Genomic DNA, 56,327 nt, shown 5'->3' with positions numbered 1-56,327 from the left:
AAGGTAAAATAACGAACAGTAATCTATCTCAAATATGATCTGTCAACAAAGAATTATGTATGATGTAGACCTAATTTGGCTCCATAAAATGACTTCCATTTTTAAGCAAAGCTTAATGCATATTTATAGTTCATACATTCATTTATAGAAAAATATTTATATTACAAATCGTATTTTCCTCTATGAACCAACCAATTTCAGCGCGCGACACAATCCGTTCACATCGACTATGAACGGATTATGAACTTGATTAAAACACGCGACTGAGAGAGCGTAATGATTTGAAAAAAAATAGGACAACTGTTACAAAGATATCGCAAGTCATACATTTGGATTAAGATTGTAAACTTACGTGGATTATCATCTTAATCTTGCGGTCTCCTACGTCCAAAATACAGTGCACCTTGCCATGTTGATAAAAGGCAGGGTGAGACGAAATGTGACGTCATGTCTATGTGTTGACGTACGTCACAACTACTGTCACAGAGGCTAGGAGTTCGTTTTATGCAACAAAATAGAAGCAATGTAAACAAACGGTGTTTTAGTAAATGAATATAAATATAAGAAATGAACATCACTTTTGAGCTGTTCATGGTCAATATGAACGGATTTGGATTTGAGGCAAATTCTCTGTGAATCGCGTTAGCGATTCACAGAATTTGCCTCAAATCCAAATCCGTTCATACTGACCATGAACAGCTCAAAAGTGATGTTCATTTCTTAAATGCCTGTGATTCTAATATGTATGACCTCGTAAATGTACGTCTTTTCCCAGATTTTTTAAACATTTCTTTAAAAGTTGCCCATTTTCGCAAATGTAAATTGCATTGAAGAACAGTATTTATATTGGTATGTGTTACTAACTAAATTCTGTTCATAACGTGTTCGATGTTTTTGAAATAAAACTGAGGATAACGATGACGTTTTCTTTGGAAAACTGACGACAGACATTAAATGCGTCATTCCGGACGTCAAACTACGAGAAATGGTGCGAAATAGACCGTGAATATGATCCTATTTTGTGACATAAAAATTGAACTTTATAAAAACAATTTCATAATCTTTTACGGACCAAATTAGCCCCTTGACATATATACATATAGCTCTTTGATGTTCTTTTTTTCACGATTGACAAGAATTGCTTAAGGTTGAAAATTAGACTATGCTTGATTAACTTTCCTATCAAGGTTTCTGAAAAAATAATAAACATGTTTTTGAAAAATATTCGTAGTGTTATCCTGTTTTGAAGGAGAATTATCATTGTTAAGAGATGCCAGAGATTATGCTCCTATAATGATACCGAATTAAAAAAAATCAAAAAACATTTTTGATATGAATCGATCAACATAATGGATTGGATAACATTCATATTTATTCACCTATATAATACATGTACCTCACTAAAATATACACAAATATGACAATGGTGTGTATATTACGAAGAAAGAATGATAGCCTGAAAACCACATACAAAGAGTCTTCAAGATTATGTGTTATTATAATAGATGAAATTATTTCATCAATGTGCTTTCACAACAAATATCTTAAACATAAAGCGTCAACTCATCCGTTTGCGTTTGATCAAAGACTATTAACTGGCGGTTAAATAACCGTGATGTGATGTGAAGATGCGTGGACGCAATGACCAGTAGAGTTTGGAATATGCACTGAATATACCCCGACTAAGACACACTCTTCCACCGAAAAGTGAAGCCACTTTTAAAACATTGTGTTTCATTGATCAATGCAATTTGGTTTGTGGAAATTGAATTGAATTCATGAACATATAAGGTATGAATTCATTTTTGTATATTTGTATTAGACATAGCGGCCTTTGTAGACAAATAAATATGTATATGTATACTGCCTAAAAGTAATATTTACTCTTGAAGATGTGAGATGTTATTTTAGATAGTACCACACACGAGTTTAGATGTCGGAACTACACTTTTTCCCATTGTAGGGGCATATCATTCTAATTATACATGTATATTTATATACACACATATACAATTATTGGTTTTGCCCACTAATATTCTTATTAACAGATTGTTGTTTTTATCCAGTTATTACCAAAACTTTAATGTAAAAGATCATCTACCATCGATTAATTCTTAAACGTCATAAATATTTTTAAATGATTTAAGGGTACTTAATGACAATGACGTCTGTAACAGTATATGGAGCGTCTTGTTTTACAATGGATACACAATACTATATTGCCATATTTGATTTTTTTTAAATTACAGAAAATTAAATAAAACAATGTCTGAAAGAAAGAAAATCCATTCAGATTATACGCAGCTCCTTTTGCTTCATAAATCCTAGACTGAACACGCGCTGGTGCGGAAAACGTGGAGATCAATTCGTATGGATTAAAATTATCTCACACTTGTAGTGGTATATTAAAATTATCTCACACTTGTAGTGGTATATTAAAATAATATCACACTTGTAGTGGTATATTAAAATTATCTCACACTTGTACTGGTATATTAAAATAATCTCACACTTGTAGTGGTATATTAAAATTATCTCACACTTGTACTGGTATATTAAAATTATCTCACACTTGTAGTGGCATATTAAAATTATCTCACACTTGTACTGGTATATTAAAATTATCTCACACTTGTACTGGTATATTAAAATAATCTCACACTTGTAGTGGTATATTAAAATTATCTCACACTTGTACTGGTATATTAAAATTATCTCACACTTGTAGTGGTATATCAAAATTATCTCACACTTGTAGTGGCATATTAAAATTATCTCACACTTGTACTGGTATATTAATTTTATCTCACACTTGTAGTGGTATATTAAAATTATCTCACACTTGTAGTGGCATATTAAAATTATCTCACACTTGTAGTGGTATATTAAAATTATCTCACACTTGTACTGGTATATTAAAATTATCTCACACTTGTAGCGGTATATATTGGTGAGAAAGGATGAGATGAAAGTTGAAGATAACAAACAATGATCTATCTCATAACTCCTTTAAGCAATACAAAATAAATAGTTGGGCAAAACACGGACCCCTGGATATACCAGAGGTGGGATCAGATGCCTCGAAGGATTAAGCATCTCCTGTCGACCGGTCACACCCGCCGTGAGCTCTATGTCTTGATCAGGTAAATAGAGCTATGTGTAGTCAAAATCATAGTGCCAAGAACGGCCTAGCAATCGGCATGAAACACGTCAGGAAGCATTTAACTTAATGATAGAGATGAATTACGCATTGAAACTTTAATTAATATAATTTTGAATCTGAAAAAAAAAATAGTTCGTAGACTCAATTTCTCCTTGCTAAGGATCTCTGATATACGGTTGTCTCCTCACAAAGCCATCCTCCATCTTTGCCAAAAGGTACGAAGCTACCCTAGCAAAACTCTGGTTTTGTACGGAGGGAAGATGGCGGTCCGCAAAAGTTTTACAGAACTTATAATTTGTCTCCGTCCCAAAATCTTGTTGACTAACAAACCTGTAAGAAATCGAAAATATATGACTTCCAACCGACATCTATTTCATTTGACAACGAAGGAATTAGGAACCGAGAAATTATAAACAATTATGGTTTTTGAACGAAGGTTTGCTTTTTCATTCTCGATTCGATTACAAAGTGTGAGCCCAGCAAATACATACTTGTTTATTGAGATCATATCAAACACAGTGCCCTAAGTAATTATATTATTTATACAGTATGTGCATTTGATGGACTGTTGGCTTCAAAATATAATTCTGCTAATTCCAGTGGTTTTATAGACAAACATGTGCTGGTGCATTGTATGTTCTCAAAACAAAACTTACAAAATTAGAAATTCTATATGTACATGCATTTCTGAGAAATTTAGGATACTTTCTTTTTGCTAACAAAATTAATAAAATATTGACAATAATAATTACATGATAAACATATTCATTCAAAATTAGTAAACAACTACACCATCTGAATTCTATGCTGCTATATTCACACACAAAAATCTTACAACTAAGATTTTGTCTCTATCTTATACTCAATGGAATCCAACTATGTCCGGAGTAAGATTGCCAGTTTTTCTCCGTTATGTATACTTAAGTTGCTCATCATTTAGAAATATAAGAGTGAAGAATTGTAAAAGAATTACAGTGTTTTAAAATTTTTAATTTTTTTTTGTAAAAACGGCCACTGCTGTTATCTTGTTTTACAGTTCTACATAGTATCGATTGTTTCCAGTAAGTATCTCAAATAAGTATATTCAACTCCAGGAATAATATATCCGTATCTGAATATAATTGTGTTCGTTACGATGGGGGAGAAAGACAAACGGTGCTCCTGAAGAAATCGTATTTTTTTCTGATTTGAAGCGAAAAGGGATTGTGTTTGAGTTTTTTAACTTAAAAATTAAAATGGTTTTTGTTGCAAATCTCCGTGTTGTTTAAGCTATTGAAAATCTTTTTATCATTGTTACAAGGGAAATAGGATTATGTATGAGATTGACTCATTTCATCCTCTAGTATGACTTGTATATTTTTTGCAACAAAGTTGACATTATTTTTGCTGAATGTTGTACATTTCTATACACCACTTTCTTACACGTGTTATGTTTTAGAAAACCGTAGGTAATCCTAAGAAATAATGGCATATAGCTTTTCCCAGAGGTTTTATATTTATATGAAAAAGTGCACATTTTTGTATCACTTCACTTTCCGCAAATATAGGGTGACTTCGTGAACAACACTACATATAGTATCTCTCAATGTACGTCAATCATGGTGATAATTTAATCGTGTTCCTAAATGACGTTTTCGCTGGTAAAATATAAAAGCAGAAGATAAACACTATATTACTGAGGTCAAATGGCGAAATTGGTAAAATAGGAAAATGGTTTTACATACGAGATTTAGAGATTGAACTTCGATTCTTACGCCTTTCTTAAGAAACTAAAGTCAAAACTTGTTGCCTTTACAAGCCAGTACATGATGTAAACCCATACTCCTTTATATTTGAGCATGTTAGAAATTTATTTGAAGACAGTTAAAAGAAAAAATATAGTTCTAGTCATTTATTTCTGACGAATTCGTGAAAAGTGTTTGCGAAAGTTCGACAGAATAATTATACCCACAAAGGTAGTTCGGTAAAAGATTGCATTAGTGGAAAAATAAATGTGCATGTACACATATATGATCTAAATAATCATTAGGAATTTGAAAACAGACCCGAGAATTTCTCTTTCAGATTCAATCCTGCATACATATCCATGTATTAAACAGTAGCTTTACATATCTGTTTCCATTTACTATATCTGGCAGATAATAATTCTAAAGGTATCTGCAAGGGAATCTGAAAGTAATATGAAAGAGATAGGGATTTACAATAACTTGTTAATATCCTGAAGGCCGAAGGATTGATATTGGGCTGGATGGCTGCTCTGATATGATATGGATTTTGACATGTAATATTTTATTTATCATGTACTGCACTTTTTCATGCATAAATATTGTAAATGAACGGGATAATGTTTTTGGTTATTTTTTGTAAAATTTGAAATAGAGTTCCAGAGCTGCTTTGATAAGACATTATTCTTTTTATCACATGCGGTTACTTTTTTGCGTTCTCTACAGTGTGGTTAGATGAAGGAATATTTGATATTTTACTATGGTAAATATAAAAAGGTGAATATAACGAATAGTGATCAATCTTATAAATCATATAATGATAAAGAACAGGGCAAAAACGGATCCTTTGAAAACACCAGAGGTGGGGTTAGGTGGAGGGGGTGTTTGATATAAATCATACCACATGTAGTCTAAGGTAGCGTGTGTATAGTTGTTTATTTCTCTCTTAAACCAGGCTTGTAGCGATACAGATTAGAATAGGTCCTTAGTGCCCCTTGCTTGTCGGAAGAGGTGACTAAATGGGGCGGTCCTGCGGATGAGACCGCACAGCAGGTGTGGCACGATAAAGATCCTTCCCTGCTCAAAGGCCGTAAGCGCCGAGCGTAGGCCTAAATTTTGCAGCCCTTCACCGATAATGGTGATATCTCCATATGAGTGAAGCATCCTCGAGAGGGATGTTAAGCAATATATAATCAATCAATCAATTAATCAAACCATTAGTAGCTGTTTATTTTTCTCTCAAACCAATTCGGGGGACTGAGTTAGGACATACTGCATCAACTCCTTTAGTTAGTTTATACTCGGTAAGGTTTTAGGTACATGTACACGTATTAAACACATTCACAAATATGCATATACATGTACAAGTTAGGAAGAACAGAAAAATGCAAAACTGTTAAAATTCTCTAAAACAATGTTTTCAGTGAATCTGAATCAGTTGAAAATCTGTCTAAGCTCAGTAAATTTTACATTTGGTCTGGAACAATATCTACAATGTTAATCAACTCTCTTTATTTACAATTTTTTAAACATTCCATTAAATAATGCGATTCATCGACAATGCATTAAGACATACCGGTGTGAAAACCTAACATTTTGTAACTTCTACAAATGATTGGATTCTTATATAACTTACCACCGTCCACCGACTTGTGGTCCGAAACTAGTAAGGCTATTTGTACGATGTTTATTAAATTATAGCGCCCACAGACACGACAAATAAACAAACAAGTTATATTTAGATACGATTTGAAGAATATGTACAGAATGCTTCTAAACACAGACCAGTTTTGTTTCTGGAAAAGAGAATAAAACTACTGCGATATAACTTTCTATGGCCCAGGAGGTGTAGAGCTGAACTTTCTCCATCTGCATTTCTGTGATGTACACGCTCTCCGAACTTTGGAATGAAAATGAGGCCACGGTTCAGTTTATCTCTTAGTGTAATTTGTAATATAGGTTCTGTCCTTTGATAAGGTCTGAAAGTTTTAAACCAAACCAAACCACACCAGGATTTCCTCAAACTAAACTTTCGTTACATTTATACAGTATTTCTGATATTCCGTCTCTGCTTCTCTCTGAAGTATTTTTATACACTTGGTATATTTTATTCGTTCTTTAGTGTCTTGGTGTTTAATTAACTTAAATTTTAATTGCTATGTTGTTCACTTGAAATGCAAAGAATCAAAATTTTGTTTTAGACAATATCAGTGTATAGCTTTTATAAGGCATTTGCATATTCATAATTGCATTTACAGCTTAAAAATTATATATGTAATTCAATTATTGCATCTAGCAATGAAATATCCCCCCAGCAAAAGAAATACTTTCGTCAAAATTTATACATGTAGTAAAAACTTTTGTTTTACCATAGTAAAATCGTTGATAATATCGTTAAATATACATATTAAACAAAAGTTTTGATATCTTGATTTACATTAGAAAATCCTTTGATACTTTGACCCACTTGGATAACACATTTTTGATAATTTGAATACGATTCGTGATATTATAATTCATCTTAGTTGAGAAAATATTTTAGCAAAATAAATTTGATTTATTGTACCAAAAACTTTCATTTACTGTTGTAAAACTTTGATATCATGGCACATTATAGAAAACTGTGATATTTTTGTTAGACATGGCATTTCTCTTTTTCTCATTACAATTTTTTAAAAGTATAAACACAAGATAAAATTAGGTAATATGTTGTCGATTCTGAATAAGCAATGCTTTGCAGAAGTGCGTTTTTAGATTTTAATAGTAATTATTGGTTGTATACATATAAAAGTAACATATTCATTTTAAAAAATTAAAAAAATATTTATGAATTCTACTTATAGAGTAATAAAGAACATTGATAAACGTATATAATGCGGCTCTCTCTCTCTCTCTCTCTCTCTCTCTCTCGTGTATGTGGTCATGTGTGCATGTCAAACAATAAGGCTCAAAGACTATAGATAAAATCGTCAATTGCCGAACTTCATCCTATGTCTAGTAGAGATAAGTGTTCGTACCAATCGCCCTGATCATCCCATTGTGAGAGATAATATAATCAGAATACAGAAATCATCTGTACAAGGTCAACAATTCGTGCCATGGCGTGTGAGTCTACCATAATTCTATAAATAACAACCATATTCCGAAAACGTATGTAAGACTAGTTGCTCGATTACAAAAACGACACCCATGAAATTACAAATAGAGTCTACATTGAAACTCGAGCGTCTATCAAGACTCTTTCAGAGTATAATAGCCGCCAGTTGTTTAGGTAACCTTGATGGGATAGGCTTACCTCATCCTGGGTGGGTGACGAACTAGAGAAATATGCCAACAGAGACCAGGAAAGCATAAACAAAAGTTCACTGACCAAATAACTCGGTTATTTTGTATGGCACTCTGCGACATGGGCATGGGCCTGGCTGTCATAAGATGCCTTTGTTCTAGACTACGGTACCATGATACAAAGGACGTTCCAACCTTGTTTTAGAGTTGATTAATGGAAAGTAAAGGGGATAGGAAATGTCAGTGATTGATCGATATTTACCACTCTGAGTTTAAACCAATTTCTTTACCCCCAATTAGAGTCTTCTAGTATAAGTATTGAAAATCGTATACCTCTCATACAGTTGTATAAATGCACAGTTTCTTATCACAATTTGTAAATTCATCCTCCGAGCAAAACAATATATACAAAATTAGGTTTCATTCAGCTCTACGTTTTACTAAAATTTTCATTGCTTTGTAAAGCAGTTTGTGCAACAAAAATTGCAAACTTAAGAAATTAAATTTCGGTTCGGTGGCGGAATTTCTTTAAAAAATAAATTTTGAATAAGAAACGTAAACATTGTTAATATAATGCAAAATAGAAAGTGTTTATGAGTAAAGAGTAGGTGTGCAGTTGTCTGTGATTATTTCTAACATATTAAGTAAAATGAAATCATATGAAACCAAACATGAAAACAAAGTGACCTGGTATAGTCGGAGCTAATCAAAAGTTGTTTTTGCCGGAAACCTGTAAAAAAAATTAATGAGGAAAGTTTTCTTCTATTTTTGAAAATATTTACGTATTCGATACTAAGTTGAATGAGTACACTAAATATCGGTGCATTATCATTCAAGCTTGTATATTCAGGCCCAACCACCTGGTATCTGAAACTGTTTTGGAGGTTATTTTTTCCATTTAAATTTAACCTTACGTAAAATATTGATTTTGATTACTTAATGAACTTTTGACCTTATTAATTAAGACTCTAACAAAATCTAACATTCGTAAAAATCTGAAATAAGAAATAAGCGTTGTACTTGATACTTAAAGAACAAAATACATCTCAGAGAGAGAGAGAGAGAGAGAGAGAGAGAGAGAGAGAGCATGGATATTGTACATGTAGAAGAACAAAAAAGTATTAATTCGATTCCCTCTAAATTTCCTGTCACTTTCCCTTCCCATAATTAATTTCTTTTATCAAATTTCATTCTTCGATTTGTCAAATGAGTAATCATAAAAGAAAATAAGAAATTATATATACTCCCGTGAGAGTGGGTACTTATTGTATCGAAAAAGTACTAATTGAGGTTAAAAATTCTATACGATTTATGACATTTTATTAAAAGCCACAAATTAGTAGCTATAACATGTGTGGTACAAACACCAAACTTCCGGCATTAAGTCCAAGAATAGGATGTAGATTTCGTGCGATTCTTTCATGACTCCCTCCATCTGCATGAAACTAATCTTTGCGTCATCTTAGATCCGTAATTTGACATTAAAACAGGCCCCAACACAATAGTTCTAATTACTACTTCGCTAACCTCACTCATTAGATCATGTCAGAGACTGATTGTGGTAGTAATTAGTACAATTTTTGTGAAGAGGGTTCTTGATTAGGTAACTCCAGTGCTTTGTTTTCACCACATGTATCACAGATCTAGAAAATAAATTATACTCTCGATATTAATTAAATCGAAAAAAGCATGTTTTTTTTGCTTGAATACATGCATAATCAAATGCCAATTCAAGATGAATAATAACGGAACTTGAAAGTATAATTATTTATAAATTAAATATAAGAGGTATATGTCGTTGATTTGTCAATTTTCAATAAAGCAACGAGTTTTTGAGTAGAAAAAAAGCAATTGTTATTACTTAAAAGATAAACAAAAAACAAAAAACCAACGTTACAAATTTCAAATGTTTTATAAAAAGCATGCAAAGCTTGATTTGAAAAGGCAGGGAAGATTCCATTTATAACTTTCTCTATCAATAAGTCAAAAGAACCCGCTAAACACAAGAAAGCAACATCAGTCCACAAAAATAAGTCATAAAGAACCCGTTAAACACAAGAAAGCAACATCAGTCCACAAAAATAAGTCATAAAGAACCTGCTAAACACAAGAAAGCAAAATCAGTCCACAAAATAAGTCATAAAGAACCCGCTAAACACAAGAAAGCAACATCAGTCCACAAAAATAAGTGGTTTTACAGTATTTGAATTCATATAAAATGAAACTGTTAATGATATTATTTCTGTTTCTCACCAAAACTGACGCCCCTAGGAAAGTGAATTATTCCAGAAACAGTGAAAAAGAAAAGTAAAACCCTCTGAAAAGCACACTGTCCAGTTACCACCTTTCGTCGTTTTCCCTCGTGTAATATCATTTTAAACACAGATTTATAAACTCTTTCATTTCATGATTTAATCATATCTACTTGTGTAGTTCTGAAAGATAAATGCCATTGCCAAACATTGAAAAGTCTAATACGAAAAGAGAGTGAAAAAAGTTTTGAAATATACAGTAATAAGATATTTTTAGTTATATAGACCAAGTTCAGTTTATTTTTTCTGAGCATGAATAAATCTTTACAAAGACGGATAGAAATATATGAGATTGACCAATCGTTCGTTATCTTCACCTTTGTCATACATAAGAAAATTATGCAATACAAGTTTTGGTGGTACTGCGACATTGAGGACATATAACTCGGACTAAGATCAGAGAACTATTCCTGCACCATATTTCATGTTGTCGATTATTTGCAATGATATTTTTAACGAGAATATGCATTTAAGAAACTTTTTGCTTGGCAAGATATCGGAAGTTAATATTTAAGATTTTGAAAACACATGAGGGTATGAACTGCAACGCTTTACGTCAGCGTACTTCACGAAGCGTCACAATTAATTTTTTCAAAACTGAAATTTATTTTTTATATTTACATTCTACTTTCATTTCTGTCGGAATTCCGTTAAAATAAACGCACTATATTTATCTGGGTTCATACGCGCATTGTTCACAACTGCACCGCATTCATGAGCAAATGACTATCATTACAATTGTAAAGACGTCAAAGAAAAACCATTTGAGAAGTAAATATTTGGAAATTAATTTCTAAGGTAACTGTAGCGAATCTTGTAGATTTCATAATGTAAGTTTTCAGTTTATCAGTTGATGATAACAACAATACGATATGGTCAGGTAAACTAAAATCTTAGAATGAGATATGTTTCTAAATTCATGCATGTCTATGGTTTATGGTTTATTTTCAGATGTTTAGAAGCTGTTTCTCTTGAAGTGAAAGCACTTTGTTGATATCTATTCATTTGTAAATGCCAAATACCAAGTGTGTTTGAGTGTGGATTCTTAGATTTATCGTTTTTTACCGACTCTTTTTTTTTTTAAATCAATGACATTTACTTTAAGGATAAAACTCATGACTTGAATTCTTAAAGTTTTCGAAAAATCTCATATTTTAAGAAATTATCTCTCTCGAGTATATGTACAATGAAAGGTATATCATTTTTCACTATATGTAAACCTTGTAGTACAAAAACTATACCATGAATCAATTAATGAAATGACGAATCAAGTGAGAATTATGAAATTTAAAAAAAAAAACAACAGTCATGTAAACGTAATACATGATTTACAGTGTATTGTTTACTTTTGTGTTCCCTGTGATGTATATAATAATAGATTTAGATAATAGTCATGACTTATTTGTACTATATTCATGTAGTTATACATGTAGCTAACATATGTAGCTCTTTTTTGTATAATTTAATGTAGTTATAGCTACATCAATCAGATGTACTTGTAGCTTACAAATGTACTAGTAGCTAACAGGTGTACTAGTAGCTTACATATGTACTAGTAGCTAACAGATGTACTAGTAGCTAACAGGTGTACTTGTAGCTAACAGGTGTACTAGTAGCTAACAGGTGTACTAGTAGCTAAAAGATGAACTAGTAGCTAACAGATATACTAGTAGCTAACAGATGTACTAGTAGCTAACAGGTGTACTTGTAGCTAACAGATATACTAGTAGCTAACAGATGTACTTGTAGCTAACAGATGTACTAGTAGCTAACAGATGTACTAGTAGCTAACAGATGTACTTGTAGCTAACAGATGTAATTGTAGCTAACAGATGTACTAGTAGTTAACAGATGTACTTGTAGCTAACAGATGTACTAGTAGTTAACAGATGTACTAGTAGCTAACAGATGTACTAGTAGCTAACAGATGTAATTGTAGCTAACAGATGTACTTGTAGCTAACAGATGTACTAGTAGCTAACAGATGTACTTGTAGCTAACAGATGTACTAGTAGCTAACAGATGTACTTGTAGCTAACAGATGTACTAGTAGCTAACAGATGTACTTGTAGCTAACAGATGTACTAGTAGCTAACAGATGTACTTGTAGCTAACAGATGTACTAGTAGCTAACAGATGTACTAGTAGTTAACAGATGTACTCGTAGCTAACAGATGTACTTGTAGTTAACAGATGTTCTTGTAGCTAACAGATGTACTAGTATCTAACAGATGTACTTGTAGCTAACAGATGTACTAGTAGCTAACAGATGTACTAGTAGCTAACAGATGTACTAGTAGCTAACAGATGTACTAGTAGCTAACAGATGTACTAGTAGCTAACAGATGTACTAGTAGCTAACAGATGTACTAGTAGCTAACAGGTGTACTCGTAGCTAACAGGTGTACTCGTAGCTAACAGGTGTACTAGTAGCTAACAGATGTACTAGTAGCTAACATATGTACTAGTAGCTAACAGATGTACTAGTAGCTAACAGGTGTACTCGTAGCTAACAGGTGTACTTGTAGCTAACAGGTGTACTAGTAGCTAACAGGTGTACTAGTAGCTAACAGATCGTTTCATGACTTTTTTGTGCAATGCAATAAGCAATAATTGTAACAGAATACAGAAGTCTCCCAAATAAACATCATTTGAATCCCTACCCGAAAAGAAAATTTGCTTTACGTCCACTTCAACAAACTGCATATTGTTTTTTAGACTGCTGATAATCACTGGAACCTACAAGTCTGGAAAAAATGGGTAGGTGTGCCCTTATATATTGTTTTATTCAGATTTTTGTAGTGTAGAAAACTTCATATAGTATATCATTGCAATTAGTGGGTCCAAATATATGCAAAAATTAAATTTAATGGATTAGAAACGTTTGAAATTGGATGTGTTTTATCAGCCATCTTGAAAATGGCATTCATGTTGTGAAAAGCATAACCCAGAAAAATATTAGATAGATTTTTTATTGCATATCCCCTAGGACATGTAAAATCTTTGAAATGCTTTTAAGAAGCCGCTGAAAAATTTGGACAGGAGTTCCCCTACACATTAAAGTTTCATTCAGGAAGACGCGTTTTGGCGGCCACTTTGATAATGGTGAGCATTTTCTAAATTGAAGAGTTTACAGCGACCATTTTGAAAGTTTACCCCATTTTGATAATTTCGAGTTTACCATTTTATGCACCGTCCTCAGCTTATCAAATTTCGTTGAAATAGGAAACGTTACAAATTTGACGCATATTCAGTGGCCATTCTGAAAATAATGACCATTTTGAAAATTTCGAGTTCACGGTTTTATTCACCATCCTCAATTTCCCCTTTTACCAAGATGTCATAGACAACGCATGATATAAAAATTTGAGGCATCAAAAGTTGTATTTTACAATTTCCCCAAAGACTTCTATCGTAAAAGATTGAAACCCACACCTTTTGATACCCCCCCCCCCCCGAAATACTTTCCCTCCCACACATTGCAAAGCTTGAATGCTTTGGATCATCTACGAACATAGGCCTACCACAAAATGTTGTGCATTTGCATTCTTCCAAAGAAGGCGAAGAGAAAAAAGATAATAATAGTAGTTGAAACAATAAGTCTCCAAACTTCGTTTGTGAGACTTAATCATAGGGACAAAATGCCTAACAGGTTGTTGATAGGTAACGTATTCTAACATTTACACATAATCAAAAGCACACATTTGTCACTTCGTATGTTAAGTGTAGTTTCACTTCTTTTCTACCGTTTATTATGTATGTTACAGGTAGTATATGTGTATATATTGTAGATATATGTATGTTACAGGTAGTATAGGTGTATATATTGTAGATATATGTATGTTACAGGTAGTATAGGTGTATATATTGTAGATATATGTATGTTACAGGTAGTATAGGTGTATATATTGTAGATATATGTATGTTACAGGTAGTATAGGTGTACATATTGTAGATATATGTATGTTACAGGTAGTATAGGTGTATATATTGTAGATATATGTATGTTACAGGTAGTATAGGTGTATATATTGTAGATATATGTATGTTACAGGTAGTATAGGTGTATATATTGTAGATGTATGTAGGCTACAGGTAGTATAGGTGTATATATTGTAGATATATGTATGTTACAGGTATAGGTGTATATATTGTAGATATATGTATGTTACAGGTAGTATAGGTGTACATATTGTAGATATATGTATGTTACAGGTAGTATAGGTGTATGTATTGTAGATATATGTATGTTACAGGTAGTATAGGTGTATATATTGTAGATATATGTATGTTACAGGTAGTATAGGTGTATATATTGTAGATATATGTATGTTACAGGTAGTATAGGTGTATATATTGTAGATATATGTATGTTACAGGTATAGGTGTATATATTGTAGATATATGTATGTTACAGGTAGTATAGGTGTATATATATTGTAGATATATGTATGTTACAGGTAGTATAGGTGTATATATTGTAGATATATGTATGTTACAGGTAGTATAGATGTATATATTGTAGATATATGTATGTTACAGGTAGTATAGGTGTATATATATTGTAGATATATGTATGTTACAGGTAGTATAGGTGTATATATTGTAGATATATGTATGTTACAGGTAGTATAGGTGTATATATTGTAGATATATGTATGTTACAGGTAGTATATATGTATATATTGTAGATATATGTATGTTACAGGTAGTATAGGTGTATATATTGTAGATATATGTATGTTACAGGTAGTATAGGTGTGTATATTGTAGATATATGTATGTTACAGGTAGTATATATGTATATATTGTAGATATATGTATGTTACAGGTAGTATAGGTGTATATATATTGTAGATATATGTATGTTACAAGTAGTATAGGTGTATATATTGTAGATATATGTATGTTACAGGTAGTATAGGTGTATATATTGTAGATATATGTTTGTTACAGGTAGTATAGGTGTATATATTGTAGATATATGTATGTTACAGGTAGTATAGATGTATATATTGTAGATATATGTATGTTACAGGTAGTATAGGTGTATATATATTGTAGATATATGTATGTTACAGGTAGTATAGGTGTATATATTGTAGATATATGTATGTTACAGGTAGTATAGGTGTATATATTGTAGATATATGTATGTTACAGGTAGTATAGGTGTATATATTGTAGATATGAGTATGTTACAGGTAGTATAGGTGTATATATTGTAGATATATGTAAGTTACAGGTAGTATAGGTGTATATATTGTAGATATATGTATGTTACAGGTAGTATAGGTGTATATATTGTAGATATGAGTATGTTACAGGTAGTATAGGTGTATATATTGTAGATATATGTAAGTTACAGGTAGTATAGGTGTATATATTGTAGATATTTGTATGTTACAGGTAGCATAGGTGTATATATTGTAGATATATGTAGGTTACAGGTAGTATAGGTGTACATATTGTAGATATATGTATGTTACAGGTAGTATAGGTGTATATATATTGTAGATATATGTAAGTTACAGGTAGTATAGGTGTATATATATTGTAGATATATGTATGTTACAGGTAGTATAGGTGTATATATTGTAGATATATGTATGTTACAAGTAGTATAGGTGTATATATTGTAGATATATGTATGTTACAGGTAGTATAGGTGTATATATTATAGATATATGTATGTTACAGGTAGTATAGGTGTATATATTGTAGATATATGTAGGTTACAGGTAGTATAGGTGTATATATTGTAGATTTATGTATGTTACAGGTATAGGTGTATATATTGTAGATATATGTATGTTACAGGTAGTATAGGTGTATATATATTGTAGATATATGTAGGTTACAGGTAGTATAGGTGTATATATATTGTAGATATATGTATGTTACAGGTAGTATAGGTGGATATATTGTAGATACACATGTAATTACTGTACCATATGTTTACATTATTTTGTTGCGCACCTTTACATATATTAGTTTCTTGTGCCCGTGGTTTTCTTAGAAATAATATAATGCCTATTCCAGAGAACATCCCAAACAATGAACAGGTGAATATAATCCTATTGTCAAAGGCTGAATTTTGTAAAAAGAAAGAGAGTTTATTTCAAATTATGAACAACATTATATGTTTGTTTTACAAAATGACAGGAAAAGATATATACTTTTATATCGCATGTTAGGCACTATCTGGAAGAGTCCATTGCTGATTAAAGGGGTTGAAAGTTGAGACATCTTCTATAAAATACCTGAGTCTCTGCATATAGTACATAAAAGGTGAAGATAACGAATAGTGATCCAATGTTAACTGCACAAAAGTGAAAATAAAGCAATATTAGATTATTTTATTATGCTATTAAGACGAAGTTGTAATTCCTCTTATCGTGAGACCTCCTGCAGTTGATTTTGTTGTTGATCAATATATAGGACTCACGGTGGATTTGACGGTCAACAGGGGATTTTTCCTCCTCCCAGGCGCCTGATCCCACCTCTGGTATTTTGAGAGATCCGTGTTTGCCTAACTCTCAATTTTGTATTCTTTATGGTATTTTTGTACAACTAAACATAGATTTATGGGAAGGCAACGTTTAGCTGTACTCACCAAAGAAACTGACGCTCATCTAATTTTTTGCTTAACACGCAAACAATTTTTTGACATGGGTGCATGGTATTTCAATGAAACGAATAGCCTCAGAGTTTGATTCTTGAGATAAATATAGGAAACATTTTTTTCATTATTTACATGGTATCACGAATCACTCTTAATACCTATTAATTTGTTCATCCGAAACTTAATTTGTCCAGCAAAATGAAAAGGAGTTTTAATCATTACGTTTTGATCCATAGGGACAGTTTTGTCTCATTTACCGCATTTTTTTTTTTATCTAAGAGTGCTGTATGATATGGGATCCTGATGTTTATAAATTGAAACACCTCTTGTTTTAACCTTCATAAAGATGTACTGGCTACATGTAAGAGATGAAGAATGATGAACTGTCATATTCAGTCAGTCCAATCCCCTGGGAATGTTTACCTTGTACTTTCAAGTGTTAAGTTAATAAACCAATTAAAAAAACATAACATCACGCAGTAGGCACACCTGTACTTCCGGTCTCATGATATAGTCAACGAGTAACCATAGCTGTTTACGATATCCACAATTAGGTAACCTGACGACATCCGAGGGGGTGTATCATTCTGCCCAATCAAAAGACATGCTATGAGTAAGACAAAATGGCAGTACCAGATTTTTCTAAAAATGTTGTTTGTTTATTTGATATTATTTATTTTGATGTTTACTACTTCTAACTAGCCATCAATCATTTCGCAAATAGGAATCTTTAAGCGTGCATTTATCAGATTTTTTCCGCCCACAAATTACATTATTGTTGTTTAAATACCACATTAAAATAATCATGTTAGGCTTTGTAGTCTTTGACATTTGATAGGCGTAAAGGATTAAACATGGATTAACATGCTTACGGATTAATGCCACTATGAATTAAATATTTTAGATTATCGTCAGTGCTAACAAGGCGAATAAAGTCATGACGAGAAAATTCGGTCAGGCCTACTGTGATACATTGAGATAGCAATTTACTGAACTTTTTGTTGAGAAAGATATTCAACAAGTAAAGACTCATAAAATATTTTAAAGTTGACACTTATTGTGAGAATGACTACAAGTATTTCATTGTTTACAGTTAGAAAACAATTAACCTGAATGACTTTAAATTTCTCCTCGTCGTGGTTTTCAATGTTATAATCAGGAAGTGAAGAGCCTTTTAATATCACAATACTGCTGTTCAAAACCCGGCTGCATTGTCATTCAAAACAAAAGCATATAGAAGTTTTCGTGCAAGATACCATTTAACTGTTCGGAACTCTGCATAAACGATGTACGTGTGTGTCATCATTTTAAATATCTAAGATATTTGTATGTAGTAAACTGCGTGTAAATATAATGAAGAAAACCGCTTTTGTAATTCCTTGCTTGCTATTTTGTTATCAGATCTACTGAAGCGGTCGAATGATGGCTGTTAGTCGATTTAATCCAGATTACAATTCCCATAGGTCACGTGATTGATGGACATTTTATTCTCACGTGACAGGAAAATGGACGATAAAAGACCATTATCGGGCACTACTTTATACGGAGAAATAATAAGATGTCCCATGACTCCCACCTCTAGAAAGCACACACAAGTGCACACAGCTGATAAAACTGGAAACACAGCAGATATTGCTAACTTGCTCTGTTGTAGTCACACGGGTCTGTCCTTCATTGAATACGTACTAACACTGAATGCCTAAACCTATATTATATAACCTTTCTCTTATGTTTCAGAGTCTTGTGTTTTCTAGACTTCTAACATGTTAAGCATGCAATCGCACGAATCCTCTTTTCTCTTGACTACCCATGAAAGCATATTTATACTGTGTGACCGAAAAAGTTAGCTCTTAGTTTACAAATACGTAAAATGAAGAGAAAAAAAATACTACCCCATACTGTAAATCTATATCGGTTGTGTATTTATAGATTATAAAAATCCACGCACTTTCAAGGCCATGTGCCTATCTCGATCATTTACATCAAAGCCGCTGTTATCAATCTTCTGTAATATCACTGGATTTAAACTCATACATCAGAGTTTGAATCAATAAAATTCGAGTAAAACCTACTATTATTTCTCAGGCACGCAACACGCTATTGCATACATGGTTAACTGAATACATCCTTCTGCGCAAGCGTAAGATTTATGGCACAAGAAAGTATAAAGGAACTCTTTTCATACTCTTAATATTGAAATAAAATATAGTTGAATTTTTCAGAGTATCGATTAAAAAAACGAAAGTATCATTTTTATTGAACTAAGAAAGGTGATGTTACTACCAGCTATTAAAAAAAATTATTCACTAATAAGTGAATACATGCAGTAGCAGCTATGATATAACCTTCAGAGTTGTTCGGAATTACTTATTTCTGGTGCCGGTTGTACATAAGGCCATTACCAGAGTCTTCCAGTGTTGTCTATCCTGGGACCAAAGTTGGATCTGTTCTCGTGTCAATTCTTCATCTGTTACGTCTTTCTCTCTAGGTCGTCTCCACATCTCTCTACGTCTTCCTCTCTTTCTCTTCCCTGATGGAGTCCATCACATCACAACCCTAGGGACGGGATCTGGGTGCATCCTCAGGACATGGTCTATCTATTTCCATCTCTTCCTTTCTAATCTTTATGACGAGTGTTTGTTCTCCTGCACAACTCTTTATTGTTGATAGCTTCAAAATTTTATATACTTTGCTTACAATGCAGTTCACCATCCCTGAAATTAGGATGAAAACGGAAATATTAAAGCAGAAATTCAAATAATTATATTTTGTTATGTCTTGTATGTAACTAAATAACACTCAAAAACTGCACGTATATGTCAGAGAACACAAGTATGAATTTATTGATAATGATTTATAGATTAGAAAGAAAGCCTTCATAGCTCAGTGGTTAGAGCACTGGTCTCGTAAACCAGGGGTCGTGAGTTCAACTCTCACTGAAGGCATACAATTTTATTGCGTAATTTGTAAACGCAGCTGCAGCATGGGCGGATCATCAAGTACTGTGCAGCCAACTCCCTGAAGAAATGTGAAGATCATCTGATCTAATCGAGAACTTCTTATAGCTTATCGTTATATTATATGTGTACTCAAAAAGGTTGAGGGCCGGAATCTCTCACCATTTCCACCATTATGTTAATTTGAGTACAAAATAAGGACAAACTCTCGATTATTTTGACTCATCCTCGTTGTGGCTTTTTTCACCAAGAAATTAGGATACATGCAACTGAAACATGTTAGCTCAGGTGAGCGTTACGGCTCATTGATACCTAACAGCACGTTAGCTCAGGTGAGCGTTACGACTCATTGGTACCTAACAACATTTGCTACAATATTTTTCCCAAAATGATGAAAATGAAAACTAAATCAATTCCTATGATATCTCAATTAAGTCCAAAACAGTGAGGAAAATTTAAAGAGATCTATAGGTAGGGGTAATATATTTCAACATTTGAACATCATAAAAATTATTTTTAGAAATTTTATTTAATATGTACTTCTCACAAACAAAATAAGCCAAAAATAATAATAACAATAATACATTCATTGTTTATTTGTACCAGGTGTCCTTAACTATCTACTAATATTCAAATCAATTCATACCAACTAAAACTGTTCTTTGCACACAGATTTTGTCTGCGGGTTATTCCGTTTACCTGATGGAGATGCAGGGGTCACTGCGGATGTGATCGGTCGACATTGAATGATAACTCTTCCTAGGCACTTGATCCCACCTCTCGTATATCCAGTGGTCCGTGTTTGCCCTACTCTTAATTGTGTATTCTTTATAGGAGATATGAGATTGATCACTGTTCCTTATCTTCACCTTTTCGTAAGTCTTTGTCTCTGGTACGGATACAATTCCACGTCATCAGCCTGTGTTTGGTGAAGGGAGTCACAATTAAACAGGAAATACACAAGAGCAAACTCGCATGGCAGTGAGCTAATCTTACCCATCTATGACTCAAACGAGAACCTCACAGAGAATATAGATATTAAAATTGTGAATTTAATTTCTGGTGTCTGTCTGTGCAGTTTGTGCCAGGGTCGTGACACTGTAATGGATAACTGCCCTTGATATAAATAGTTTGTCACGTACAGTGTAGTTTATTAGGACCCTGATCCAATGGTTCATGTAAGAGATTACGATCACTAAATTATGAAGACCCAATGACGTTTGTGGAACAAGAATTTTTTTTTTAGGTCAGCATATCACTACATTCCTCTGTCGTGTTAGTTAGATAGACTTGTCAAAAGATCAAACTGTACAAATCCTGAAGTTTGGTAGAAACAGGTCTACTTCAAATTAAGATCCTAAGCGACGTTTCTCAATAGCACAGTAATGTTCGTGACATTTGAGGGACTTGTACCCTATCTTGTTTTTTTCAAAACAAAGAACTTTGGGTATTCTACAAAGTGTCATTCGTAACAATATATAATAAGCCTTCATAGCTCAGTGGTTAGAGCACTGGTCTCGTAAACCAGGGGTCGTGAGTTCAACTCTCACTGAAGGCAATTCATTTTATTAAATAGTTTATAAACGCAGCTCAATGGGCGGATCATCAAGTTCTGTATAACCACCCCCCTGTAGAACAAATGTTCACATGAATCCTGAAAATCATTTGATCTTTCAAAAGCTTCTTTTGGAGGTTATATAAAATGGGTATTCAAAAAGGTTGAGGGCCGGAATCTCTCACCATTTCCACCATTATGTTAATTTGAGTACAAAATAAGTGACAAACTCTCGATTATTTTGACTCATCCTCGTTGTGGCTTTTTTCACCAAGAAATTAGGATACATGCAACTGAAACATGTTAGCTCAGGTGAGCGTTACGGCTCATTGATACCTAACAGCATGTTAGCTCAGGTGAGCGTTACGACTCATTGATACTTTAAAACGACATTTGCGACAATCATTTTCCCAAAATGATGAAAATGAAAACTAAATCAATTCCTATGATATCTCAATTAAGTCCAAAACAGTGAGAAAAATTTAAAGAGCTCTATAGGAAGGGGTAATATATTTCAACTTTTGAGCATCATAAAAATTATTTTTGGGAATTTTATTTTATATGTACTTCTCACAAACAAAATAAGCCAAAAATAATAATAACAATAATACATTCATTGTTTATTTGTACCAGGTGTCCTTAACTATCTACTAATATTCAAATCAATTCATACCAACTAAAACTGTTCTTTGCACACAGATTTTGTCTGCGGGTTATTCCGTTTACCTGATGGAGATGCAGGGGTCACTGCAGATGTGACCGGTCGACATTGAATGATAACTCTTCCTAGGCACTTGATCCCACCTCTCGTATATCCAGTGGTCCGTGTTTGCCCTACTCTTAATTGTGTATTCTTTATAGGAGATATGAGATTGATCACTGTTCCTTATCTTCACCTTTATAGGAGATATGAGATTGATCACTGTTCCTTATCTTCACCTTTATAGGAGATATGAGATTGATCACTGTTCCTTATCTTCACCTTTATAGGAGATATGGGATTGATCACTGTTCGTTATCTTCACCTTTATAGGAGATATGAGATTGATCACTGTTCGTTATCTTCACCTTTATAGGAGATATGAGATTGATCACTGTTCCTTATCTTCACCTTTATAGGAGATATGAGATTGATCACTGTTCCTTATCTTCACCTTTATAGGAGATATGAGATTGATCACTGTTCGTTATCTTCACCTTTATAGGAGATATGAGATTGATCACTGTTCCTTATCTTCACCTTTATAGGAGATATGAGATTGATCACTGTTCCTTATCTTCACCTTTTCCTGAGTCTTTGTCTCTGGGACGGATACAATTCCACGTCTTCAGCCTGTGTTTGGTGAAGGGAGTCACATTTAAACAGGAAATACACAAGAGCAAAGTCGCATGACAGTGAGCTAATCTTACCCATCCATGACTCAAACGAGAACCTCAAAGAGATTATAGATTTTACAATTGAATTTACCCATATATGGTGCCTGTCTGTGCTGTTTATGCCTTTCTGTGCTGTTTCATTGATTGATTGAATATTGTTTAACGTCCCTATCGAGAATATTTCACTCATATGGAGACGTCACCATTGCCAGTGAAGGGCTGCTAAGCTTATGCCTACGCTCGGCGCTCACGGCCTTTGAGTAGTGAGGGATCTTTATCGTGCCACCCCTGCTTTGACACGGGACCTCGGTTTTTGCGGTCTCATCCGAAGGGTCGCCTCTTACGACAAGCAAGGGGTACTGAGGACCTATTCTAACCCGGATCCCCACGGGACCTGTGCTGTTTGTGCCTGTCTGTGCTGTTTGTGCCTGGATCATGCTACTGTAATTCATAACTGCCCTTGACATAAATATTTTTGTCACACACAGTGTAGTTTATTATGACCCTGATTCAAAGTGTGTGGAACAAGATAGTTTTTCTTAGGTCGGCATATCACTGTATTCCTCTGTCGTGTTAGTTAGAAAGAAGCATCAAAATATCAAACTTTGTACAAATAGTAGAAACAGGTATACTTCAAATGAAGATCATACCATACCTGTACATACCAATAATACAGTGATGTTCGTGGCATTTCACGTACTTGCATCTTATCTTGTTTTTACCAAAAAAAATGGGGCATGTTAGCAGGTCAGCCAGTCATGCACATATAAATAAGCCTTCATAGCTCAGTGGTTAGAGCACTGGTCTCGTAAACCAGGGGTCGTGAGTTCAACTCTCACTGAAGGTATACAATTTTATTGTGTAATTCATAAAAGCAGCTCCATTGATGGATCCTTTTAAAATAATGTACAGCCAACACTTAATTTGATCTATCAACAGACTTCCGGCAATTTTCTCTCAACAGGACTTATCTCTAACTCATCCTCTTCCGTTCACAAGAAACCCGTTCGCTCAACAGAAATCAACAGTTTAGTTGAAGTTGTGTATTCACAAATTACTACGCCCATCACAAAATGACATAGAATGTAATCCAAGAATAAATCGTTAATTCAACTGAAATCTTATTTATCATATAACTCAGTGTTTTAAAATATCACGTGATGAGGAATAGATTCATTATTTTTTTGTTGGATGGAGGTACATGTATATCACGAAAGAAAGACGGAAAACGGGTTTTTTTTTCGTTGTATATCTTCATCCAACGGAAGAATAATAAATTCATTCCTAATTGTTAAATTATATGTGTATTCAAAAAGGTTGAGGGGCCGGAATCCCTCACCATATCCACCACTATGTTAATTTGAGTACCAAAAAAAAAGGACAACTCGATTATTTTGACTATTCTTCGTTTTGGATTTTTTCACAAACAAATCATGAGATACATGCAACTAAAACTTCATGTTAGCTCAGGTGAGTGTTGTGGCTCATTGATACTTAACGACATTTGCTACAATCTTTTTTCCAAAATGATGAAAACTAGATCTGAGTTTTATAAATAAAATGAATACAATTTACCGTATGGAGTTTAATATATTCCCATGAATTCTTAATTTGGTCGAAAACAGTGAGGAAAATTTAAAGAGTTATATAGAGAGGGATAATTTATTTCAACATCATAAAAAGTTTACAAAACCCTTGTTTTAAAGGAATTTTATATTTGTACTTCTTACAAAAAGAAATACATTTGCACATATTAATCCATGCATGCATTGTTTATTTGTATCAGATGTCTTATCTACTAAATATTCGAATCATTTCATACCAACTGAGACCGTTCTTTGCACACTGATTTTGATTACGGATTACTCCGTTTACCCCATCGAAATACAGGGCTCTGTGAGCGGTCGACAGATGTTGGCTCTTCCGAGACACTTAATCCCACCTCTGGCAGGGGTCCGTGTTTGCCCTACTTTTCTTTTTGTATTACTTGTAGGAGTTATGAGATTGATCACTGTTCGTTATTTGCATCTTTTCCTTAGTGTTTGTTTCTTTGAGGGATGTAATTTCACCTCTTCAGACTGTTTAGCTGAAACTACCCATTTATGACGCAAACGACAAATTCAAGAGAATATAGAGTTTACAATTTTTAATTTACCCATATGAGGTGTCTTTCTGAGCAGTTTCTGCCTGGATCTTGAGACTAACAGAAAATTGTACTTCACATAAATATTTTTGTCGTATAGGTATGGTTTAAGAATACCCGATGAAGTGCGTGGAACAAGATAGCTTTTTTGAGGTCAGCATATCACTACATTCCTCTGTCGTGTTAGTTAGATAGACGCATCAAAATATCAAACTTTGTACAAATCCTGAAGTCTGGTAGAAACAGGTTTACTTCAAATTTAGGTCCCACAAGACGTTTCTCAATAGCATAATAATGTTCGTGACATATCAGGCACTTGTATCCTATCTTGTTTTTAGAAAATAAAAAAAACTTTGGGTATACCACCAGATCCTATATGGAAAGTTTCTTTCCTTCTACTATGGAAACAACCTACCAGACTACATTAAAATGCTTCTGGGATATCTTCTTTCAAAAGTCTTTTACATTCCTATTATTGTGAAAAGAAAAAAAAGTAATGAACTTACCAATTTTAGAAAACGTCAATATAATACATATACATTGTCAACTAAGAAACAATGCAAATAACTTGAAAGCAGATTTATATCAGCATAGTTTATCAGAAACTCCAATGTGTACAAATTTTATTAATTCAGTTGAAAATGCCTATCATTACTTTTTTGCTTGTCCAAATTATACATATTTAAGAAATACATTGCTACAAACCATACATAATATTACAAATTGCTATAATCAACAACCTACATTTGAACTGTTTTATGCGGTAGTCCTAATCATGGACTAAAAATCAATATAAAAATATTTGAAGCAGTACAAGCTTTTGTCGCTGCAACAAAACGTTTTGTTTAATTATTTTCATGTTTAAAAATGTTAAATAATCTACTGTAATTCACTTATGTTCAAACCGGTATTTCTTTTTGTGTGTTTTTTGTTTTGTTCTTTATTTTTTTTTCTACTTCTACTATTTTTTCTTTGTATTTATTTTTTCTATACATTTAATCTTATTCCACATATCATATATGTACATGTGTTTGATTACCTGTGACCTTGATTTAGGGAGAGGACTGAAATAAGCTATGCCTGCTGCAAAATTCCATTCACTTATCAGTGAATAAATGATTGTTTAAATTAAATCTACAGTTGTACCTTAAATTCACTTCCATATTATTTCACAAAACACATTCAACTTGCTTCCAATCATTCCAAAATATCCATCCTCAGTAGCTCTTGCTTGTCGTAAGAGACGACTAATTGGGGCGGTCCTTCGGACGAGATCGCAAACATCTTGGCCCCATGTCACAGGTGTGGCACGATAACGCCCCCCCCCCCCCCCCCCCCCGCCCCGCCCAAAAGCCGTAAGCTCTGAGCATGGGCCTAAAGTTTGCAGCTCTTCACCGGCAATGGCAACGTCTTCATATGTGTGAAAATTCTCAAGAGGGACGTTAAACAATATACAACCAACCAACACGCCTTAATGGATGACCTACGATTTGATACGGCCGCCGGGATTGCGAATCGAACTCGGGACCAGCATACAGTCATCATAGAGGTCAGGGTCTTTAATTGCAAAGTCTTATAGATGTCCATGTGCCATGTCATCGGAAAGGTTTAACTTTTGGAGAGTAGAATTATGGAGCTAGATCATTCTGTAAAAATAGTCTTAAAATGTGGTTAATATTATACGTAGTTATCAGGCTTCAAGACTATAAACTGAGAATAGTAAGTATGAATTTCGAATCTAAGTAACTTTTGAAATAAATATCATAAACAAATAAAATTTTCGGTGTATGTTTTGCATTTAATTTCTATTAACCAGCATTGTTTTTAAACATCTGTGCTACATGGAGATAAATCATCAACATTTGAAAGTTGATGGTCTTGGAACCAAGTGTTTGGTTGGACCTGGATAAAGAATCAATTTCCTATGTAAGCACATTATATTATATCAAAATAATTTAATTCTTATTGTATCCTTGTCTCTGATTGGTCAAATTCCAATTGAGGAACGCAAGTTATTTTTGTATAACCTGGTTTGGTATGGGGACACACCCCCTTGACAACCAGATGTCGGAACTATTTTTTTCTCTCTCTCTCTAAATTTACATCGCAGAACAGTTTTCAGCCTTCTTTGGAATAGAAAGTCAACATGCACAATAAGATACTTCGGTTTGATACACATGTTGTTTTCTCGTTGTCAATATTAGCATCTACTTGTACGCAAATCACTGTTGTAAAACATCTTTCTCTGTATGTATGGTCGAATAATAGATTAAAACAAAGATATTATATTCGAATTAATGATTTGCCAAGTAAGCATCACCCTGTTCATTTTGAAATACATTTCTCACTGGGGAAAAGGAAGGGGTGTGTGTGCGTTGTTTCATTCCTTGATCCGTCTTTCAACAAAGCAAACAAAAATTCATACGTCACATTTCATCACATGACGTCAGACAAATTGACATATGTGGATCGTTATTTATTACTTGCTTACATATTTTCTTGTGTTGGATTTACTATTAGCGAAAACATTGCATACAAGGGTAAGTTTTCATCTAGTGGAAGTTTTCACAGAGTTGAAAGCCGTAAATTATTGTATATATTTTCTGATATTTGATAATTTATTTTGGGTAGGCCTAAACAATGCATTTTCCCGTATTTTCTCAATCTGTCGGAGATGAGCGACTTCAAAGTCGATCTCTATCTCTAAAGGGCAGCGAAATACGCATTGCATGGATAGTCTACACATATTTTCTATCATGATAAACTCCACTTTCGATACAATAGTTTGATAAATGGCTAGGCTCTGTAGAACTAAGATAAAAGATGGCGACCTTCGGCTTCGTAGCTAGACGCTTTGTGTCGCTGTTGCTAAGTAAATCATTGCGCGGCTTAGTTGACTTGTATTTTTCCGAGTTTATGTACATTTTGATAAACGAAGGTTAGCATCTTTGTCTCTTGCATTAAATTCCTTAAATTTATTCAGTGATTAAAATACCGAAAATTCAAATTAATTCACAAACCTGTGGTAATAAATGTGACGTCACAATACATGTATATTGAATCGAGGCGAATGTGTTCTAAAGAACAACTCATCTGTGTAGAGAGATACAATGCATAGTGACGTCACGTCGCGTGTAAAGATACAAAGCATGACAGCATGTGTTTCTTTTCTAAACTTTAGGAATAAAAGATGCATTCATCAGAATTGTTGTAAACGTGACAGGGTGTGCGCTCCTAGAAGTAAAGAAATGTAATTTAAAGTAAAGAAGAAAATTCCTACAAAGGAGAAATGTGTATCACGTTTACTAAGATATCGAACGTCCATTACAGAACAGTAGGATACTGCATCTACACACAATCGGATTTATTGTACCTCTGTTTATCGGATTTATTGTACCTCTTATACCATCATTTTAACATCTTGCAAACCTTTTTAAGTATCAAGCCCGCCTACTCATTTAATGCTTGAAATGTGACGTAGTCGACGCTGGTTTAATACTGTTTAACGTTCCTCGCGAGAATTTTTCATTCATAGCCTTCAGCATTGCCGATGAAGTACTGCAAAATTTAGGCCTTTGCTCGGCGCTTACGGCCTTTGAGCAGAGAGGGTTTTTTTATCGTGCCACACCTGCTGTGACACGGGGTCTCGGTTTATGTGGTCTCATTTGAAGGACCGTCGCATTTAGTCGCCTCTTACGAAAAGCAAAGGGTACTGAGGATCTATTCTATCCTGGATCCCCACGGGACCACAATCAACGTAAACAGTTCATTCTGACGTCATACAATGCAGCTTGTACAATGTATGTTGTTTTATTAGTTCACGCGAAGCAATTATCAGGACAAGCAATTATCAACACAAACAATACCAACGAAGGTATGAGATGCCTTGTCTTCGTCGCAACTTTAAACAGGCAAAACACTAAGTACATGTATATGATATTTAGAGAAACTAATGGACTCGTTCGTTTATTTAGTCGTATTACTGTTTTCTCTATAATAATTATAGAATTCGTTTTGAACAAATTGGAGTTTTTAAAGTACAAATTACACATCAGTTTTGTGTCTTTTTGGCAATGAAATTTAAAACTCGAATAATTATTGAAGCAATTAATGGATGAATTACTCCGAAGTCCATTTTGTAGAAATTTTTTCTTTTCTTTTGCCAATTTTGTCTCTTTTTTTCCTTTCACATACATGTTACGACCTTAATGGCTTGCTTCGCGTGTGCTTGCTATTTTCTTTTTAGATGACGTCGAATTTGCCGGCCGACATGTCACAGTCAGTTAGAGCTACATGTAGGTTTTGATATTTTTTTTTCGCTCTCGTTTATACAAGCTAGTCCCGGGAGATCGAGTTATGTTGGGATGCTGGCTAGTCTAAACTTTGCTCTTTTATCATTTGTATCACACCAACAAAAATCTGTTAAATTAGTTGTGGTGTAATGAGTATCACTTATCATTATAAGTAATATACATGTATGTTTCCTTGGACTTCATCATGTGTATATTTCGCACCAAACTAAACGTATTATGAGGACTGATTATAATACAGAAAAAATAATAGAAAAAGAGATTGAAATATATTTACAAATAGAATAAAATTGTGTGACCCTCTGGCATTGTCGGAAGATATGAGCCTTTTCATCCAAAAAAGATTTTGAGCTACATTTGTACCCTAAAGTGAAGGTATCTTTTCAGATCATTAATTAGTAAAGGATAGTACGATTTATTTCGAATACATTAATCTTTTTCTAAAACGTTTTAAAAAATAATTTAGCGTGAATAAAATGTTATTCAGATATTTATTTTCTGCTTCTTATACTCCAGATCGAATACAACGGGTACTTTTGAAACTTGTAACAAAGTTAACAACCACCATATGAATATGTTGAAATTCATGTCATTTTATTTTATTCAACTTTTCAAAGACCGACAGCGTGAAACATTCTACAGGTATTAAAAAACCTGCAAGTTGAAGTCACAAATATAATGCCGCACAAGCATGTTTGGTCATATCGAAAATTACAAATCAATTGTAATTTGAAATTTAAAAAAATCACTATGTTTTATTTTATAAGCATCAAAGAAGCAATACTATTTCAAATGAAGAAAATGTATAAAATTTCCACATACAGACTGTGCAGGGAAAAATCCAACCAATCCTTACCTTTTACGAATGTCTCAGTACATGTACTGCGATCACATAGTGAGAGCCCGGACGTACCGTTTTCATTTTGACCCGCTGTGAAGTCCGAGTAGAAATATGATGGGTCAGAACCCCCCCCCCCCCCCCCCCCCCCCGAAATTTTCATGTGCATTCTATATGGACATCTATATTGTACTGGTTATATATGTGAAAATATTTTGTATTTCTGTATATCTAAAGCAATAGTTATTAAATTCAAGGAAGAATCCAATCCATACTCCGTGAAAACGATACAACCAAATGAGTTCCATAAAGAAACAGCCCCTCCACATAATACTAATGTTCATCCATGTTAACGTTATCAATGAAATATAATTACTAAAGATGCCAGGATAACGATATAGGAATGTGCATTAATTAAGCTATAATGCACTAAAATGATGCATATACATGTATGTGTGTTTTAAATGTATACACAACATGTGATTTATGTACATGTATACAATGTACTTCTGTTTGATCACATTTACGAATATGTCTCGTACATGTATACAATGTACTTCTGTTTGATCACATTTACGAATATGTCTCTTTGAAAAAGTGAAGATAACGAGCAGTGATCAATCTCATAAATCCCATAAAGAATACAAAATTAAGCGTCGGAAAACACTGACCCCAGGATACACCAGAAGTGGGTACATGTGTCCAGGGGGAGTAAGAATCCCCTGTTGACCGTTCACATCCACCGTGAGTCCTACATTTTAATCAAGCAATATGAATATTAGCCTGCTTTTCTAGTCATCAGTTATCTGCAACAGTAGACACCATATTCCTATCTCTTTCTCTACTCTCATTTATGGACTACTCCCCCCCCCCAAAAAAAAATACGACATTACTTTGATGTTGATATATGTATTGTTCTTGATATCGTCAGCATCTTTAAAAACGGAAACAAAGTACGAGACGATTTCAAAGCAGTCCATATATAACAGGATTTTAAATAATCTCCCTCCCTTCAGTTTAGTGTGGTCACATATGTTTGGACTGTCCGCGTTACAATGGTAGGTATTGAAATGAGGATTAGTGGTAATAAAAGAGGCAACATGTTGCAATCGACACAAGAAATATATGCGGGTTAAATTGTACATCTGAGAAAAACTACAGCTGAAAAAGATTTTGAAGCAGGGATTAAGAATGTTTGATACTGAGGAATAAAGAGTGTATCCCAAATCGCATGATGGCAATTCTCTTGCTCAATATTAATTTCTCTAGTAAAAAGAAAGGGGGGACATGAATTTGTTAAATTAACATTAAGGTGTTGAATGTTGTCCAATATAGAACTAGCATTGAGAGAGATCTGATTATGTATATTCAAGAGTACATAAATGACAACAACAAATTCCCATCAAAACTAAATTTATCCATTTCAGACAAAACATGTTTCTGACAAATATGGTCTTATTCATCATCATCATCATCATCTTTTTCATCATCGTCGTCGTCATCATCATCATCATCGTCATCGATATCTGAAAATGGACCCTGAAATGACAAAAGAGGGTTAATTAGTGTTGTGTATCATGTAAAACACACGAGTACTTGCTTCTGCTTCATTTTGTAATTTTCTTTTCAAAATTGTCTCTCTCTATTTTTTCAGAAGTGCAAAGGCAAGGAACTTTATAGTGAGGAACATCTATACCAGTTCATGTAACTTCCAATACAAGAAGGAAATCATTATTCAATTACAACGCCAGTTATTTCACGAGGTTTTTAAGATACACGTGGACAAATATTTCTTAGTTTTTATCAAATGACTTTATTGTTAGAACACTTGTTTCATCAATGAATATTCCACCACAATTTGAGATCGAAGTTTCTGATTTCATAAGAATCATTATTAAGAAACATTATTCTTGTGACTTCAGGTTAACGTTATTTTGAATATTCAAAGTGAAATACGTATTCTAACATCATAACATAATAAAATACAAACACTGTGCTATGACAAATGGACTTTTTATTACATAATTTGATTTTTCATCTGACAATCAGAAACTTCGATGGACAAATCATTTGATCTTTCAGAATCTGAAAAACAAATAAATATCAGTCAAAAAGCATGGTATGGAATATCTTCAACCCGAGAGAGATATCTGAGAGGAAAAACATAAAGTAAAAAAAAAACCCAAAACCCTAGACTTATTTGATGCAAGTTTTATAAGATTCAAAAGTAAAAGAGATTGTGAATTTAAAGTAACAATAAAACTTTCCTGAAATGTGATAACTTTACTGAAAATTCCACATTTCTTGTTGTTGAGAAAGGCATAATAATAATAATGATACTAATGTATATAAATGTTGTTTGTTGAAGAGAAAAGATAGTCAAAAACATTTCCTGTAACTATGATACACAATGTACTAACACACGAATATATATATATATATATATATATATATATATATATATATATATATATATATATATATATATACACACACACACGCAGACTGATGCCATTTAGTTACCTCCACATCCCCTCCTCCATCCCAATTTTACTGCATAATTACTCGATAATTTCTTTTGCATTTGGTTTTTGTAATGGCGCATAGGCCTTTACAGTGTTTGGCCTTTTTTGTGCGCCACCTTTTTGACATCATTAGTGTTTTAGTTGTATATTGGCTGGGGTCAATCTGTGTAATGTATTATATTTATTTGCGCAGTTGCAAATCTAGTTCTATTTTTTATATTAAGTGGTCCCAGCCAATTAATTTTGTAAAAAAAAATTGAACTATGACGTATTTTTTCTCTGTCGTCATTTGTTTCAATAAATGACATAATCATTCAACAATATTGTTATTTCATCATAGTAATAGTCAGCTGTGACAAAAAAGAGCTTCGGAATGCCAGAGGTCCTTCCAATATTATACATCGCTTATCTTCAAAATTGTTGACTATAAATAATATATACATGTATATATATACGAAAAGGCTAAAGATATACTCGTGTATATATTTTTATTCATATAAAGAAATATATATATGCTTACATACCAATTTTGTTCTACTTTTTCTTTCCATTGAAGTCTGTCTCTAGGGTAGTCATAAATCGAAACGCAGGTGTTGTACCAAATGGAGGATGAGTAGTTAAATCTAATGGATCGAGGCAGTCATACTCATCATATTTAATAAGCCCATTTTCGCCACAGTATGCTGATACACATGTATGTCCAGATCTTGTTTTTAATTCTTCTATCTCAACTCCAGGTGGATAAATGTTGCCGGATCCTGGCACAACACAGCCAATGATAGGTTCTGTTTCAAAAGGATGAGGTTTATTTGTAACGATAAAAGATGGAGCTGGTGGAGGCTTTGTTTTTGGTTTTGTGGGAGGTGGAGGAGGTAATGTTACTGGTTTCGTAGGAGGTGGAGGGGGTTTCGTAGGAGGTGGAGGAGGTTTCGTAGGTAATATTACTGGTTTCGTAGGAGGTGGAGGGGGTTTTGTTTTTGGTTTCGTAGGAGGTGGAGGAGGCTTCGTAGGTAATGTAACTGGTTTCGTAGGAGGTGGAGGGGGTTTTGTTTTTGGTTTCGTAGGAGGTGGAGGAGGTTTCGTAGGTAATGTTACTGGTTTCGTAGGAGGTGGAGGAGGCTTTGTTTTTGGTTTCGTAGGAGGTGGAGGGGGTTTTGTAGGTAATATTACTGGTTTCGTAGGAGGTGGAGGAGGCTTTGTTTTTGGTTTCGTAGGAGGTGGAGTAGGCTTCGTAGGTAATGTAACTGGTTTCGTAGGAGGTGGAGGAGGCTTTGTTTTTGGTTTCGTAGGAGGTGGAGGAGGTTTCGTAGGTAATGTTACTGGTTTCGAAGGAGGTGGAGGAGGTAATGTTACTGGTTTCTTAGGAGGCCGAGGTCGGGGTCGCCTTCTCCGTGGTTTCGAAGCAGGTTTAACTCTTCTTGTCGGAATAAATTTAGATATCGGCGCCGACTTTTGTGGCAATTGAACTGGACGCGTTGTGGGCTTCTCTGTTCTAGATGGTGGAGGTGTCCTTGTTGCGGATCCGCCTTTGCTCAATGGTTTAGGACGATGTGGATTTTTTTTCGATTTTTTAGATTTTCGCGACTTCGCTTTTTTTGTTTTGGATTTCCTACTTTTCTTCTTTCGGGGTAACTTTACCTTATTTTTCCGACATTTACATTTCTCCCATCTCTTCTTCTTCCCGTAAAGACACTTCAACTTAAAACATTGCCTTTCCACAAAATAATGCCCTTTGAAATGTTCTCTCTGATTCAGCTTCATTCCAATTAAACAACATGTTCCTCTGTTGGTTTTGAATTGCATGACACATCCATCATCATCACGTGGAGTTGTTGCAGATAGATTGTCGATCAAAGCCTCCGCTTCCTGGCACTTCTCGGGTAGCTGGTTCCCTGATACAGACAATGTGATGCACACGAAGGTCAGACAACTGACAGCTATGTGTAGTCCTGCCAGCGTCCGCATCTTGACTTGATATTGGGATGCTCGCACTCTAATTTATAATCATATTAACGCAAGATGTTGTCTTTCTAATCCACTCTTGACGTGTGAATTGTCTTAATCCTTCCTTTGTCTACCTCTAACATTCATCCCACAATCTACTTTTCTAGATATATACATATCTATAAACACTACGTGGTTCATATTTGTTTGATGCGTTCAAACCGATTCTGGGTTAATTCTTTCACATTGCACATCCATTTTGACGTAAATAAAGATCTTACGTTGACTGTTTATCCAGGAAGATACTACTTGTTGTCTCGCATGATTTATCGTAGATTTCACGTTGCTTTTCACTTTTTTTTCAGATATTGAGCAACGTGTTTGATTTCACCAGGTTGCAACATGACACCAATGTATATCCATAACATGTTGACCGTACTGATGAAATATGCTAAATTTAAATTTTATAGGTTTATGTCCCATTCGAGATTTTGTTTTCACTTATGAAAAGACGTCACCAGCTTTAGCGAAATGTCACACGTTTTGACCTGCATGATTTTTGTAATCGTGCTGACGACTACCGTGACGTTGTTAAGGTCAAATCCGAAAGATCAGTAAATTTCACTTCAAATGCTTGGCAAAGGAACAGTGACTACTGAGATCAAGAATCGAAACTACTGATTATGACGTGATCGCTCTAACCAATTGGTGACCGCGACCGGAAATGCATATAATACATTCATAAGCGAGGAATTCATATCTGAGTAACATCACGAGAAGCAACTCTAGTGTATTATAAAATATCTCGCTCATTTAATTGCAAATCATACTATATCATACATATATTTAATGTGTTGTCAGTCAATTTCCCGAGAGTTGCGAACAATTCAATGTATTATAATCACAGGCAATTGTTTCTGTAAATAACTTACGATCTCTGTATACTAATAATAACACTTAGTTAACATGCTATTATTAGTATACAGAGGTCGTAAGTTATTTACAGAAACAAGTGCCTGTGATTATAATGCCCGAGATCAGCACCGGGGAGATGTTCTGGTATATTGACTGTTTTATTATGATATAGTTTCCGAATTTTAGTTTTTATCATACAAAATACAAATAAGTATATTTCATCATGAAGATTTTAGAAAGAAGTGTGTTTACAGTATGCAGCCGATTCTCATTACATTTCTGGACACTAACACTCTATAAGGACACACGCTATTGTATCAGCCGAGGATATCCTACTGTATTTTCTTTTTACTTTCGATATCAATAATGGCTATAGGTTAGCGTCATATTGAAATAGAATCAAAATCTCTGCAGCAAAATATTTCAAGATTTTAAAGACAAACATAGTGCGCGGATATTTCCTACTCTGGGAATATTTGCTGACGCTGCCATGTTTGTTGTCATCTGTACATGTGATAATTCAAACGGATACCTCGTTTTCCGGAATACATTGTCGGTACAAAACTATTGAATGGCGATCCAATAAATACTAGAAGAGTTTAGATACCGGTAGATGGTTATACAGTAAAAACTAGTAAAAAAAATACTACATATCTAATAAACAAAGACGACAGTGAACAAATAAAGTGGGGTTGATTTACGATATAAAACGCAAAAGCTCAACAAGTCAAATTTCGGAAAACATGTGAATAGAATACCGGGTAGTCGTGCAATAATTGATCCAGAAGGTATTTGCACTCCATTATTATATTGTTTAAGTCATGTCCATAATTGTGTGATTTGCTAGTCTAGATAAGATAAATGTTTCTTGAATTCCAACAAGTGTGATTTTATATTTTGAATATTGTGATTTTGTTTGGCATTTGTAATAAATGCTTATTTCAACACAATCTGACTTAGTACTTATTTAGTAAAACTTAGCAAAAAACATAGCAGAGTATAGACTCATGGAGATGTTTAAAAACATAGCAGATTATAGACTCACGGTAATGTTTAAGAAACATAGCAGATTATAGACTCATGGAGATGTTTAAAAAAGCATAGCAGAGTAGACGCACGGAGATGTTTAAAAACATAGCAGCGTAAACTCATGGAGATGTTTAAAAATATAGCAGAGTATAGACTAGGGAGGAAAATATGAGGAAGATATAAAGAGGATGGTATAATTAATGAAACAACAAAATCTGTCGACGTGAATGGTAGAATAAGACTGCAATCAAATCATTTGACGTACATGTAGTAAACGCTTCTCGTAATGCAATTTGGTTTTAGTTCTGGCTGTTAGAAAAAGTTGATGGAAGACGCGACATATAAGTCTCTAAAAGTCTGGAACTCGTGATTTTACACACGATTGAAAACAAAACCCACTAGGTCGCGAAATTAAGTACTCGCGTAAAATAAGGAATCTGCAGTACATGTAATTCAAAATTTTCTCCGCCTTTTAAAACCACACATAACTGCATACGCGTGCTTCCTTACATATATATTTTAATTTGACAATCCAGGGTGAATTTGTGGTTGAAATATCCCTCAATCTGACAATCCTGTATGGAAAAGTGTGTGTGAAAGCTCTGAAGTGACCAAATCGTACCCGTCCCTCGATGAAAGGTGAAGATAACGAACAGTGATCAATGTCATAACTTCTAGAAAGAACACAAAATTAAGAGTTGGGCAAACACGGACCCCTGAATATACCAGAGGTGGGATTAGGTGACTAGGAGGGGTAAGTATCCCTTGTTGACCGGTCACACTCGCCGTAAGCCCTACGTTTTGATTAGGCACACGGAGTAATCTGTAGTCAAAATCAGTGTGCCAAGAGCCATCGTTGGTATGTTATATATCCATTGCGTTTCCATTGCAATCGGGTGGAGGGGCTGGTAAATCTAATGATTAACTGCGATTGTATAAATGCATGCAGAAATTCTATTTATAAACGTGTGAAAACAAACCAAGAAACAAATAGTATTATCATTTAAAATTTCTGCAGGGTAATGCACAATATGTTTTAAAACATAATATTGATGACATTAAATTACTCATCATAAACAGTATACATTCTTCTGAAATCCTTATCATGTGTTATAAAAACAAACAGGCTATTCTCATGATTCTGGCGCACAAACTTAAATTGATAACATATTTTGAAAAATAAATATTTACATTCACCAGTGATCTTTCACAACATTAAATTTCTCAGTATAAACAGTGAGACGCACAAGTGACTCATTTAAAACACGTGTGTCACAAATATAAATGTAAGGAATGAATGTCCATTATTTATATTATTATATATTGGGGAACACTAGAAACCTGGAATAATAACAGTTTTTATGGAGTAGTTGAACCAGTCTACTTGATTATTTAGAAGTATGTATTCAATATTCGCTAACAAGAGTGGTCTAATCAGAAAAACATGTGCGCCGTTGGCTAGTGAAGATCCCATTTCTAGCTGTGTATCGCCCGAAACTCCTTCAAAATATTATTGTTGGTATTTATAGGTAGTATTTATAGGTACATGCCATCATTCTGGATAAACTGATTCCAAGAAAAAGGATAACTGACATTAAAAACTTGTTGTGAAATGCATTTATCTGCCCTTTAAGAGATGAAATAATGGAATTTCTATCATCATTGTCATCTGAACCAGGAAGTTTAGATATCCCCCCTAGGTCGCTTAACAAATCATTACTCCATGCCTTCAATGTTTATTATATATACATGCACGCCTATAATAAAGATGGCATAGCCGTTCCTTACATGTTCCTTAAATGTGCGAAATATTCAGGTAACAAGGATTTCGTCTCGATAAATGTGAAAGTACAACCGCACGGCTTCCACTTGAAAGACACCAGATCGGAAACGTATATGGTAAGGGGGATAACTCTTCGTCATAGAAAAAGGGCGGGGTTACTTTTGTAATGGGCGTGTTCATCAGTACATCGTTAGTATGCTTCATCGAAATACAAATTGTAGTAACCGAAGCGATTATAGCGCTATTACGTCTGTTACAGTTTAACGAATGACCCACGACACTGAGGCTTTATGAAAAACTGAGGGGTCATTAGTCCATTGACAGAACGAGTAGAGGATATTGAACTCTTAAATCACAAAACAATGCTTGAGGTTCAAACTGAAAATGCAATTAGTCATGTTCCTAACACTCGCTGCATTTGTAGAGTCCTGATTGGGTAGGATTTCATCTGGCAATATAGTGTGTTGGCTGCAGTGTTGACCCTTGACGCTGCATGGCTTATTTACGCAGATCTCTTTAAACCATTGTTGACAAACAATTTTCTTTAAGTAGCTGATCGAATATCAAGAACTTTACATCGCAATTTGGTTTACCTAAAAATGTGCACATTAGACACGCAGGACTAAGTAATCTTGGCCATGTGAATATTCATTAGCTTAATTAAAAAAATGGTCATGTTTTGATTACATGTATATGTTCAGAAATCCATGTTTATGTGACTGGCAAATATCTACCCCGTGATAAAACTCGACTATGTGGGATCCTCTCAATTCAAGAATTAAATAACATACACACGTAATTTCTTACGGTACACACACACACACACACACACACACACATATATATATATATATATATATATATATATATATATATATATATGTGTGTTGCCTTTAATTTTCTTTAAAGAAAAGACATATATTTCTCTTTATTGCAATGACAAGGAGCATATATCCGTATAAACAATGATCTAATGGCACTATTTCTGTAAACTTCTCCCTTATTACCTGCTCTTGGGATGGCTGTCAACGTCAATGAATGAAAAGAAAGCAATGGAGCAGATATAATCATCCCATTTATAGTAATTCTGTCCACTAGAGAGTATCGCAATCTCCTTTTCCTAGAACAGTATAAAGCGCAAGCCGTAAACTACCCTGAATATGAAATACTAAAATAGTTATTTATTGTTTAGGACTACATGAGCTGGTGTGTCATCGGAACCACAAATACGCGTTATAGTGTTAGAATATGCTTCATTATTATAAAATGCCGACTCTAATATTTCAGAAGACGGAGGATTCTTGAAATGTCTTGAGTGTTTGGTTCTGGTTAGAATGATTTGTAGCAGTCATTGGTTGGTTGTTTAACGTTCCGTCGTGAATTTTTCATTCAAACTGAGATGTCAACAGTTGCAGGTGAAGAAGCACTTAGACCTATGCTTAGCGTTCAGGGCCGTAGCAGTGAGGCTTGTCGCGGCATGTGACCTTGATTTTTAAGGTCATCTCCGAACGAATCGTAAAATCTGATGTTTGACGAGGCCATGACACGAGCAGGGCTCGAAATCACGTCCTTGTGGGTACGAGGCGAACGCTCCATCAATGAACACCCACGACAGCAGACATACCCGTTAAAAGATAGTCCACGGTTAACTAAATAGTTGGATTGTATAATGTCCCTCTTGGGAATCTTTCACTCATATGGAGACATCACCATTGCCGGTGAAAAACTGCATTTCAGGCTGTCCAGCGGCCCTAAAATTGCAACAACAACAACAAAATAATCCTAATTTTATTTAGTTTTGCCAAAATTCTTTTTAAAATGTTAGATTCAATGGGAAATGCTAAAAAAAAAAAAAGCCCTAATTTTCTAGGTCAATTCATATTTCTTTAAAAATTTATTTCTATTCTAGCAGTTTTGTAAATGCATTCAAACTAAATTTTACCAGTGGATCCAAGTGTCAAGCTGTTTATTGGTTGTGACTTTGTGACAAAGATGTTACTATTAAGGTTGGGGTCATTGATAGCTGGAAGATGCCCTTCCTGCACGTAAAGTATTTTTTGTGAGTTTCTTTATTGTGAAATTTGCGAAAGCAAGACCAATTAAATATCTAAAACTGCTTTAATTTAGTTATGAAATTCCTAATTTTAGCCCTTATTTTTTGTCAGAGAGTGCTGGACAGCCCGAAATTTAGGCCTATGCTCAGCACTTCTGGCCATTGAACAGGGAGGGATATTTATCGTGACACACCTGCTGTGAAACGGGTCCTCGGTTTTTGCGGTCCGCCCCATTTAGTTGCCTCGTACGAAAAGCAAAGGGTACTGAGGACCTATTCTAACCAGTATCTCCACAGGATATAGTTTGATAGTTGGTAGTAAACTTTACAAATGTTTTGAATATAACAGATTTTCATAGTCCATTGATTTGTATTTTAGTCTTGTAAGTAATTTTTAATTTATGAAAATGTGAATATAATTTTATAAATTCTACAATGAAAAAGAAAACTGAGAGTAGGGTAAACACAGATCCCAGGGAACACCAAAGGTGGAATTCAGTGCCTAGGTGAAGTAAGTATCCCCTGTTGACCGGTTACTTCCACCATGGGCCATATATCTTAATCAGGTAAATGAAGTAATCCATAGTCTAATTAGTATGTAAAGAATGGCTAAACAATTGGTATGGAACACATAAGACAGCATTCGACCCAATGAAAGTTTGTTTTGCAAATATGATCATTACAAAGATCATCGATTTCTAAATACTGACTTTAAACGAGACCGTTTGCTCTCAGTTGAGAGATATAAACACCATGTACAGGTTATACTATAATAATGCTACATAAATGTGAGAAGTTGACGGTAAAAGAAAATGAAGTCAGTTCGTTTGTCATAAAGCTGAGTTGTTGTTTGCGTTAGCGTCTATGTTCAGTAAATTATCCAAATACGAAGCAGATGTGGAAGATTTATTTTGTGGTGTCATTTTTGTCTAGTTCACTTGGATATACTTGCTGTGGCCTTCAATTCGACATTTAGATATATCGACGATGTTTTGTCTATCAACAATAATAACATCATTCATATGTCGAATCGATATATCCCTGCGGGCTCGAAATAAAATACACCACAGAGTCGTCCACTTCTGTTTCATACTTAGATATTTTATTGAAAGTAGACATTGACGGCAAATTGACAACTCAACTTTATGACAAACGGGATGATTTCAGCTTCTCCGTAGTCAACTTCCCATATTTATGTAGCAATATTCCATTATCACCTGCAAATGGTGTTTATGCCTCTCAATTGATTCGATACGCAAGAGTTTGTTCTGCGTATGATCAGTTTTTAAATTGAGGCAAGCTACTGACAAACAAGTTAATGGTACAGGGCTTTCAACAGTCTCCATTAAAGTAAGTATTTCGCAAATTCTATGGTCGTTATAACGATCTAGTTTGCCAATACTATAGGGTTATTGAACTTATATTGGTGAATATTGGCATGAGTTGGCTGTAAAAATGTACGAGCTTGCGAGTGTATTTTGACAGCCAACGAGTGCCAATATTCACCTATATAAGTTCAATAACCCCTTTATTATATAGCTAAAGTATTTAGCTGTTAAATTATATCCCTTTTCACTCAAACTACTCCAAAAAAGACGAGAATTCATCAATATTGGCAGTGTGTAATAACAGCATGCATTTCTTCACTGTTCAATATTTAACTCGTCATTAAATGCATGAAGCAAACTGATTTTGTAAATGGGGACATCATAATTTATGTACAGTACAACATTTGCTTAAGTAAATATCAAATACCGGCTCTGTCAGATTCGGAGGACCGTCGTCTGCCATTTTGGCTTGTTTACGTCGTTACGGTATTAAAGGGTTATTGAACTTATATTGGTGAATATTGGCACGAGTTGGCTGTGAAAATGCACGAGCTTGCGAGTGCATTTTGACAGCCAACGAGTGCCAATATTCACCAATATAAGTTCAATAACCCTTTTATTATATAGCTAAAGTATTTAGTCGTTAAATTATATTCCTTTTCACTCAAAATACTCCAAAATAGACGAAATTTCATCAATATTGGCAGTGTGCAATATCAACATGCATTTCTTAACTGTTCAATATTTAACCCGTCATTAATGCATGAGGCAAACTGATTTTGTGAATGGGGACATCATAATTTAAGTACAGTAAAACATTTTGCTTAAGTAAATATCAAATACCGGCTCTGTCAGATTCGGAGGACCGTCGTCTGCCATTTTGGCTTGTTTACGTCGTGACGGTAACGTCAATATTGAACGCTCATACTCGGAATGTTTCGGGCGCATACACTTTACGCAATGCAAAGTTAGCGTTCAATAAATTCTCAGGATATTGAACGCTAACATTCTCTAGATTTTACGCAAATTTTATATTAGACTATTTATTAGATATATAATAAAACCTATCATTGGGTCAAATGCTGTCTGACGTGTTTCATACCGATTGTTAGACCGTTCTTGGCATGTACACTGATTTGACTGCGGATAGCTCCGTTTACCTGATCAGGATATAGGACTCACGGCGGGTGTGACCGGTCGACAGGAGATGATTACTCCTCCTAAGCACCTGATCCCAGTGTGTGTCCAGGGGTCCATGTTTGCCCAACTATCGATTTTGTATTGATTTTATGAGATTAATCACTGTTCGTTATCTTCACCTGTCATAGAATCGACACATGGATGAAAGTGAATATTGTTAATAGATAAAAAAAAAAATCGTCGATGTATCTTATGATCCATGGGAAGGGCACAGAAAATATTTGTTTTTCTTATATAATGCTTTTAAGCATTTAAATAACTTCTACCTCATATGAACTAAAAAAAAACCAGTCAGCTAAAATAGGAACACAATTTGTGTCTATGGGAATGCTAACAGACTGTTGGAAGACCTGAACCCAGTTGCACGACGATTAATTAACTTTAACTAACAGTTAACGTGCCATTAGCTCTTAACTGGGTCCTGATCTAAAAAAAAAAAAAAAATACTACCTCAATTCGAATTGTCATTGAGGAAATACATCATGTTTTGATACGAACTTCAGAGTACTTGGACATAGAATCAGAATGGTGTTTTACGAAGTTATTAATGATGGAATACAAGATATGAAAAGAAAGTGTTGTACCGAAGAGGAAATTTTCCCTAATCGGAGCTCCGTGCCAGCACTCGTGGTGTAGAACTGACCTTCATTCATATTTATACTCATTGCGTATTTGCCATTTAAATACCTGTAGGATTCCCCAGAACTAGGGACAAGCCTAATATACATTTTATGTGTCAATACATTATACATGTACATGTAGTCTAAAGATAATTTTTGAATTCGTGAAAATTAAATTGTCTTCTTTTTTTCCTAAGTATCAGATACAATGTATACGGCTACATGTTACGAGTGTATCAAATATTTAATATTCTATACTACTACTGTCCAAACGCTCTTATACTCGTATATACTATTTTCTACAACCAACAATTGGCAACTGTACATGACTCTGACCACAAAGCAAAATATGGGAAGTTTAATATGCATTAATAAAGTTCAACATTATTTGAAGTACATGCACCTGTAAAAATTTATTCAACATTGCAATTTGCTACTGGAATACATATAAATTCAAATTATCTAACGGTTATTTACCTTGTTTGCCCTTAAAGATTTTCTTCCAAAGCTTTGCAAAGTTCACAACGGTTTTTCGTAGAAGACACCATGCCTTTGTCAACAACTTTCATTCAGAAAAACATACAAGTTCTCATTAGCAGCCTTGATTTTAAAACACAGGTATTGCATGCTGTATTCGGCATGTTTGTTGAGAGTCCTATTCACAAACTAAACAGTGTCCAGATTGGAAACTTATTATGGTAATAAACAGAGCTTTGACATGAAACATTTATAAAAACGAGAAGCGTTTTTCAATTAAGAAAAAAATCTAGATGGAAAACGTAATATGAAGAAAAAGAACGTGTTCGTGAGGGAGTCGAACCGGTCGTTTTAAAAATAGAAAACATCTTTATATATAAGAGTTGATGACCTAACCCACTGGACCACGCAGTAGACCATACATTGCCAAGGAAAATTAACGTACAGGTGAAGTTGAAAATAATACCAGTGAAGTCGTTTTAAATTTTTTAAATTTACAAAAAAATGCCCTCTTGAAACAAAATTTCAAACCGATCATACACGCCGTGAGCTCTATATCTTGATCTGGTAAACAGAGTAATCCGTAGTGAAAATCAGTACGTATAGAAATGGCATGAAACATGTCAGACAACATTCGACCAAATGACCTATTATGTAACCTATCTAGTTCTTACATCACTTCCGATTTACTAAACACAGAAGGACAGGTGGTATACATATTTCCGATTTACTAAACACAGAAGGACAGGTGGTATACATATTTCCGATTTACTAAACACAGAAGGACAGGTGGTATACATATTTGTTTTAACATGTTTAATACAAGGTTTTAATATACTCCTCTTCTACTTTCATGCAGATTACGCTATCCATTCTGATAGAGTGTAAATCCCACTCCTTCATATTTTGCCAATCGCCTGACATAATCTTCGATAGAATTTATATTAGAGATGGAAGTTTTGTCGCCAATAGAGAAAGATCAGGGCACACTGACTTAAATAAGCGATTTCAGGTCATCATCTTCACCAGTAAAGACATGTCCGACTGGATTATAGTTGAATGAAAATAAAGTATATGTAGGAGGCGTTTGTATAACACGGTCTAAATCTTGGTACTGTAAAGTTTGTATAGTCAACAAGTTTGTATCATTTCAGTTTTCAATCACTGCAACATTCACACTTTTTGTCATACTTTTGACTGCAATCCTACATCTCAATTACACCGTTCACAGTATGCATAATATACAATGAATTGTGAATACAAAAAAACCTATTGATTATATTGTCACTGTCAGTCGGAGGTCCCATGCCGATTCATATTCCATAATGTAATACATTCTTTGCCTGTAATTGAAATATTCCTTTTGCTACTATCTTTCCTTTTTCAAAGTTTGTAGGGATGCTGTGCCTCGGGTCTAATAATTTGACCTACCTCTGACTGAATGGAAGGTAAATGGAGCTATAATACAGATACATGCTTATATTTGATTCTTTTCAGTTACATCTACTTACAAATTAAATAAACCCATCTTTAATTCTCCACTATGTGAACTTCTCCGCAATTGAATTGGTCTCTTGGTACTATTTAATTCAACGAACTTGAGATTAGCCCGGTATAATTGAAGCTATCTTTTAATAAACAAAAATATTTAATTACTTATACTTATGTTTAATTATTTGAAGATGGTTCAAATCAATCAAAAAGAAGTTCGAATACTACAAAACATAAAATATTTCTAAACTCAATATTTTCAAATACATTGTATTTGACATTATCTTATTAGCTTGTCTTTAAATAGGAGGAGCATGTTTTATTAAAATATTTTCAAATAAATTAAAGAAAGGGCCAAATTCTATTAAAGATAGGTCTTTCTCAATAAGAAATTTAAATTCAAACTATATATATTCAATTAGGGATATGTACAATAATTTGAATATATGTCTTAATTTGAAAGGATAGCTTGAAAAAAATATTTCACTTATAGGGGGACATTACATTTATATATTATTCAGTATACAACTTCCACTTTCAAAATTAGAAATTTAAAAAAAAATTACAACAAACCTCATACAATTAATACATGTACTGTCTACTTTTATTCAATTAAGGCTTCAAAACTCCAATGTCCGATTTTACTTTCAAATGCACTATAATTATCTTATTTCATTGTTTTTAATATATCATGCTCTTCCTATAGACTTCAATGTGCGCTAAATCAAGCAGTAATCAAAACTTTGTAAATCCCTAAGGTAGATCATTTTTATTTGACAAACCTTTCGACACAATACGTACATGATCACCAAAAGCACACCGTCCATTTATTAATCTTGGAATATGGTCGTTATATATTGAGTACATTTATATTAGATAATGTGCATTGATAGTAATTAATGCATGCATATAAAGACGATATCTAGGTTACGTTGTATTCATTTATCTATCTTTAGCTTTCTGTTAAATTTACCGTTCCGTGTTTCAGCAACATCCTTTGAAAACATCGTCTAAGTCCCATAACCTAATCGTCTAAGTCCCATAACCTAATCGTCTAAGTCCCATAACCTAATCGTTTAAGTCCCATAACCTAACCGTCTAAGTCTCATAACCTAATCGTCTAAGTCCCATAACCTTATCGTCTAAGTCCCATAACCTAAGAGACGAATTATTTATTCATACAGGAAAAGCTCCAGACCATTTAAAATAACAAGTAAGGACGAATTACATAACACTGTTAGTTCAGTTTTTGTTTAATTTTAGAACATTTACATTCCTGCTTCACGGTGCATTGCAAAATTCTGTTGGCAATACAGATTATTTGTAAACTGGATTAGATGAGGCCACCCTCTAGGAACTAGAATACCATTCTACTTCTAGTGATAGAAAATCAAATCCATTCGTAATTACACTTGGGAGTCAGGTATAGAAAATGTGTGCAATCCCTGGTCCAGTCTTGTAAAGCAAACCTTGAATTGACATTCAGGAACCGTTGCTGCGGAAGATAAATGAAAGAGACGTTACCAGCAATGTGCCTTCTCCACTTGGAACTTAATGTATGATGGGAAATTAGGCTTATTTCTATAAAACTTTGCTACTGGTAATGATTAGACAAATTCTATCAAGTTGATAAGCATTTTCTACGTGCATGTTTAATATTCCATGTGTAATTTCTTTATCAATATCATCTTTAAATGTGTGTTAAATTACTGTATACAGTGAAATATTCGCCACCGTTTTATTTTCGTCCCTTTCGCCCTCGTTGTCACTGGGCGAATTTAAGAGTGGGCGAAACTGTTTTCTCTCATATTTCTCTTTTTACACAACTATGTCTGGGCGAATTCAAAATGGGGCGAAACTCTGTCTGCAAGTGTAGAAAGGCGAAAATAACCTAGTTATTGTAGCATACTCCCAGCATGTCTTTCACGAGTTTATCTGGAATTACAAAACAATGAAATGTTTTAACATAAAGATTGGAAAGCTTGTGTTGTCATGTTCTTCAACAGAACATACATACATAAAAGCATGGACGTTGATTTTTCTAAAATGTTGTTGGTCAAAGTTTGTAGTCTTTGGAAAATAAAAGAGGAACTGTACATTTCGGAGTCAATTCGCACCCATGGTCATTTGAGTGAAAATCGCCTGTTACCAATACAAAGGATTTTCCCGACACATTGATAGGGGGCGACCTTGGGAAAGATACCCATTACTTTTCCTCAGCAAGCTAACAAAACCTGCTGCTATCGTGGTATCGCGGAAGATTCCATCAGTTTATGCTAGTATTGGACGATTATATTTCCAATAATCCAAATAGAATAGTGTATTTTTTAAGGGTTCAGACTTTATATCAGTGTGCCAAGAAGAGTTTTGCGGTTTCAAGTTTACTAAAAGTTCTTTAGAAATTTTAGAATCCACATTTGATTTACACCTCTTCTGGCATATGTAGTCGCACAGTAAGTTTGAAGTTTCTCCTTCACAGCTGTTAATATATTCGTGAGGAGCAGAGATAGGGGATTGGTAGAACATTTACTGGACCCAGCAATGTATCTTTGTTTGTTAGGGTTTTTATGAAGTTTAGGGATCAGGTATAGGTACGGTAACTCATATTCATCCGACCCATTGAAAGGCATCTTAAATGTGTCTAAAACTGAAGCATGGTTATGAAGAATCTCATCTTTTGAAAGGGCAGTTGGAGTATATGGAGTATACAATGTATAAAATTCTGATCAAATATTCATTTTAGTCCCATGCCGACAAAGTCGAAGGGGACTTTAGGTTTGCGCTCCGTCCATCTGTCCGACAGATAAGTTTTTCCGCACTGTTTTCTCTGTTCTTGCAGATATTTATTTGATATTTTGTACATTGCTTTGCTATAACAAGTTACAGATGGAGTTCGAATTTCGTCGTGGTCCGTTGATTTTTCACTGAGTTATGGCCCTGGGACTTAGAAAAATATCATGAATTATCAGTTTTCCAAACTTTTCTTTTGTTATGCTTACAGATATTCATTTGATATTTGATACATTGCTTTGCCATAACATGTTACATATCAAGTTTGAATTTGGTCTCGGTCCATTGATTTTTCACTAAGTCATGGCCCTTGGACTTTGAAAAATAGCATGAGTTATTAGTTGTCTGGACTTTTTTGTTGTGCTTGCAGATTTTCATTTAAGATTTGGTACACTGCTTAGCCATAACAAGTTACAGATCAAGTTCGAATTTCGTCTCGATCCGATGATTTTTCACTTAGTTATGGCCCTTAGACTTAGGAAAATAGCATGAATTATTAGTTTACATCTAAGTTTCTTGTTTCTGTAGATAAGAGTACTACACTCATTAAAAGTTCTAGCATAGTAATACAACAATATATAGCTATATTATTCATGATCACCTATACATTTCACTGTTCATTGACTTAGTTAAAAACTTAAACCTAATCATAAATTTGTCTTTTTCCTGGTTCAGTATCTGTACCTGAATAGTAGTTGATTTCCAACCATTCCTATCCTGGTTCCCCAATTATCCCCTCTACCATAACCTACATAACGAACTTCGAATATTGTTGCGGTACAGTAATTTTTGCGACCGGTTGTGGACTATGTATTGCTATGCAATAATCTCAGAATGCTTGTTTACAATAGTCATGATATAAGCGACAGGATTCAATAAGTGACCTATGATACGATAAGTGACTTATGACAGGATACGATAAGTGACCCATGACAGGATTCGATGAGTGACCTATGATAAGTGACTTATGACAGGATACGATAAGTGACCCATGACAGGATTCGATGAGTGACCTATGATAAGTGACTTATGACAGGATATGATAAGTGACCTATGACAGGATATGATAAGTGATCAATGGATAAGTGACCTATGATACGATAAGTGACCTATGGTCCATATTTCAACCTACATATAGCATGAAATGTAAAATATATCTACTCCGAACCTTCGAGCGGATTGTGTCCGCTTTAAAAAGAAAATCGTCAACACTAAATGTGGCACAATGGTTTATACAAAGTTCTGTACCGGTATTAAGTACCATCAGTGTTTACTAATATATACGATTCCCAATATATGTTCTCTATAACGTCAAATTTCTCTGGTTTAAAGAAATATGTTTAATAGACGAACCCTTCTAACTCAATTTTGTTATCATTGTTAATAAAACATTTCAACCGTAACTACAACATGAGTTAGAAAAAGTTAAAATACAATCCATCAACATATATAATATTAAAATAAACACAGAATCATATGGTAAATGATAATTCGCGAAATTTCGGGGGGAAATAAACAGTTTGCATTTATTTCTATATGAACTGAATACAAATACATTTTACCAGATTCATCTCCCATGCACATATCCTTAACACGAAGGCTTTTGAACGATATTCGACACCAAATCCTCATGATGAGTAAAAAATGACCGTTTTAAATAAACCGCATAGAACTTGAACATTATAAAGATAGTCTAAATGGTCCAAACAATATTAAATATATTCAAGTACTGTTTTAAGAAAGTACATTTGAAGCCATAAAGTTTTAACTGACATGTATATTGTAAATTTATTTCTTATTTCGTTTCTCTATTTCTATTTTAAAAAATTGTATTTCAAAAATGAATGTATTGTTCGTATTATAAGGGCATACATAACTCCTCTAATGCAAAGAAACTAGATACCTATTCCTTATATTTATATTCGCTAATTTAACTTGTTTCTTTATTAAATACAGGTTTTTATGTCGTGCTCAAAGGTCAATGTTTTTATCGAGAAATAAATCACAATGGAACAGCCTTAGCTTATTACTGACAAAACTTAGTAAATATCAATATCTATCGAGCAGAGCCCGGATGGACTAGTGAGTGTGATTGTATACATGCCCTGACTAATCCTATGTCTTAAAAATCTTATTTCAATCAAAATTGTTTTAGAGAAAAATATTACGCGTCATACAGATACTAGCGTATTTTATATAAATGCCCGTGCCTGCAAAACAAAATGAAATAGTTTTTCTTTTTCCAAACAGGTTCAGTTGTAAATCAATATTATAGAAAATATTTTTTAATGAGGATCCCAATAAAAAGTACTTGTGTATGTCATGCAGTTTCACAGCCCAGCGAGAATCTCAGTTACATGTATAGTAAAAACACAATTTTATCTTCACATACAGAAATCAATGTTAAAAATTAAGGCTATCAGAACTACATTTAGTATTCATAAAATTCTTTTCGCAAAAGATGAAGCAAGTAAAACTGAAAATTCAATATGAATTTTTTCGTAGTTTGAAAACGAAGGCTTGACACACAACAGAATAGACACCATAATGAACAAGATCGAAAATGAAAGTTATATTATAATTAGCTCTAAATCTGACAAGATCGAAAATGAAAGTTATATTAGCTCTAAATCTGACAATTCTATTTTGTTGTAAAAATTTGCTGTTATGATAGTTTTGTATGTAACTTTCACCATAGTCATTCATAAAATTAAAACTAATTTTAAGATTTTATCAAAATAAATATTTCGGTTCTATTGAATCTATAGCATTATATAGAAATCAGGTTTTGTACGGGAAGACAATAATGTAATTTTACTTCATTCAGAGCCTCTGGATAGGTTTTCTAACACATATATTAATAATGAAAAGTTTATAAACTTTATTTTTCTGTCATTGAAATAGTAAAGCACAATTTTGCAACAAAAAATATCGACACCAAAATGACAGCTTGTAATGCTTTAATGACAAGGCTTATGAATCAGGTTCTATTCCTTCAAAGAACTAAAGTTTGATAAATAAATATATTAGAAGCTGTTCCTGGTTAAATGAGGGTTTTTTTGTGAGACGAGGTGGGTTTTTTTTTTTATCAGGATCGAATAAAAAGAAAGAATCATTACATTTATAATTCCAATTCTTTTCTAAATGGAATATTTCATATTTCTTGCTGAAGTAAATATTCATATGACAAATATGTTTTTGAAAAATAATCTAAGCATTTGTATTTACACCAATAAATCAAAAATTTACAATATCATAACACTTATAAAGTCGGGTCTAAAAAGACTATGTATTGGTATTCAATAAATATGAAGGAGTGATATAATTATCAATCATCATAACCATAATATTAAGACGTGAAATAGAATGAAACTGTAAAAACGGGACTGTTGTTAGAAACTCCTTAATATTACAATGATTGAAGTACTAGCATGTGTATGTTTAGAACAATACCTATGACTAATGAATATCAATGATCAGTGAATAAATATTAATACCATCTAAAATGCGCGATAACAAGAATATACCAAAATATTTATATACTATTTAGAAATGTAAATTTCCTACCATTTTCGAAAGAATGAAATATCCTTTAATTTCCGTTTCAATATGGCCGACTGCACAATTTGTTACGTAACATGAGGGGTTTCCAAGTTCAAAACAGTCTTCTGTCATCGAGGGCAAAATAAGCAGTCTGTTCGATGTCTGATACCCAGGTTTCTCTCAAGATGGGACTCTTAGCTGCATGCATTTTTCAAAAAAAAAAAATAATAAAACATTCTATACTTGTGTTCCAAACATCCTGGAAATCCTTATACACTCAGTAGACAGTGATGATAGATATGTCACAGTTACGATAGATATCCGTATAAGCAGAATTTTTAGCGAGAATTTAATTTTGACATTAATAATTATTAGTCACAGTGCTGAGATCGCTAAAATTGAATATCGCTAACAATTTATTCCATATCGGAGGTAATAGCTGTCTTTCTTGGAATTATAAAATCGCTTAAAATAGCTCTCGCTAAATTAATATACCCATAATTTATGGACAAATCGCTACATTTGCGTCTCGCTAAAAATACCACTTAATATGGTATGTTACATGTCTGTAAATTTCGTAGGGATCCGGATTAGATTAGGTCCTCAGTACCCCTTGCTTGCCGTAAGAGGCGACTAAATAAAACCGAGGCCCTGGGTCACAGCAGGTGTGGCACGATAAAGATCCCTCTCTGCTCAAAGGCCGTAAGCGCCGAGCATAGGCCTAAATTTTACAGCCCTTCACCGGCAATGGTGACGTCTCCATCTGAGTGAAAAATTCCTGAAAGGGAAGTTAAACAATATACAACCTATCAATGGGTCAAATGCTGTCTAATGTTTCATACCGATTGTTAGGTCGCTCTTGGCACACTGATTTTGACTATGGATTACTCCTTTTACCTGATCAATATATAGGGCTCACGGCGGATGTGACCGGTCGACAAGGGATACATACTCCTCCTAGACACCTGATCCCACCTCTGGCATATCCTGGGGCCCGTGTTTGCCCCACTCTCTATTTTGTATTGCTTATAGGAGTTATGAGATTGATCACTGTACGTTATCTTCACCTTGCATTTAACCATCGAGTTTGTATCTCTGCTGGTGGACAGTCTGTCCCCGAGGATACTTGTCGCTCGATATATGTTCCTTCATGAATATAGTTATCTTCACCTTGCATACAATCAATCAATCAATCTGTAAACAGTAACAAGTATAATAGATATTCAAGTAATAATCATCCACTAATTTTGCTGAATTAATAAGTAACATTTTCTTGACTATATACGGCAATCTTAAGGGTTTAAGGATACAATGATGCGTCAGCCCTTGTGACGGTGTGGCAAATGTCAGCGCCACTATTTGGAAAATCCCCCAGTGATGTTACATGTAAAATCATTCCAGCGATCGGTTTGTTGTCTATATAAAAAAAAACCATATAATAAATATACTCCTGCAAGAGTGTTTGTTGTTGAGAAAAAAGTTCATAAATACATTATCTTTTGTGATTATTTTCATTAGGATAAAAAACTCGGGGTTTACTAGGGAATCAAATATGATATTCAAACTATTTTTTCATCGAATTTATGCTTAAAATAAATCACTCAGGTGACCTATTGCTATTGGTCTGCGTGCGTCTTCCGTTAGCATTTTCTTTCAGAAACTACTGGGCAATCTTGACCAAATTTGGTATGTAGCATCTTTAGGTGAAAGAGACCGGAGATTGTAAATTTCATTAACCCCCCCCCCCCCACCTTAAGGGACCTTGATTTTGGGGTAAGAACTGTAAAATTCCTGCACCCCTGGGGCCTTAGAGGCGGGACAAAAACTGCCCAAAATTGACCAATTTTCAACAATATTCTTCTCTACAACTGCACATGTTTAAGAAAAACTAAATGTATAGTGATGAAGAGCAGAAAGACCTCTACCAAAATTGTAAATTTCATGATCCCGGGGACGGGGTCTTACCCCAGGGCCGGGCCAAATTTACTATATAGCGTTCATGTGTAAAACACTTAAATAACATCTTCTTTAGTGCTATTGTTACTAAATTGAAACTGAATGGATATTTAGAAGGAGCAGATAGTTCTTTACTAAAATTGTACATTTGGTGAACTCAGGGGTAGGGGTTTTGGTATCAGGGTGGGACCAAAATGGTCAGTTATCAAACGTGTGAACAATAGAATTTTAAAAAAATTCTTGATAACTCCAATTCTTCCCAAATGGTATGAAGCATCTTTGGGACAAGGGGGGCCTAATTAACGAATACCGCTCCGATACGACTTCAGTTAGTTACAATAATATTCTGAACTGGAACTTCATAACGTAATAACCTGGTGGTTAGGATGTGCCTTTGCAACCTGATGAGGACCTGGGTTCAATTCCCGATCCCAGCGTCAGTCAGACCTTTAATATAGTGACTGATTCATTGTTAAACACCCAGAATTAGAAAGTGAAAGTCACGGGTCTCGAATATACAGAGGTAACCTTATAACGGAGGTTCCCTGCCCTGGTATAGGCGTTGACATGATAAAGAACCATAACGGCTGCAACCTTGAGCGCCATGGACAAGTCAAACATTGTGGCAGTGAAGTGGATAATATGAGTAAGAAATTCTGGAATAGGATGTAAAATAACAAACAGACAAAACAAACTCATTTTCTTTTCATGTCTGAATTTTAGAATACTGGTACATGTATATCAAACGAAATACTTCTTCCAATTTCTGATCGTTTGTGTTGTGTAAAAGAATGTCATTAGATGCTGTTATAAAATTTAGAAATTCATTTCAAAATTAAGGATTATCTCCCTCATGCATAGCTCTTATCCTTAGACGAATTTGACTCCACTTTTTTTGGCACGCTGTTTTTGGCTATAATAGCTCTAAAATTTCATTGTTATTTCGGATTTCAAACATTTCGGTTGAGCATCACTGAAGAGACATTATTTGTCGAAATGTGCATCTGGTGCATCAAAATTGGTACCGTGTAAGTTTTACATTATGACCCCTGGGTCGATGCCTCTGCTGGTGGACTGTTAGTCCCCGAGGGTCTATAAAGCCCAGTAGCTAAGTGCTTCGTTACTAGCTTGAAAATACGAATGTATATTTAATTGCTGTTATAAAATTTAGAAATTCATTTCAAAATTAAGGATTATCTCCCTCATGCATAGCTCTTATCCTTAGACGAATTTGACTCCACTTTTTTGGCACGCTGTATTTGGCTATAATAGCTCTAAAACTTCATTGTTATTTTGGATTTCAAACATTTCAGTTGAGCATCACTGAAGAGACATTATTTGTCGAAATGCACATCTGGTGCATCAAAATTGGTACCGTGTAAGTTTTACATGTAATACTATGCTTTTTATGAGTGTCGAGGTGATAACTCCTGTAAAACTTCAGATCCTGTGCGTTGTTTACAGAATTTTGTGATGATTTGACGAAATGGTCGCAGTAGCTTAGTGGTAGAGCGTTTGCTTCATGATCAAGAGGTCGCGAGTTCGAGACTCGCTCGTGCCATGGCCGCGTCCCATCCAAGACATAAACATAGATAGTGATTGCTCCTTCGCTAAACACTTGGCATTTGGAAGTGAGAATCACGAGTCTTTCGACATGACCTTGAAACAGAGGTCCTGTGTCATGACACGCGTTGAAACGTTACAGAACCTTCACTGCTACGGCCCAGAGTGCTAAGTAGGTCGAAATTTATGGCACTTTACCTACAACTGGTGATGCCTTAACATGGGTGAATTTTTTTTCAAAGGGACGTAAAGCAAACAATAAAAAAACTAGTCATTTTCAAAGTTTTCTGAAGGTGGTGGTTAAACACATTCTGCCCCCTTCCTTTGAATCATTCACACATTTTCTAAAGATTATGTTTTTTTTAAAAATTAACTTAAACAATCACCCGTTATATAGTTTTTCGGTGTTGCCGTTGGTTTTGTTTTGTTGTTGTTGACCGATGCAGGTGGGTTTTTTTGCGCGAGGAAGCTCGGTAGCAAAACGTTCGTAATCGGGAGATAGTGAGTTCGAGCCCCTTCCTTGCCATGGACGAAGTAAGCATGGATAGTGATTGCTCTTCGGCATTTAATAGTTAGAATCACTCGCGTTATGTGCGACAGAGAATTAAAACGGGCGAACGCAGGAGGTAGAATGGAAGGAATTCTGGATTCCCTTCGCCCCGAAAACGCCGTCAGTCGGCCTTCATCGGCAATCGTCCCAAGGGACCTCTGACCAATAACCAACAGTTTACATTTTGATTTTTGAGTGGGAGACCAAAACCTGTCTGGGGACGGGCAGGTCAAATAATCCTACCCACAAGTTCACGAAAGATTGAAAAATC

The 56,327-nt window shown here is 34.2% G+C and overlaps 1 protein-coding gene, 1 long non-coding RNA gene and 3 other non-coding genes across 6 annotated transcripts; 3 read left to right on the top strand and 2 right to left on the bottom strand.

The window, feature by feature from the left end:
- The first annotated feature begins 19,981 nt into the window (after positions 1 to 19,981).
- Trnat-cgu (transfer RNA threonine (anticodon CGU)) lies at positions 19,982 to 20,054 on the top strand. Its single transcript has one exon. It is a non-coding gene; the product is annotated as a tRNA-Thr (tRNA).
- A 1,497-nt stretch (positions 20,055 to 21,551) lies between these two features.
- Positions 21,552 to 21,624, top strand: Trnat-cgu (transfer RNA threonine (anticodon CGU)). The gene has a single exon. It is a non-coding gene; the product is annotated as a tRNA-Thr (tRNA).
- A 2,148-nt stretch (positions 21,625 to 23,772) lies between these two features.
- Trnat-cgu (transfer RNA threonine (anticodon CGU)) lies at positions 23,773 to 23,845 on the top strand. Its single transcript has one exon. It is a non-coding gene; the product is annotated as a tRNA-Thr (tRNA).
- A 9,503-nt stretch (positions 23,846 to 33,348) lies between these two features.
- On the bottom strand, positions 33,349 to 37,401 carry LOC125647054 (uncharacterized). The gene has a single exon (XM_056141823.1). It carries the CDS (start codon positions 34,777 to 34,779, stop codon positions 33,349 to 33,351), a length of 1,431 nt encoding a protein of 476 aa, XP_055997798.1. The 5' UTR covers positions 34,780 to 37,401.
- Positions 37,402 to 46,887: 9,486 nt separating this feature from the next.
- Positions 46,888 to 52,341, bottom strand: LOC125683039 (uncharacterized). 2 transcript variants are annotated; one of them, XR_007372772.2, is made up of 3 exons: positions 52,012 to 52,341; positions 47,389 to 47,589; positions 46,888 to 47,149 (listed from the first exon to the last, which is right to left on the bottom strand). It is a non-coding gene; the product is annotated as an uncharacterized LOC125683039 (long non-coding RNA). The 2 variants fall into 2 exon arrangements; XR_007372771.2 differs by having other exon boundaries at positions 46,888 to 47,589.
- Positions 52,342 to 56,327: the final 3,986 nt, after the last annotated feature.

The sequence above is a fragment of the Ostrea edulis genome, chromosome 6 (genome assembly GCF_947568905.1).
Source record: "Ostrea edulis chromosome 6, xbOstEdul1.1, whole genome shotgun sequence".
In the NCBI taxonomy this organism is placed as follows: Eukaryota; Metazoa; Mollusca; class Bivalvia; order Ostreida; family Ostreidae; genus Ostrea; species Ostrea edulis.
The sequence above is the reverse complement of the archived record's forward strand: the minus strand, read 5'-3'. Positions and strand labels throughout refer to the sequence as shown.

Bases quoted from the DNA above. Each gene is read 5' to 3' on its own strand.
- LOC125647054 (XM_056141823.1), bottom strand. From the start codon at position 34,779: ATGCGGACGCTGGCAGGACTACACATAGCTGTCAGTTGTCTGACCTTC.